Source organism: Mus musculus, chromosome 2, assembly GCF_000001635.26.
Source record: "Mus musculus strain C57BL/6J chromosome 2, GRCm38.p6 C57BL/6J".
Taxonomy (NCBI): Eukaryota; Metazoa; Chordata; class Mammalia; order Rodentia; family Muridae; genus Mus; species Mus musculus.
The window spans coordinates 11,884,560-11,956,648 of NC_000068.7; the positions used below are offsets into that span (position 1 = coordinate 11,884,560).

Consider the following 72,089-nt stretch of genomic DNA (forward strand, 5'->3'; position numbering starts at 1 on the left):
TGCACCAAAGCCCTGGTGAAAATTAAACATATACACTTTTATGACAACTTCTACTTAATTTTAAAGTTAAGTCAAATAAATGACTGGGATTACTTGTTCTGTTATATATTTGTTTTCCTAAGATTAATTGTCTCATAATTTTGTTTGATTTTTCTATGTACATTCTAACAACAAACTTTTCTGCAGTGGTTTAAATATTTTCATATAAACCAGTAGCAAATCCTCTTGGAGTGTTTGACTTGTTTTCACCTCTGGTTCTGTCTTGTGGCCAAATATGTCTTGTATCTCCCTTTACACATTTATTTGCATAGTTTCTCTGATGTCTGACTGCCATGGCTCCTCTTGTCTTAGATTTTTAATGCTTTGTTATTGGAAAACTTTTTCTCCAGTAACATTGAGAAAAAATATATTTGGGAGGTAAAGTATTGGTGACAATTTAATATGTGAAAGTTGTAAGACACAATTATAGTATATTGATGGTTTGGGGGCTGACTTTAAAATGTACGTAATTCCCTCCTCAGATTTTAAGAAATATTTTGTATTCTCCTATTTTGTGACTATAAATTCTCAAGTTATCTTGGGGGTAATGTTTTTCTTACTTTGGTTTGCATTTCACAGCTTCCTTAAACTTTTCTGTTTATCTTACACTCTGTATATGTGTTAAAGTTTACCCACCATGCTGAGTCTTCAATTGAATCTCTCAAGCTAAAATTACACCATTAAATGTTGGGGACGGCTTCCTTCCCCTTCCCTCTACTTCTTTCTCTCCTCCGTCCCTCCGTCCCTCCGTCCCTCCGTCCCTCCGTCCCTCCGTCTCTCCCTCCCTCCGTCCCTCCGTCTCTCCCTTCCTCCCTCCCTCCCTCCCTCCCTCCCTCCCTCCCTCCCTCCCTCCCTCCCTCCATTCCTCCCTTCCTTCCTTCCTTCCTTCCTTCCTTCCTTCCTTCCTTCCTTCGTTCTTCTTTCCAAACAGGTCATTATTTGTGTACTGAAATCCTCTTTTTTTATTAGATATTTTCTTCATTTACACTTAAAATGCTATCCCCAAAGTCCCCTAAACACTCCTCTGCCCTGCTCCCCAACCCACCCACTCCTGCTTCCTGGCCCTGGCACTCCCCTGTACTGGGGCATATGAACTTCCCAATACCAGGGGACCCTCCTCCCACTGATGTCCTACTAGGCCATCCTCTGATACATATGCAACTAGAGACACAGCTCTGGAGAATACTAGTTAGTTCATATTGCTGTTCCTCCTATAGGGTTGCAGACCCCTTTAGCTCTTTGGGTACTTTCTCCAGTTCCTTCACTAGAGCCCCTCTGTTACATCCAATAGATGACTGTGAGCATTCTTTTCTATATTTACCAGGCAAAGGCATAGCCTCACAAGAGATAGCTATATCATGGTCCTATTAGCAAAATCTTTCTGGCATATGCAATAGTGTCTGGGTTTGGTGGTTGTATGTGGAATGGTTCCCCGGGTGGGACAGTCTCTGGATGGTCCATCCTTCCATCTCAGCTCCACACTTTGTCTCTGTAACTCCTTCCATCAGTATTTTGTTCCCCATTCTAAGAAGGAGCAAAGAATCCACACTTTGGTCTTCCTTCTTCTTGAGTTATATGTATATTGCAAATTATATCTTAGATATTCTAAGTTTATGGGCTAATATCCACTTATCAGTGAGTGCATATCATCTGTGTTCTTTTGTGATTGGGTTACCTCACTCAGAATGATATCCTCCAGATCCATCTATTTGCCTAAGAATTTCATGAATTCATTGTTTTTGATAGCTGATTAGTACTCCATTGTGTAAATGTACCACATTTTCTGTATCCATTCCTCTGCTGAGGGACATCTGGGTTTTTTTCCCCAGCTTCTAGCTATTATAAATAAGGCTGCTATGAACATAGTGGAGCATGTGTCTTTATTACAAGTTGGAACATCTTCTGGATATATGCCCAGAAGAGGACTTGCTGGATCTATCAGTAGTACTATGTCCAATTTTCTGAGGAACTGCCAGAATTATTTCCAGAGTGGTTCTGCCAGCTTGCAATCCCACCAACAATGGAGGAGTGTTCCTCTTTCTCTACATCCTTGCCAGCATCTGCCGTCACCTGAATTTTTGATCCTAGCCATTCTGACTGGTGTGAGGTGGAATCTCAGGGTTGTTTTGATTTGCATTTCCCTGACCATTAAGGATGTTGAACATTTTTTCAGATGCTTTTCAGCCATTCAGTACTCCTCAGTTGAGAATTCTTTGTTTAGCTCTGTACCCCATTTTTAAAAAGGGTTATTTGGTTTTCTGGAGTCCATCTTCTTATGTTCTTTATATAGAGTGGATACTAGTCCCCTATCTGATTTAGGATTGGTAAAAATTCTTTCCCAATCTGTTGGTGGCCTTTTGTGTTATTGACAGTGTCTTTTGCCTTACAGAAGTTTTGCAATTTTATGAGGTCCCATTTGTCAATTCTTGATCTTACAGCATAAGTCATTGCTGTTCTGTTCAGGAATTTTTCCCCAGTGCCCATATATTTGAGGATTTCCCCCACTTTCTCATCTATAAGTTTAAGTGTCTCTGGTTTTATGTGGAGTTCCTTGATCCACATAGACTTGAGCTTAGTATAAGGAGATAAGAAGGGATCAATTTGCATTCTTCTACATAATAACAGCCATAGTGCCAGCAACATTTGTTGAAAATGCTGTTTTTCCCCCACTGGAGGGTTTTAGCTTCCTTGTCAAAGATCAAGTGACCATAGGTGTGTGGGTTCATTTCTGGGTCTTCAGTTCTACTCCATCGATGTAGCTGTCTGCCACTGTACCAGTACCATGCAGTTTTTATCACAATTGCATTGTAGTACAGCTTTAGGTCAGGCATAGTGAGTCCACCAGAGGTACTTTTATCATTGAGAAGAGTTTTTGCAATCCTAGGTTTTCTGTTATTCTGGGTGAATTTGCAAATTGCTCTTTCTAGATCCTTGAAGAATTGAATTGGAATTTTGATGGGGATTGCATTGAATCTGTAGACTGATTTCAGCAAGATAACCATTTTTACTATATTGATCCTGCCAATCAATGAGCGTGGGAGATCTTTCCATCTTCTGAGATCTTCTTTGATTTCTTTCTTCAGAGACTTGAAGTCCTTATCATAAAGATCTTTCACTTCCTTAGAGTCACACCAAGGTATTTTATATTATTTGTGACTATTGTGAAGGGTGTTATTTCCCTAATTTCTTTTTTAGCCTGTTTATCCTTTGTGTAGATAAAGATCACTGATTTGTTTGAGTTAATTTTATATCCAGCTACTGCACTGAAGCTGTTTATCAGGGTTAGTACTTCTCTGGTGGAATTTTTAGGGTCACATATATACACTATCATATCATCTGCAAATAGTGATATTTTGACTTCTTCCTTTTCAATTTTTATCCCCTTGAACTCCTTTTGTTGTCTAATTGCTCTGGCTAGGACTCTGAGTACTATATTGAATAGGCAAGGAGAAAGTGGGCAACCTTGTCTAGTCCCTGATTTTAGTGGGATTGCTTCCAGCTACTCTCCATGTAGTCTGATGTTGCCTACTGGTTTGCTGCAGATTGCTTTTATTATGTTTAGGTATGGGACTTGGGTATGGATCTTTCCAAGATTATTATCATGCAGGTGTTGAATTTTGTCAAGTGCTTTCTCCGCATCTAACGAGATGATCATATGTTTTTTGTCTTTGAGTTTGTTTATATAGTGGATTACATTGATGGATTTCCATATATTAAACCATCCCTGCATCCCTGGGATGAAACCTACTTGGTCAGGATGGATGATTGTTTTGATGTGTATTTGAATTCAGTTAGCAAGAATTTTATTGAGTATTTTTGTATCGATATTCATAAGGGAAATTGGTTTGAGGTTCCCTATCTTTGTTGGGTCTTTATGTGGTTTAGGTAACAGAGGAATTGTAGCTTCATAGAATGAATTGGGTAGAGTACCTTCTGTTTCTATTTTGTGAAATAGTTTGAGGAGAACTGGAATTTGATCTTCTTTGCGGGTCTGATAGAACTCTGCACTATAACCATCTGGTCCTGGGATTTTTTTGTTGTTGTTGTTTGGGAGACGATTAATGACTGCTTCTATTCCTTTAGGGGATATGGGACTGTTTGGGTCATTAATCTGATCCTGATTTAACTTTGGTACTGGTATCTGTCTAGAAATTTGTCCATTTTATCCAGGTTTTCCAGTTTTGTTGAGTATAGCCTTTTGTAGAAGGATCTGATGGTGTTTTGGATTTCTTCAGGATCTGTTGTTATGTCTCCCTTTTCATTTGTGATTTTGTTAATTAGGATGCTGTCCCTGTGTCCTCTAGTGAGTCTGGGTAAGTGTTTATCTAGCTGGTTAATTTTCTCAAAGAACCAGCTCCTGGTTTGGTTGATTCTTTGAATAGTTCTTCTTGTTTCCACTTGGTTGATTTCACCCCTGAGTTTGATTATTTCCTGCCTTCTACTCCTCTTGGGTGAATTTGCTTCCTTTTGTACTAGAGCTTTTAGGTGTGTTGTCAAGATGCTAGTGTGTGCTCTCTCTAGTTTCTTTTTGGAGGCACTCAGAGATATGAGTTTTCCTCTTAGCACTGCTTTCATTGTGTCCCATAAGTTTGGTTATGTTGTGGCTTCATTTTCATTAAACTCTAAAAAGTCTTTAATTTCTTTCTTTATTTTTGCCTTGACCAAGGTATCATTGAGTAGAGTGTTTTTCAGCTCCCAAGTGAATGTTGGCTTTCTATTATTTATGTAGTTATTGAAGATCAGCATTCATCCATGGTAATGTGATAGGATGCATGGGATAATTTCAATATTTTTGTTTCTATTGAGGCCTTTTTTTGTGATCAATTATATGGTCAATTTTGTAGAAGGTGCCATGAGGTGCTGAGAAGAAAGTATATCCTTTTGTTTTAGAATAAAATGTTCTCTAGATATCTGTTAAATCCATTTCTGTCATATCTTCTGTTAGTTTCAATGGGTCTCAGTTAAGTTTTTATTTCCAGGATACATTGGTGAGAGTGGGGTGTTGAAGTCTCCCACTATTATTGTGTGAGGTGAAATATGGGCTTTGAGCTTTACTATAGTTTAATGAATGTGGATGCCCTTGCATTTGGAGCATAGATATTCAGAATTGAGAGTTCATCTTGGAAGATTTTACCTTTGATAATAATGAAGTGCCCCTCCTTGTCTTTTTTGATTACTTGTGTTGGAAGTCAATTTTATTCAGTACAGAATGGCTATTCCAGCTTGTTTCTTGGGACTGTTTGCTTGGAAAATTGTTTTTCAGTCTTTTACCCTGTTATTTTGAGGTAGTGTCTGTCTTTTTCCCTGAGGTGGATTTCCAGTAAGCAGCAAAAAGTTGGGTGCTGATTATGTAGCCAGTCTTTTAGTCTATTACTTTTTATTTGGGTATTGAGTCCACTGATATTAAGAGATATTAAGGGAAAGTAATTGTTGCTTCCTGTTATTTTTATTGTTAGAGTTGGGATTATGTCCTTGTGGCTGTCTTTTTTTAGGTTTGTTGAAGGATTGATTACTTTCTTCCTTTTTTCTAGGGCATAGTTTCTGTCCTTGTGTTGGTGTTTTCCCATTATTATCCTCTGAAGGGCTGGATTTGTGGAAAGATATTGTGTGAATTTGGTTTTGTCATGGGATACTTTGATTTTTCCATCTATGGTAATTGAGAGTTTTGCTGGGTATAGTAGCCTGGGCTGGCATATGTGTTCTCTTAGGGTTTGTATAATATCTGTCCAGGATCTTCTGGCTTTCATAGTCTCTGGTGAGTAGTCTGATGTAATTCTAACAGGTCTGCCTTTATATGTTATTTGACCTTTTTCCCTTACTGCTTTTAATATTCTATCTTTATTTAGTGCATTTGTTTTTCTGATTATTATTTATCAGGAGGAATTTCTTTTCTGGTCCAGTCTATTTGGAGTTCTGTAGGCTTCTTGTATGTTCATGGGCATCTCTTTCTTTAAGTTAGGGAAGTTTTCTTGTATAATTTTGTTGAAGATATTTAATAGGCCTTTAAGTTGAAAATCTTCATTCTCATCTACTCCTATTATCTGTAGGTTTTGCATTTTGCATTTTCTTTGGTTGTGGTGTCCATGTTCTCTATGGAGTCTTCTGCACCTGAAATTCTCTCTTCCATCTCTTTTATTCTGTTGCTAATGCTCACATCTATGGTTCATGATTTCTTTCCTAGGGTTTCTATCTCCAGAGTTGTCCCCCTTTCTTATTTCTTCATTGTTTCTACTTCCATTTTTTGATCTTGGATGGTTTTGTTCAATTCCATCATCCATTTGATTGTGTTTTCCTGTAATTCCTTGAGGGATTTTTGTGCTTCCTCTTTAAGGTCTTCTACTTGTTTATCAGTGTTCTCCTGTATTTCTTTAAGTGAGTTATTAATGCCCTTCTTAAAATCCTCTACCAACATCATGAGATATGATTTTATATCTGAATCTTGATTTTCAGGTGTGTTGGGGTATCCAGGACTTGCTGTGATGGGCATACTGGGTTCTGATGTTGCCCAGTGGTCTTGGTTTCTGTTAGTAAGATTCTTTTGTTTGCCTTTCGCTATCTGGTAATCTCTGGTGTTAGATGTTCTAGCTATCTCTGGCTGGAGCTTGTTCCTTCTGTGATTCTTTAGCCTCTGTCAGCACTCCAGGAAGACCAACTGTCTCCTGTGACCCAGTGAGTGATCAGAGCACTCTCTACAGGCAAGCTCTCCTTTTGCAGAGAAGGTGCACAGAAGTCTGGATCTCAGATCTACCTCCTGATTCCTGGGGTCAGAGCCCTCCCTGGAGGCCGACTCTCCTCTGGCAGGGAAGGTGTCCAGGAGTCTGGGTCTCAGCTCTGTCGCCGGCCTGTGGATGAAGACCCGAAGGGACCCTGTCCAAGAAACTCTGTTGCTTCTAATGCCCAGGTGCTCTCCTGTGTAGACTGGTCTCAGTGATCTCACGATTCTGGGTGTGCTAGGGACTGCCATTTTCCTTTGACCCTGTTGCTGCTAGCACAAGACCCTCTGGGTTTTTTGGAACTGATGTTGCATTCCACTCGCCAGTGATCTCAAGGTCCCGGGTGTGCTAGGGTGCCTGCTGCATGGAGAGTCCTCTGGGAACCTTGGGGCCCTCAACTGAGATCGCGCTGTACTGTACTGAAATTCTTTTTTTTTCCTCCAAACACTGACACCATTGTACTGAAATTCTTAAAATGACCTTTTTTATTTTTCAGCACTCTATCCTACCTCACTAGTAGGTAGTTCTTTAGAGACTTTTCTTAATTTTATTTTTCAAAACTTCTGCTGAGCTAAAATTTATCTTTTATTACTCTATTGCATGAGCTGTATACTTACCTTTGTTTATAAATTGATCACCCTCCTCCTTTCTGATAATATGGCTTCATGTTTTAATTTTTCTTTTACTGGCTCCTACTACTTCTGCTGATCATTTTCTACATCCTTCAAGTGTGCATATACTTAGTGATTTAATGAATTTTGATTTGGAAAATCATTTCTTTGCAGAACACAAGTGGTGAGGCCACTAGAGTTTTGTGATTTAAATGCTACATAATTTTTAAAAGTGTTGTCATGTAAAATTATGCCTTCATACTTAATGGTGAAATTTCAAATAATATGACATTGTACTCTAAAAAGAATGTGACCATTCAATTTGTAAGCTTTCCTCAAATCTCTTTGATCATGCATTCCCAGTTAAATTAGTTACTTCATTTTTTCTATAACACAATATTCAACAATAAACAGTCTAAGACTTGGAATATATTCTGGCATATAGTTTAAGGTGATATATTCCATGGAAGCTGTGAAGCATATCGAAGCGGGCATAGGAAGGTAGTTTGTCACAATGCTTACACAGTTGGGAGGCAGAAAGTGAAGTAAAAGTGGGGCTGAGCAATGAAACCTGAAAGCCCACCTCTGTGGACTAATTCCTCTGGCAAAATTTTGCCTCTTGAAGGTCCCATGTCCTACCCATATAGTATCACCAGCTGATGACCAAGAATGCAAATACAAGAGGATCTCAAAGACATCTTATATTAAACTGTAATTCTAACCTTTCAAAATATCCTTTATATTTATAATCCAGATATGTTCTGGTTTCTAGTTTCTGAGAGGTTTTAGGGAAACCTATTCATCTTTACAAAAATGAGAGAAAGTTTGGGGACTATGCATTTCTTGTTTGTTTGTTTTTAATTCTGTGTGTGTGTGTGTATGTGTGTGTGTGTGTGTGTGTGTGTGTGTGTTTTAAATCATGTACTCTGTCCCATTTATCTTCTTGTCCCTTCATGTCTGCCCTTGGCCTTTCCAAGTTTCCCTTAAAAGAAAAAAAAAACAAATGAATAAATAAATAAACAAAACTATCAAAGCATAAAAAGCATCTCATTTGAAAGCTGTAGTGTGTCACATTGTGTACTACAGTTATAGACTTTTGCCTACACATCTTTACTTGCAAATGATCATGACAATGAGCAATCAGTCTGAATCAAGGCCTCTAGCTTCTGCTACAACAAACATCAATACTGAATTTTCTCCCAGGCTCCTTTCAGTTATCCTGTTGTTGCACTCTGCCATGGAGAGTCTGCAGGTTTAGATCAGCAGGAACAACCCTTCCCTATGCTCCAGCAGTTTATAGATGGTGTGGATTGGGGGTTGGGCAACTCAAAGCCCTGGATCTAGATCTAGGTCTGAGTAATAGCTGAGCTGGTCAGTCTACCATCTTTCCCATACCAATGCCACCGAGGTAGCTTTCCAAAACTGCCCATGCTAGCTCACCCAATGCCACAGACAGCAGGGAACCGGGTCAACCCTTGTGCTCTCATGTCCTCATGGCTGGCTCAATTGAATTCATGCCACCAGAGCCAGGTCTATTATGTTTTCCAGATGAGGTGCAGGACCCACACTCCCAAGTGCTGCAGCCAAGCGAGAAGCAGGGACAGCTCTCCTGTTCTCATGACTCTAGGGCCTGTTTTCATGACTTCTGGGGGTGGCAAAGGCCAATTGTGAGAGGACATCACCTCCATGTCCATACAACCTCATGGCAATGGAGTAGTGGGGCCTGGTCTTCTACACTCATGCTTTCTGAACTGGTTCACTCAAGAATCCACCACCAGGACAAACTCAACAGTGCTTCCTGGGTGAGATGCAAGGCCTCCACATTCCCAGGTATTGCATCTAGTGATAGGTGCAGATCTCCAGAGTACTTCAGCTAGTGGCAGCCAGGTCTGCGCAGCCCTTGAACATCAATGTGTTCCCAGACAGCTGCCCAGGTTAGTGATGTCCATATGGTCTTTGGTAGTAATAGGAGCCACGGACATCAAGAAAGACCCCTGCTGCTGCATGATCATAGACCCAGTCATGGCTCTCAGTGACAGCAGGGGTAGGAACTTCACCATAACCTTAGGTGACAGAGCTGGATACTCACAACAGCATATTACTCTTTGCCCTTACATCTCTAGTTCTACTTCTTTCATAATCCTCAAACTGTCTGAGTTTTCTTCCCCCCACCTCCACCCCACATGCTTCCATATTGTAGTGGAAAAGCCACATGGCTAGTGGGCCTCTGGATGTCCTCCATTTTCCTGTGTATTAGGTGTGGTGTGGGGCAGGTCTCTGAATGTCTACAGCCTACCCATGTGGTTGACTCTTCATTTCTTAAACAGGCTAGTTCATGGTTTGTTTGTTTGTTTGTTTGTTTATTTATTTATTTATTTATTTATTGTATGCAGGTGCTATTTTCTGAGCCTGAGTCTTGGTTTTTGTTTGTTTGGTTTGGTTTTTTGGGTTTTTATTTTAGGTTTTTTTTTTTTTTTGTCTTTTTATTTATTTATTTATTTATTTATTTATTTATTTTTTACACTCCAGATTTTATTCCACCCCCTGTCCATCATCTGACTGTTCCATATCCCATAATCCTCCCCATCACTCTGTCTCCATGTGGATGTCCCCACTGTCCACACCCCACCCAACCAGACCTCTAAACTCCCTGGGGCCTTCAATCTCTTGAGGGTTAGGTACATCTTTTCTGTCTGAACTCAGATCTGGCAGTCCTCTGCTTTATAAGTTTTGGGGCCTCATATCAGCTGGTATATGCTGCCCTGTTCGTGGTCTAGTGTTTGAGAGATCTCAGGGTCCAGGTTAATTGATACTGCTGGTCAACCTACAGGGTCACCCTCCTCCTCAGCTTCTTCCAACCTTTCCCTAATTCAACCACAGGGGTCAATAGCTTTTGTCCATTGGTTGGATACAAATATCTGCATCTGACTCTTTCAGCTGCTTATCGGGTCTTCTGAAGTGAGGTCATGCTAGGTCCCTTTTTGTGAGTACATATACAGCAAACCAACAGCCAGTACGAAATTAAGTGGAACCATGCCTGTGGCTAGAAACCCACAGGAAGTTGCTCTATGCCTGTGAGAAGGCTGTGTGTTACAACACACTTCAGTAAATCCGAGCACCCATCCCAAAGCGTCATCATGAGTGCTGAGTGGCCTAGTGTTTGTATTTGGCACTAAATGCCCCATGCTTGATAAAACCCTGTTGCATGTTTTATTTTTGACAAGGTCTCTTGTAGCTAAGCCTGGCCTCACAATGTAAAAAGACTTTGAGCTTCTGATCCTCTTATGTCTACACAGACTCTGGGGATTACAAACATGTGCATCTATTACTAGTTTTATTCGGTGGTGGGGATGATGCCAGATGGAAGTGGCACTTCCAGATGGGTAAGCACTTCCAACTGAGCTATATTACCATGTCTACTACTGCCTTGTGACATCACACATGCAGCCTTCTCTCTAAGAGACCAGGTGCCCCGCCCTTGCAGTCTCCTGGCAAGATCTCTTACACACTGCACTGCCTCTTTGTCAGCCTCCTCAGGGAGACTGAAATTCCATCTGGATAGCTTGTCTCAGACCAGTAGGGGAACTCTGTTGTGGGTTGCCCTAGCGCTGTTTGTATTTTGATGTTAATTCTGCTTCCTCAAGAGGGGCTGTCCCAGAAGAGGGGTAGATCATATACTTAGGTGATCTCACTGAACCTTCTCTTCATTCTGACTGGTCAAATAAAGACTAGAGCTGAAGATTGAGCAGGGGAAGGAAAAAGAGGACAGGAGAACAAGTAGACGTCCTCTGTGCTTTTTCATGGGGTTGAATTAAACTTCTTCTTTCCAGAGAGTAAGAGAGAGAGAGAGAGAGAGAGAGAGAGAGATTGAGAGAAGACAAGAGGTCTCAGAGAGATGGAGGAATAGGAGGCAGAAGGAAGATGATGTAGAACCACATGGCCTGAATAAGCTGCAAGTAGCAATGGGTCTTATAGCTGGGGAATAAAGTAGTAGAATGATAGATCTGCCCAATCTAGGCATATAGCTTATAAATACAATAACTGAGTTGTGTATTTTTTATATGGGGTAAGAATTTACTGCAACAGAACCCATGAGACTCCAGAGTCTAGGCATTTCCATGCTGGTATTGAGCAGGTCCCCCTCTCCTCCCTGAGCTTCTGTTTCCTTGGGACAAAGGAAGTCCTGTTTTGTTTCATTTTCCTTGCAAACCTCTCTTCAAAAAAGACTAGGATGCATAGAAGATCAGCATTGATTTCTACAAGTGGGTGAACGAGTTTAGCTTGCCCTTTTGCCCTGGAGGCACATGAGTTCCTCCCAGGCCTCTAGCTTTCTGGAGGGTTTGGGGATATGAAGCAGACCACAATAGCCCAAACCCTAGCAGGTCACCCTCCCTCTACCCATGACAGACCAGGTGTTCAGGGAGGAGTAGTATGTGACTCCAAAAGGTGTTGAGATTTTCTCATGTCTCCTGAGTATAGAGGCTTCAGCATGTTCTAAGAACTCTTTAGGTCTATCCTCAGGGTGATCCACAGACTTGAAGGAGGTAAGAAAGGGATAGAGTCCCTCACCTTGGGGCCCAGGGCCACCTTAGTGACCTGCGACCATCTCTCCCCATAGCCCTGGACTCAGTGTCTCTGGAGCCCTTTGCACTGTAACTTTTGAGCTGCCTCCAGGGCCTTAACCATCTTAAATAGCCTTTCTTACACATCCCACACATTAACACATGCCAGGACATACATAAATACATGCTGGCACATGCACAGAGTCCAGCTCCAGGGGTGAGAGCAGGGCTGCAGATTAGCCAAAAAACAAACATGGTTTTTCTTTGTCTTTGTTGTCACTGAACTGGGTAGGTTTTTGTTTATAGGTTTAGTAGTCTGAGCTGGGGCCAGCAGCTACAACCTGAGGAGCTGAGGTATTTCAGGCTTACCCCTACGGATCTGTGGTATCTCTACTTATAAATGGAATCAGCTGGGTTCAGGTTGGTTAGAATCTTCCCACATGCCCCACACCAAAGCTGGTATGAGCTTTGTCAGCAAAGGTATCAGCTCCAATTACACACCTGACTCTAGATCACTTCCCTAGGACATGCTCCATTCCCCTGAGTCCCGTGTTCATGTTAAGGAGTGGGGATATGGGACACTGCCTTCTGACCTCCACCCACATCCTTCCTTGAAGAACATGGTCTCACCGGCCAATGTGTGTTCAGCAAATTGGACTCACATGGTATGGGGCACATTTAGGTGGCCCTAGATGTGTGCATGTATTATGTGTATGTGTGTATGTGTGTGCTTATATACATATTCATACACACACACATTTGTGTATACAGATACATACATACATACATACATACATACATACATACATACATACATATATGTGGAGGCCAGAGGTCAATATCAGGTGTCTTCCTCTTCATTCCTATCTCTTTCTTTCTTTCTTTCTTTCTTTCTTTCTTTCTTTCTTTCTTTCTTCCTTCCTTTCTTCCTTTCTTCCTTTCTTCCTTTCTTCCTTTCTTCCTTTCTTCCTTTCTTCCTTTCTTCCTTCCTTCCTTCCTTCCTTCCTTCCTTCCTTCCTTCCTTCCTTTCTCTCTCTCTCTCTCTCTCTCTCTCTCTCTCTGTCTTTCTTTCTGTTTTGAGGTAGGGTCTCTCACTGAATCTAAAGCTCACCCATTCAGCTATTTTAGCTGACCTAAGATTTCCAGGGATTCTGTGGTCTTTACCTCCTGAGCACTGAAATTACAGACTTACATCATTGCACCCAGGTTTTTACAAGCGTGCTAAGGACATGAACTCATATCATGATTGAGCAGCAAGCATTGTAGCGATTGATCCATTTCCCATTAATCCAAAACTTGCATGAGAGACAGAGGGTCTAGGGGCAAAGTTAAAAAGAGGAAACACCTCTTTGCTCTCTGGAGCATTCAATACAGAAAGCAAACTAGATCCACTGAGAATCAAAGACTGGGACAGGTGAGCAAAACCACGATGAAGAAAGAGCTAGAAACATGGAACAGAGAGAAAAGCAGTAATATTCTGAGGTACAGCTAGAAAGATGCTGGTAATGGAAAAAGTCACATACACACACACACACACACACACACACACACACACACACACACACACACCAGGCATGTGCTTACACAGCCAGCCTGAGACTTGCTGGAAATAATTTCATTGTGTTTGTAAAATGGGGCCTCAGCTGCCTAGGCAGCTTGGAACTCCTACCTTGTATATCAGTCAGTTCCAGATGTAGACACTGACTGAGGGGTATGTATGTGTGAGAAGAGGGGTGGTTCTCCAGAAAACGAAAGGTCTCAGTAGGCAGAGGAAGATTTCAAAGTCTTAGGGGGACTCTCCAGAAATCCATGCCCTAGGATGCTAGGATGCAGGGCTGGTTCCTGCCAGGGAGAGGTCTAGAACTAGAAAGCAGGTCACCAAGTCTGGTTAGGTCCCTGACATCCAGGTGAACTTGGGATGTCACCTGTTGTTCTCATTCAGTGTGTGTGTGTGTGTGTGTGTGTGTGTTTGTGTGTGTGTGTAGATTGACAGGTAGGCTGTCAGGCTTGGCCTCCTGGCCTTCATTTTGAACTTTTAATACTTTCTATAGCTGTGTAGTGTGTTGGGGTGGGATGTGTATCCGGGTGTCAGAGGACAATGGTTTGGAGTCAGATGTCTCCTTCCACCTTCAAGATTTCTGAGAACAGATCTCTTGAGGTCACCATGTTTGCAGGGCCAATGCCTTTATCCCCTAGCCCACTCCCAATTTGTCATTAGTCTGCTCCCAGGAGACCCTTTCTGTGTCCATCTCTGACTTGTGGGATGTACTAGCCACCCCTAGGACACCAGAATACTGTCCTCAGTCTTCTTGGCTGGTTTTCTTGTGGGACCTGATGATGATCTTGGCCCTTGAGTCTTAGTTGCCTGGAATCTGGGAACCTCAGTCTATCAGCCTCTAGATTTTAATGTCTGCTTTGATTTCTTTAGGAGTTGTAGGATTAGTTCGTTTCCCTAATCTTGATTTAACTTTGGTGAGTATCTATCTAGAAAATCACCCATTTCCTTCAGATTTACCAGTTTTACTTGAGAAGATGCTTTTCAGGGAAGACCTAATGATTTTTAAGTTTTCTCAGGGTCTGCTCTTATGTTTCCCTTTTGATTCTTGTTTTTGTTAATATGGATATCATCTCTCTGCCTCTTATTTAGTTTGTATAGTGGTTTGTCTATCTTGTTGATTTTCTCAAAGAACCATCTCTTTGTTTGGTTGACTCATTGTCCTGTTGTCTTTGTTTCTAATAGATTGATTTCCATCCTGAGCTTGATTATTTTTGGTGTCTACTCCTTTTGGGTGTGTTTGCTTCTTTTTTTTTTTTTTCCTAGAACTTTCAGGTATACATTTAGGTTGTTATTATGAATAATATCCATTTTTTTTTAATGAAGACACTTTTTCCTCTTAGCACTGATTTCATTGTGTCCCATAAATTTGGGTATGTTGTGCTTTCACTTTCATTTAATTCTAGAAAGTCTTTGATGTTTTTCTTTACCCCTTCTTTGACCTGCTGGCCATTAAGTAGAGAGATAAACATACCTTGCTCTTGTCAGTGCTTCTGGAGCCACCAAAGTCATCTTCCTTTCCTGGTGACTCCAGCTAAATCCCCATAGACCACACAGTGGGGGCTCAGTGGCTTTTTTTCCTTAGAAATGAAGGCAAACAAAGGGTAGGGTGACTGAGATGTTTTAGGAAAGTGTCCTTGAGACTAAACCAGTGCAGACTTGAGGAGTCTCCAATAAAGGCCATGATAAGTTGAGCTAGCAAGCCAATTTTCCAGATCAGGTCTTGCGCATGCACAGCAAGCATGCTGAGAACCTCTATCACAGTTGTTGGACCTCAGCTTTCCCATTGGTCAGAGTGTGCATGCCTGTGTTTAGATGCGTTGCTTGGTAACAGTGGAACAGCCTTCAGTTGACCCGAGAACCCGCACTGCTTGGACTATATTCTACTGACTTTCTTTGTGGGTGCTTTGTCCTGTTATTGCTGACAGTGTTGACAAGATTTACTCTCAGATCTACATCAGTGTGTTGATTCTGAGAGTGGCCAAGAGCCAAGAGGGAGGGGAAGGGTCGGGGTGACTCCGGGTGGGTGGGTGGGTGGGGAGCTCCGCCATGAGTTTCCTGTGCTGCTGGAACCAAAGGCAATCCTCCACCAGCCAGAGGGAGTTCTTCCCAGGCCCTGGGAGGACACAATGGAGTGCTACTAGCTTCCATTCCCTCAGACAGCCCAAAAGCTACAAAGCCTTCAGAAAGATCCACAAAGCTGCTAGCCTGGGTCATGTTGCCACGGTTCAGCGCAGACTGGAACTTGGGAAAAATGGCATTAATGACCGAGACAAGAATAACAGGTGACTGGGGCTGGGAGTGAGGCGAAAGGGGCAGGCTGGGAGGTAGGTAGAGAAAGAAAGTGTCAGCTTCCCTAAGTTGCCCCAAGGACTAGGACTAGGAAGGATCTGCCAATGTTTTCCTTGCTGGTGACCTTTGTCACTAAGGTGTCCTGGTAATCTCAGTGCTTGGCAGTTCTTCTATTGCTCCATGAAGTCTGAGGAGGGAGGCACTGCTGACCTAGAGCTGTTTACCACAGAACTCCCTTGGTTCTTGAATTTCTTAATGTTTTGATATCCAACCCTCCTCTTTTCCTGTTTCTCTCCCAGGCACTATAGTAGGTTGACTTTATTTTCATGCAGGTGTTAATACATTTTATTCCTTCAATCCCACAAAGTAACTTGCTTTAAGTAATAGGCACCCTTTCAATTTGGAGTCTGAGTACACCCATGGGAAGTATACAGAGAACCAACATGAACTCCTGCAATGCTAACTTTACTCTTTGGAGTCATTTTCAAAGGCTAGCTCTAGCTGAATTTCAGGTTTCTAGAAACTATGGTCTCATTTTGTAGCCCACGGCAGACATTCAGGACCACATGATTTATCTTCTGGAAGGTTTAGCTTTCCTTGGCCTGTGGAGAGCCACACAGACTGCATCCCCTTTACTCCTACCTGACCTTGATATTTCTTTGTGCTTTTCATCATCTGAAAACTATACTATAGCTTTGGTTTCCCTCAGCAATTTTGTATGGAGTGGTTTGTTTCCCATCATTTTCTCAATCTGTACATCACAAAGAATTCACATCCAATATGCCATCCTAGTCAGATGGCACCTTGGTTTTTTTCCTTATCTGTGATTTCTGCCATGAACACATGAAGTTTCTTGGAAAGGGCCAGATTATGAATATGGTACATATAATAATTCTCAAACATATTTGTTTTGTATTTTGATATACTCTCTAAACACCCAATCCCTTTAGATTTATAAAACAACTGTTAATGAAAAACTGAAGGTTTGTTAATTAATCAGTTTATTATATACACAAAAATAATTAGACATCATTATTTTAGCTGCAGTTTTCTGAAAATGTTATAGAATATGTTTATCACAAATGCAGGCTTGCTTTCTTTCCATTTATAGTAGTTTTTCAAGAGGTTTAATGACTGCAGTCATAATAGTCAGCAGGAAAGTATAACTTTAAAAGTGAAAAGCTGTCCATTTAATTGGTTATTGGCTGTTGTTCTGCTGTATATTGCTTTTATTATGTTTAGGAATGGGTGTTGAATTCCTGATCTCTCCAATACTTTAAACATGAAGGGATGTATTTTGTCAAATGCTTTTTCAGAACCTAATGAGATAAACATGTGATTTTTTTTGAGTTTGTTTATATAGTGGATTAAATTAATGGATTTTTGTATTTTGAACCAAACTTGCATCCCTGGCATGAAACCTACTTGATCGTGGTGAATGATGGTTTTGATGTGTTCTTACATTTGGTTTGCGAGAATTTTATTGAGTATTTTTGTATCTATATCATAAGAGAAATTAGTCTGAAGTTCTCTTTTTTGCTTGGGTCCTTGTGTGGTGTAGGTATCAGAGTAATTGTGGATCCATAGAAAGAATTGGGTAGTATTCCTTCTGTCTCTATTTTATGAAATAGTTTGAGGAATATTGGCACTAGCTCTTCTTTGAAGGTCTGATAGAATTCTCCACTGAAATTCCCTGTCCCTAGGCTATTTTTGGTTGGGAAGGTTTTGTTGTTGTTGTTGTTGTTGTTGTTTTGTTTTTTAAAATAACTTCCTCTATTTCCTTAGGGGATATGGTCCTGTTTAGATAGTTTACCTGCTCTTGATTTAACTTTGATATGTGGTGTCTGTTTAGAAAAATCATCCATATCACTTAGATTTTCCAGTTTTGTTGAGTGTTGGCTTTTGCAGTATGATCTGATGATTATTTGAATTTCCTCAGTTTCTGTTGTTATATCTCCATTTTCTTTTCTGATTTTGATAATTTGGATACTGTCTCTGGACCCTTTGGTTAGTTTGGCTACACATTTTTCTATCTTGTTGATTTTCTTAAAGAACCAGGTTTTGGTTTTGTTGATTATTTATATCATTTGGAGAAGGCTAATATTCAAAATATATAAAGACACTCAAGAAGCTAACCACCAAAAAACAACCTAATGAAAAAGTGAGTTATCGGTCTAAATAGAATTCACAACAGAGGACTCTCAAATGGTCAAGAAACGCTTAAAGAAATGTTCAAAGTCATTAGTGATCAGGGAAATGCAAATCAAAACGTCCCTGAGATTCCACATTACACCAATCACAATGGCTAAGGTCACAAACTCAGATGACAGCACATGTTAATGGAGATGTAGACAAAGAGAAACACTCCTCCATTGCTGGTAGGACTGCTAACCAGTACAACCACTCTGGAAATTAATCTGGAAGTTCCTCAGAAACCTGGAAATAGATCTACCTGAAAACCCAGCTATACCAGCTTTGGGCATATATCCAAAAGATGCTCTACCATGCCACAGGGGCAAATGTTCCACTACGTGCATAGCAGCCTTATTAGTGACAGACTGAAGCTGAAAACAACCCAGATGTCCCACAATGGAAGGATAGATACAGAAAATGTGGTTCATTTACACAATGGAGTATTACTCAGCTATTAAGAGTGAGGACATCATGGGTTTTGTAAGCACATGGATGGAACTAGAAAATATCATCCTGAGTGAGGTAACTCAGACCCTAAGGGCATGCATGGTATGAACTCACTACTAAGTGGATATTAACCAAAAAAGTACAGAATACCTAGTATACAATCCTCAGAACTCAAGAAGTTAACAAGCTGAAGGGCCCAAATGAGGATGCCTCAATCCTACTTGGGAGGGAAAAGAAAGCAATCATGGGGGCAGAGGAAGGGACCCGGCTGGGAGAGGGGATCCATCCCATCTCTAGAACCGAAACCAGACAGTATTGCTAATGCCAAGAAGCACTTGTTGACAGGAGCCTGATATGGCTGTCTCCTGAGAGGCTCTGCCAGAGCCTGACTAATACAGATGCTGAAGCTCCTAGCCAACCATTGGAGCAGAATGGGTTCCAGTAGGTTAGAGGAAGAACCAAAATTGCTGAAGGGATTTGCAACCCCATAGAAAGGACAATATCAACCAACCAGACTACCCCCCTGCCCCCGCACCCCAGCTCTCAGGAACTAAACTACCAACCCAAAAGCAACCGATTTGCTCTCTGTTGGGTATCATTACTCAGCCTATGGAACATTGGCACCCACAGTGTGTCTTTTCACAAATTTAACAAAAGAATACCCCATAGACACCCCACACAGCAAACCTGATGTGGAAAATCCCACAGTTAAGGCTCTGATTACAGGTGATTCTAAGTTGTGGCAAGTTGTCATTTAAACCAATTCAACATAGCTTCCTGAATATTGAAATACATATTTATTTCAATAAATGACAACATGAATAACCTATATTGCAACTATTTAAATGAAAAACTTTTCTTAAATGTGTCTTGATGTGGAAATAATAAAACAGAAATTTAAAGATTTGATAACATCATTTATCCAGAATATAAATAGGAACACATGCAAGCATACAAACACACACACACACACACACACACACACACACACACACACACATAACACACATGCCTACAATGCAAACAGGCACACACACACACATGCACACACACATGCACACATATAACCTTAACCCTGCGTGCACACACAGAGATATACAGACACACTGACACACACACATGCCCACAATGCATACAGGCACACACACTAATAAACACATGCACACAAACACATATACCACCATGAACACCCCAATACACATGAACACACACATGTACACTCATGACATACATGCACACACACTCATGAACACACATATGCACACATCCAGACACAAAGACACATATACATTCATATACACTCACATGCACACAAGCATACACAAACACACACTAACACATATAAGCACTCTCATATGTACTCAAAACCTCACAGATACACACACACACACACACACACACACACACACACACACACACACAAACACACACGACAATGAATGACTGTAGTCCAAAGAATCAACCTGGAGTAGCAGCAAATGCTAATGGAAAGGTTTTGCAGTTAAGATATTCACTTGCAGTTTATATTCTTTTGTTAATGTTATTTCCTCACTTAATGGGAAGAGAATGATCACAGAGAATATGTTAATTTATACCTCTTATGGCCTGATGATAAAACAACTGTAAGTACAGTCTTACTCATTCCATGATTTATGGGTTGTGAGTGATAATTAAAAGAATTGATAATTAAATTTATTAAAATGCTCCAAATTTTTCAATATAAATCATTGAACTCCTAATCTTTATCTATTATCTTTACTCAGTAGTTCACCAAATTCACTTGGATTTTCTGTTATGTAGCATACTTATTCTATGGCTTGTAAATGGCTTTCACTTTTTTTTTTTTTGGTCTTTCTTTTTTTAAAGTAATTAATTAATTACACTCCGTATTTTATTCCCCTCTTCTGGTACACCTTTGGACTGTTCCACATCTCATACCATCTTCCCAAACTCATGTCTCCACGAGAATGTCCCCACCCCCCAACTCCACCCAACCAGACCTCTAAACTCCCTATGGCCTCCAGTCTCTTGAGGGTTAGGTGCATCTTCCCTGACTGAACCCAGACCTGGCAGTCCTCTGCTGTATATGTGTTGGGGGCTTCATATCAGCTGGTGTATGCTGCCTGGCTGGTGGTCCAGTGTTTGAGAGATCTTGGGGGTCCAGGTTAATTGAGACTGCTGGTCCTCCTACAGGGTCACCCTCCTTTTCAGCTTCTTCAAGCCTTTCCCTAATTCCACAGGTTCCACAGCTTCTGTGCACATTTTCTTGAGCTGAATAGAAAGTTTAGAGAAATGAGTCTAAATTTCAATAGAAACTTTACCTCTTTCCTTTCAATTAGCAGCATTTCTGAATTAAGAAATTGTAAAGAGTAGTTACTTTGAAAAATCATACCAGTATCTGAAACTACTATCCCATAATTGAAACTTCACATTTCTTCTTCTTCTTCTTCCTTCTTCTTCTTCTTCTTCTTCTTCTTCTTCTTCTTCTTCTTCTTCTTCTTCTTCTTCTTCTTCTTCTTCTCCTTCTTCCTTCTTCTTCTTCTTCTTCTTCTTCTTCTTCTTCTTCTTCTTCTTCTTCTTCTTCTTCTTCTTCTTCTTCGTCTTCGTCTTCGTCTTCTTCTTCGTCTTCGTCTTCTTCTTCTTCTTCTTCTTCTTCTTCTTCTTCTTCTTCTTCTTCTTCTTCTTCTTCGTCGTCGTCGTCGTCGTCGTCTTCTTCTTCTTCTTCTTCTTCTTCTTCTTCTTCTTCTTCTTCTTCTTCTTCTTCTTCTTCTTCTTCTTCTTCTTCTTCTTCTTCCCCTTCCCCTTCCCCTTCTTCTTCTTCCCCTTCCCCTTCCCCTTCTTCTTCTTCCCCTTCCCCTTCCCCTTCTTCTTCTTCCCCTTCCCCTTCTTCCCCTTCCCCTTCCCCTTCCCCTTCCCCTTCCCCTTCCCCTTCCCCTTCCTCCTCCTCCTCCTCTTCTTCTTCTTCTTCTTCTTCTTCTTCTTCTTCTTCTTCTTCTTCTTCTTCTTCTTCTTCTTCTTCTTCTTCTTCTTCTTCTTCCTCTTCGTTTTCGTTTTCGTTTTTGTTTTTGTTTTTGTTTTTTGAGACTGGGTTTCTCTGTGTAGCCCTGGCTGTCCTGGAACTCACTTTGGAGACCAGGCTCACCTCAAACTCAGAAATCCGCCTGCCTCTGCCTCCCGAGTGCTGGGATTAAAGCCGTGCGCCATCATGCCCAGCTGAAACTTCACATTTCTTAACACTGTATAAATCTAAATAATGTATATGAGAATTGCATGTATAGCAGTGTGCCAGAAGAGGGCGGTGCCAGATCCCATTATAGATGGTTGTGAGCCACCATGTGGTTGCTGGGATTTGAACTCAGAACATCTGGAAGAGCAGTCAGTGCTCTTAACCGCTGAGCCATCTCTAAAATTATCCATACTTTCTCATTTGAGTCCTGGTTTTTCTTTAGCGAAAGATTTAGAAATCAAAGAAATAGTTATGTTCAGAAATCATTTGCTATTATCATATCCGCTTTTCACATCTTGAATGTATTTAAGTATTATGACTAGAACTCCCAGAATTCTTTAGAATATATCACCTGTGATTCAAAGTAAGCACAGTTGGTTATGATTCCTACACACTTTATGAATTATGAAATCTAAAACCTGTTATCAGGTAAAGCTCAATACATCATGAGTTATAAGCCTCATGCTAGTGTAAAGTTGTCAGAGTGTCATAAGCCAGGCAGAGTGTGGTCACTTGTGATGCCAGGTACCAGTGGCCTACAGTGGGAAGGTTGCAAGTTTAAGGCTCCTGAGACACATGGTGAATTCAAGACCAACCTGAGCTCTGTTGCAAGACCACGGCTTAAAGAGGAATATCCAAGCATCTAAATGCTGAGCAGTTTCATGGTAGAAACAGCTCTAAATCCTTTGCATGTGTGTTTGTTCAATAATCCCACTATGACCTGTGAGATGAGTTTACTCTGATTCCCTTTTGTGTATGAGGGGCTTAGATATGGAGAGGATAAAACAGTGGGTAGCAACAGAGTTTAAAGTAGGATTAGAATCCAAATTGAGGTAAGTTCTAATTTAGAATAGTTACTTTAGCCAACTGTGCTGGATGGTTTTAGGTCAACTTGAAGCAAACTAAAGTCATCTGAGAGGAGGGAACCTCAACCGAAACAATTTCTCCTTAAGATCTGGTTGTAGGCAATTCTGTAGGGCAGTTCCTTACTTAGTGATTGATGGTGGGGGACCCTGCCCATTGTGGGTGGTGCCATCCCTGGGCTGGTGGTTCTGGTTTCCATGAGAAATCAGGCTCAGGAAGAGATGGAGTGCAAGCTAGTAAGCAGCCCTCCTCCACAGCCTGCCATAATCAGCTCCTGCCTACAGGAGTTCCTATACTCACAACTTTTAGGGATGAGCTGTTATCTAGAACGGTGTGTGAAATAAGCCCTTTCATCCCCAAGAAGTTTTGGTCATTGTGTTTCATCACACAGTGGAAATCCTAAATATGACAACTTGGTACTAGCTTAGAGGTGATTGCCATGACAGAGCTGACCATGTTTTTTTTGGGTGAGGTGGGGTGAGGTGGTTGTGGGTGTGGGGTGGGAGGGTTGCAGAAGGACTTTGGAATATTGTGCAAGAAATGCCACTAAGTTTTCAATACTTGGTGAGCTGTTCTGTAGGAGCTTGGTAGTTAAGAATGTTGAGAGTTCCACCCATAGGGTTGCAGATCCCTTTAGCTCTTTGGGTATTTTCTCTAGCTCCTCCACTGGGGGCCCAGTGATCCATCCAATAGCAAACTGTGAGCATCCACTTCTGTGTTTGCTAGGCCCCGGCGTAGTCTCACAAGAGACAGCTATATCAGGGTCCTTTCAGCAAAATCTTGCTAGTGTATGCTAACCAGTACCCCGGAGCTCTTGACTCTAGCTGCATATGTATCAAAAGATGGCCTAGTCGGCCATCACTGGAAAGAGAGACACATTGGACTTGCAAACTTTATATGCCCCAGTACAGGGGAACGCCAGGGCTAAAGAGTGGGAGTGGGTGGGTAGGGGGGTGGAAGGATATGGGGGACTTTTGGGATAGCATTGGAAATGTAAATGAGGAAAATACCTAATTAAAAAAAAAAAAACGAAAAAGAATGTTGAGGGTAATTCAGTGGATGGAGGCCTGGCTTGGGAAGCTTCTGAGGGCCATTAGAAGACAGACTGTGAGGACCATTTCTATCTTCCTCCCCATGTTGCTTTGGCTGTGTTGTTTCATCGCAGCAATGGAAACATAACTAACACATCAGGCATTCAACTCAATGATGGTATCCTTGCCTCTGATATAGGAATGTATGTACCGTGTTTCCAACACTGGAAGCAAAAAAATATCTTTGACTTGGCTGCCCCAAGTTAATGAGAATTACTTGAATAATTGTGTGGTTTTGACCTATTTTTGTAAAAATTCTTAAAATTTCTTCATTTTCACAGAACTATGTTACACTTTGCTTGTGTGCATGGCCATCCGGACGTAGTTGCCCTTCTAATAGAGCAGAATTGTGACATTGATCTCCGCGACAGTGACAACAGCACAGCACTAATTAAGGTAGACAGCACCCAACAATTTCAGGGTGACACAGATTCAATAGGGATTCTGGGAATAAACATGATCTCAGCTAAATGCAAATAATTAGTGAAATCTATGGAATTTTTGTTTTTCTCATGTTTCCCATCTATTTTTTGATTTAATACCCACAGGCTTCACAGTATGAGCGTGAAGAATGTATCGCCATGTTATTAGAACACGGTGCTGATCCAAATGCTATGGACAGCAGTGGGAACACAGCACTGCACTATGCTGTTTGGCATAACAACATGTCAATGGCAGCCAAACTGCTGGCCCATCATGCTGACATCACTATAAGGAATGAGGTACAGAAGACACAGCTTTGATTTACAGATTATTTGCTACATACTTTAAAATATTTCATTGGGGTCCTGATGCAGCTTTAACATAAGAATCTCTCAAATGTGAGATGTAATAAGTGAATTTTATAAATCTCACAAACTTAAGACTTGTCTAGATGAGTCAGATTTGATGGGAACTCCATCTTCCCAAGCTTCCCTTCCCTGAAGCACTTTCTCCTCCTTTACTCTCCTGATGAACATTCTAAAGAGAATTATTACCTCCATCCGTGGCAAGTCTGAAGGTCTTTACAATTTCCCTATGGGTACTCTCTTAACTGTAGCTGTTCAGGATTTCATGTTGTCTTATACTTCCAATGCATGAACAAACATCAATAAGATACCGGGTTTCTATATTACAAGTGCCTAAATTATGAATCTTCCTGTCAGTTAATCCACATAGTACCCATATCAGCATGTCAGTTCATTTCATAGAGTTCTGACAACACTGGACTTTCATTTGTAATTGGTAACTAGAGAGTTGGTTTGTCCATTAATTTATGAGACAGAATTTTACACAATCAAGGTTGGCCTGGAACTTGTTATGTAATGAGGATGACAGTGAACTTGTATATTCCTTAACCTCTGAAGTAATGGGCTTTTGGACATTCTCTACCATGCCTGGCCTATGAAAACTCATAGTTGACTTTGATATTCATTTCCAACTAAATAATTATTTCAGTGACAATGCAATATAGGTGAAGTAAAAACTATTGGAGAAGTTGTTCAGGGCACATTGTCAATTGACTGCATTTTATGCTGATTTTCATTACAGCTTTATTATAAAGAACTAGACTAAAAAGTCTAATTCCCCAAATTTAAATCATAGTTGAAAAGTTTTCAATATTTTTCATGAGAGATTACTTAATTGCATCTCTAGCACAAGGTTTAATCCTTCATATTTCAAAGAATATTATTTTCCAGAATATGATGTCTAACATAAATGCCATGTTCATTTGTTAGAGAAATAGTATTAATATGCATACAATATATGCATGGAAGAAATACTGTGCCATGTTATCCTCTCTGCATGGTGCTTTTTTGGCAAGCATTCTCTGCTTCAGTGACTTGGAGCTGACAGCATTTCAGAAGCATTTGCATTCTCACCAGGCTATGGAAGAAACTGTTTAGACTCTACTAGTGGTATGAGGAATCCATGGCAGACATTTTGTTTCAAGTGGATCATTAAGGCATGGTTTGTGAATTAACTGATACATGTATCAAATGCACTCTGATGGCTCATGAAGAATGGATCTGTATGAGAGCACAATGTTTGAGAAGGTCAAGAATGTGGCTCACAGACCCTCAGAGGATGTGAGCTCCACTGTGTCTTCCACATGATTGTCCATTGAGAAATATCAAGTTCTGAGAGTTATAAATTATTATTTTTTATAGGATAGCTTCACACCACTTAAACTGGCTCAATTAAAAAACCATGACAACCTGGCAAAACTTTTAGAAAACAAGGAAGAAAAGATAGAGGAAGTTGATGAATTAGACAGGTAAAGTTACTAATTCTTTTATCTTTTTGTTTTTATGGAATTCTATAGTGTGCACAATCCCTGAAGCCCTGTTGTTGGAATTTCCAATCCTATTACATAGGTATAAAACCCCACGTAATCCAGATATTATAATTATAAGCTGTATGCCTGGCAGTTCTGGCACTGTACTAAATTATTCACCAGTTATGAGACCCCTTGCTTCTTGAGGTTTCTCCTGACCAGGGGGTTCTGGTTTATGGTGGCATCTCCTCCTCTCCCTCCACCCTCTCTTCTCCCCTCACCTTCCTCCTCTCCTCCTACCTATCCCACTTCCCACTCTTGATTCTCCTTTTCTCCCTTTCTTCTACACTGCCCAATCACTGGCTTAGTATAGATTTTGACGTCTATATTCTGATATTTGATTAAAAATGAATAGCTTAAACATTAATTTTTAAAAAAATCTGTCTTTTATATTCATTTCTTTAAAAACTGCAATAGTAACTAAAAGTACGTTTTGGAAAGAATTTCTTCTCTTCAGTGACTGTTTTCTTCAAAGATTTTTCTTTTTATTTGTTTGATAGTGAATCCCTAACATCCTCAACACTCATAACTTTGACAAGTGGGGATTGCCTTAAGATTTTGATCAGCCACAGTGAGTAGTAGGACAGACACAGACAAAACCCAAGTCTGTCTTCATGCACACAAGCACGCACGCACACATGCACACACACACATTTGCATGCATGGAGACACTCAATCAGGTGCACCCCCACACATGCAAACACACTCTTGCACACAAATGCACACATAGACACATGGGTGCGCGCGCACACACACACACACACACACACACACACACACACACACACACACACCCTATTGGTCATTGAGCCTATCTTTATTTCAATAACGTGTGCATTAATAGGTTGTGTAGATTGAGCATTTTAGTGTGAAAACCACTGGAGAAACATAGGCTAAAAAAAAAGAAGAAGGACTCTGGTTCTCCTCCAACTATTTCCACTTCACTGAAGACACATGAGAAGTTTAAGTGTTTTCTAATTTATGTGGACTGGAATTGGTAGGACATATATAGAAAAGACAAATGCAGTTTGTAAATTTCATGTTTTTATAGCCCCTGGAATTCCTCCCAGAAAAATAACATATCCATTTATTCTTAAGTTTCCTACATTTTATCTTTCAATTTTTTCAACTGTTTCATGGGACTCACTGTACATTTTGGACAAAGTGAAGCCATGAGTTCTTTTTATATGCATGGTTGATTTGAAAATGATGAAGGCTATTTCTGTGTTGCAAAACTTAGTTTTGTACCAATGACAGGTGGTTCTCAGACCATTTTCAATTCACCTAGCAAAATTATGTGAGTCAGTAACTGGACACCAGTGTAGCCTACGGGACAGTGATTTTTGATATGAGACTTATTTTTCTGTGAACGACATTCGAAATGTTGGTCTATTTACCTCTATTAAACAAAGCATCAGATATTATGTTTTCCCCTTATCCTAACTAGCATAATACTGGATTTACATTTATTATTTAAAAATTATTATTATTATCATCATTATTTTAAATTGTATGCTCATGTTTGTGCTTGTAGTTGAGTGTGCAGATGTGTGCAGGTGGCTGAAGAAGGCACAGGTATTAGATGTCTCTGGAGCTGGAGTTAGAGTTGGTTGTGAGCCACACAGCCACACAGTGTCCTGGCTACTGCACTCAACTCAACTCCTCCTGTGCAGAAGCTGTACCTGCTGTTAACTGGAGCTGTGTCTCCAATTGTAATTTCCATCTTTTTATGATTATAGTAGTGGTATAAATTGTATATCAATGTTCCTCTTCTTTTCTAAAGCTTATTTCCTTTGTAGGAAATAAATTATTTTATTTGTAATACCTGGTAAGTTTTATGGATAGGGGAAATAAACTTTTTTGTGTGTTTTATTTTACAAATTTAATATTCATCTGAAAGGATATCATTTTTCTGTAGGTCTTCAAAGAAAACTTCCGATGAAAAGGAAGAGGTATGGGAAATTAATTTAAAATCATATTTATTAAGATACAGCATAAAGGTCAAACTAATACATTATAAAGTGAGTTAGAAATATGGGATCCATCCCATAAACAACCACTAAACCCAGTCACTAGGCAGATGCCAACAAGAGCTTGCTGACAAGAGCCTGCTGACAGGAGCCTGATATAGGTGTCTTCTGAGAGGCATTCCCAGTGCCTGGCAAATAGAGAAGTGAATGCTCACAGTCATCCATTAGACAGAGCACAAGGTCCCCAATGAAGGACTCAGAGAAATACCCAGGGAGCTGATGAGGACTGAAGCCCCATAGAAGGAACATCAATATGAACTAACCAGTACCCCCAGAGCTCCTTGGAACTATACCACCAATCAAAGAAAGCTCATGGTGGAACTTGTGGCTCTAGCTATATATGTAGCAGAGGATGGCCTAGTCGGTCATCAATGGGAGGAGAGGCCCTTGGTCCTGTGAAGGCTGTAGGCCCCAGAATAGGGGAATGTCAGGACCAGGAATGGGAGTTGGTGAGTTGGGGAGAAGGGGGAGACAGGAGGGGATAGGGGATTTTCAGAGGGGAAACTAGGAACGGGGATAACATTTGAAACGTAAATTAGGAAAATATCTAATAAAAAATTAAAAAAAGAAATATAGTAAAAATAAAATAAAAATTAAGATTCTTTTGTTATATTCAAACATTTCTTCCCAAAACATTTGTAAAAGTCACCAATAGTAAAGGTGTCTTTCCTGTCAAAATTAGGTCTTTCAGAAGCATCTTGCTTGTTACTTATGTAAAACATGAGTATTTGTCTCTTCTTTATATTTAGTATATGGTGTACACAACATGAAGATATCTGAAATTGCTATTTTTCATTTTGTAGGTCAAAGAACAAGGAAATCTTGTGTTTGACAAAGAACAAGGAGATCTTATGTGTGACAAAGAACAAGGAAATCTTATAGTTGACCTTAACGAACTAATATCAGCATCTGAGGGAAACTTAGAGGACTGTGAGATGATCAGTTTCGACACTATTCTGCATCTTATTGAACAGCTCAGGAGGCAGAGCAAAGGTAGGGGTTTTGCATGCAGCCTCTGTGTGTGGTATTGACGAGGGTGAATTAGAGTATTGCTCATGACACAGGCATGCTTGATATCAAAGAACAGGAAACTAGTCTCCGCAGGAGCTGCCACCAAGCCTTCTGAGCTTCAGTAAGCAAGCATGACACTGTGGCCTTGGGGTTGTTACATTAGACTCATGTGTTACAACAAAATGGAACAGGCCAGAATGCCAATACAGTAAGTTGGTGGGCTGTGCCTTTTCATTACTTCTTCATGTGGCTGGAGGATTGAAGCAGCTCTCTGGAGTCACTTTGGTAAAGGATGCGGAATTCCTCCATGATGGCTCTGCCATATGATAGTTTGAGGAGACACTCTTAGACTACAGCTTGTGCTTTATTGGCTCCTCTCTTTTACTTGTCTTATGGTAACATTGTCTTCTATAATCTTTAAAAAATATTTGATTTTTATTATACCTGGGTGTGAGCATCTGTTTGCATGCACAGACTAGAGGAGAAGTTCAGGTGTCCTGCTCTATCATTATCCTATTTATTCCTTTGAGATGGTATCTCATTGAGGCTGAAGGTAGGTTGGCACACCAGCACTAATAATCTTGTCTGTTGCTCTCAAAGGCTGGGCTACAGGCACATGTGTGTCATATGTATTTTGTATGGAGATTTGAACTCAAGTTCTCATGCTTGCACAGAACACCAGAATACATTGAGCTAGCTTCCTTGAGGTTGATGTATCTAATTTTTATCTGCTCCAATGAATTACAATATTGTGGGGTGTGGGTGTTAATATATTCGTGTATGTGTGTGTTTGAGTGCACATGCATGTGTGTATGCTGCATATCTGTATGTGTTCCTGTAATGCATCTTCCTCAAGTGCTCTCAATCTTATTTCTTTTGGAATAGCAACTCTCAGTGATGCCAAAGCTAACCAATTCAATTAGGTTGGCAAACCAGTGAGCTCCATGTATCCTCCTGTCTATGCCTCCCTTTCATTAAGATGGCAGGAGATACCAACATGCATAGCTTAAGAAAGGAAAGCACAACAACAACAACAGCAACAACAACAACACACACACAAACCCCAAAACACCCTCAAACCTGCTATGTTTTGGGTACTGAGGTACAAATTCGGGTTAGAATAGCTTGCATAACAATCACTTTAATAACTGAGAAATCTTGCTGGAACTCATCCTTTCAAATGATGTCACAACATTTTGTAAGGTTAGATTTTTAAATACATACTTTAATAAGGGTTCTCAAATGCTTCAATCACCTTTCTAGCCCACCATCCAAAGGTAGGGAAAAAGTTTGGAAATAGGACATGTGGATATGTACCTGTTTTAAAGTAGTTCTTGGGGGGTGATTCGAATCCCCACAGTCAAGAAAATATCAGTCCAGTTCAGTAGTCTCAGGATACCAACAGTCTAGTACACCAAACATGAGTCAGCAATGGTGGCATGAGTCAGCAGAAAATACCAGGCCTTCCCTGAGTAGGCCCAAGTCAGCAGGAGCTACAAAGACCAGCTGGAATGCCAAGAATTCTCTGCAATGCCTCTTTCAACAAAGTGGATAACAGTAAAGAGGAAAAACCAAGGCAGAGTTGCACAGTTAGCTATGCAAGCCTCCCTTCTACTGTCTTTGAGTTCCACTTAGAATTTCTCCAAACATGACTTGTCCTCCCTTGGGACTTGCTTCATCAAAACACCATCTGTGTTTGCATCATATGACAAAACCAGAAACTTACACTTAAACATTTTAAATATACACAAATGTTTTCTTTCTCCCAAAATATAACTTTTCAACACACTGGTGAGAGCAGGTTGTACCAGTGCTCAAAAGCGTTGTTAAGACAGATTGTCTGTGTTTAATGTGCCATATAGATTTATGTGTAAAAGATACATACAATTATGAGAAGCTTCTTAATTTAGAGAGAAATTTATTGAAAAGAAAAGCTGCACACATAAGATTTACCTATGTCACGTGGCCTTTTCCTCACAGTCTCATAAGACTTGAGCTTATCATAGTTGCAACTAGGAATGTCCATGAAATGTGATCAGTTTTGTAATATGCATCTTAGCATTTTTTATATTCTTCTATTGTGCACAGTCTTTGTACTAGTTTCAAATTTAAATTAACACCCATATCTGTGTGTCCTTACAGTAATAAATGATAAACTATTTAAATAAAACCCATGAACTCATGATATACATTTATTTATTTTTATTATTTATTATTTATAAACATTTGTATATAACTTAATGTAATTGGTATAATATAATTATAATTATGATTTTGTTTTATCTTATTTGATGTCAAAACTTAGTTTCATTTCATTATCATTTGAGTCTGTAATGTTTATTTTATGTCTTTCTTCTTGCTCCATTACATTCTATCCATTTCTTCTGAATTCTATATATGCATTTTATATTGCTTATAGACAGTTTGATCCTCCCTTTGTTGTTTGTATAATCATTAGGTAAGCCACAACAAATGTTATCCTTTCTATACCTTGGTTGTAACCAGTGTATTGCTTATTCTCTTTTACTAAAGCATGACATTGTTTTTTGCTAACTATGGTTCTGTGAATTATTCCTGGTTCAGTTTGGCATATGGGAAGACATGCCCTCTTCCTGGCACTGTGAGGACACCCGATGCTCTCCTTTAATTGTGTGAGACATTGAGTGTCTAAGCCCCAGAATATTTCCTGGAGTACTCATGTTGTGTGCTCTGTAGTATGTTCACAATGGCCTAGTGAGATGCCCAGAGCATCATCTCTTCTTTGTGTCTTTTTTCCAGACTTCTGACCTGTGATTTCTGGCTGCCTTATTCACCAGCTCAGCTCCAGGAGTCTGGGGGAGTCAGAACAGCTTTGTCCTCACCCTGTTCTAACCTAGTCTGAACTATCTCTTAGCACAGAGATAGAGAATTGGGGTAATATCATCTAACTATTTTAGTGTTTATTAGCTAACAATTTCTGACATGTCTGAAGTATGTAATCTTCAGTTTTTAAAACACATTTTTTTCTGATTTGTGTTGTTTGAGGTAGGAATCGAAATCAGCACCTTTTACTTGACCTTGGGTGGAATTGGAGAGCAGTAACCTCTGGGCACTTGCTGTAGATCACTGGCAATGTGCCTCCTCACACTCTGACCAGCTGTTTCTTGTTCTCACTTCATGCCTACTCCTCTCTTCCATTAGGACATACTCCTGCATGCCTATTTGACATTAAAACTTTGTTTGATTTCAGTATCATCTGAGTCTTTAATGTTAGTTTTTATGTCTTTCTTCTCTTCTCTATTTGGTTTTAGGCAAAATACTTTAACTGTCTTCTCTTTTTACCTGTAGATTGTACCATGTATTCCACTGTGTCCTCAGTATACCTTTCTGCAGTGCACCATAAGTTTATGTGAAACTCTATTCTGGTTTATTTATGAAAAGTGCTGCAATACTTAAATTGTGCTTTTTATCCAATACAGATTCTGGCAGCCTAGTGCAAGTCTGGTTTGCAGTTTCTTCATATAAAAGATCAATGGAAATTAAAAAACTTAATTGTGAACTAATCACAGAAGAAAATGAAAGTTTAAGAAATGACATTATTGTAGTACAAAAAGAAAGGTCTCAAATCGAGTTTGAAAAGACTAAGTTGCGAGCAGAGATACACAATATGAGGTATGATGCCCCAATATTTGAGAACTATTTTAACTGTTTACATTAGAGGATAAATAGAACATTTGTAGTTTGTCACTAACTCTTAGGACAGTTCCACTCATTTGCTGATATTTCTCTCACTTAAAATCTCCTCTTCCTGACATCTGCACCATCCTATCACTTCTTAGTGCCTGACAACTTAGGATTCACCTACACTGCTTTACACACAAACCACTCAGATGTCCTGTATCTACACAGGGCCTTGCCTCACTGACTTTTCTATGCAATATGGCTTCATCCCACCATTGTCATGTTACACTTGAATTTTGACATAAACTACAGGACCATCACCAGAATGGTTACTAGGAAGTGATTTTGCAGCTCAAGTAATGCCCAGGCCTGTGGACACAGGGCAGCTATACCTCAAGACTCACTTCCCTATCTGGCTTTTTGCAACAGAGTGTCACAGAGGCTGTCTACATGGTGCCCTTGAGAGTCACTGCTCTCCTAAAGAATGCATTGCCACTTTGTCTTACTTTTATGCTTGGACTTTTGAAGGTTGGCCTTGTCTCAAAGGCAGCACTCTTAATGCAAACTGTTCTAACCTGTTCTCAGTGTTGCTGGGCCTTTTACCTGGTTCACCATCTTGTCTAAACACCAGGATGACACCCCATTTTTTACTAAACTGCATACTTGTGACCCACCTGTTTATCCTTTTTACTTTCGAATATCACTGTAAGCAAAGCTAAAACCATGAGCATTAACAATGTGATAGCCTGAACTGTAATGATTTTTGGAATATTTCCTATACTAGATAAACGTATTGACTACTTTTAAACTCCATATCACCAGGAACTTCAGGCAAGGATCCAGATTCCAGGACAGAATCTAATATGTATGGCCTCGGGCCCACTCTGTAGAAGAGTACTTTATTCTACCTGAAGGCTCATGATCTGCACTGTTGTAAATGAGTTCTTGTCTTATGAACTCATGCAAGAGTGGTTCATTAGTCCAGCCTTATTTTGAGCCAACTGTAAACCACAGCTCCCAGGCTTTCCAAATGCTTACAAATCAAGTCTCCAAAGTCTAAGAGAAGCACATGGGCAGTTTCATCACAGAAGTGATGATGTGGCACCAACTTCCTTTTTAATCACTTTCCTCACTACTGAGGTAATGGCTCAGAAGTCAGCGTGATAGAGAAAACGATACTGGCTCAGCATTTCAGAGAACCTCTAGTCTATCTGTCAGGAGAGATCTGATGGCAGCGTTCTGTCTTTGGCAGCAGATCACGGGGCACTGACTATATTGCGTGAGGTATTTTGTGAACACACAGACACTGCGTCAAGAGCTTGGGACATGAGAGTCACTCACAGAGGTCTATAATGAAAGCACTGTGCTGAATAGCTCTATTGTTTATAAGAAAGCAACGAAGAAAGAGAAATTGCATCAATCATACTAACTACACACTCTGGAAATCAGGAAAAAATTCTAGTCTTAGTTACTTAAAGTTCAAAGTTTACATTGGTGGATGGTACTCACTCCATGTGTGTATGCTTTGTATGCATGAAAGTTTAATACCCACTAAGACAAAAACAGAAAATGCATATTTCTTCAAATTACTGCTAAAGTTTATACAGATAAAGGGGCACACAAAAAGTGATAGTTTCCAAATCACTATCTTTCAAAATTTCAGAATTTGTGTAATCATTCACATGTTTTTTCAGAAACTAATTTGGTATTTTCTAATGTGACCAGATATGCACAATCATTCTAAAACATATTTTTAGGCTCACAGCTGAAAATGCAGACCTAGAAGCTGCCATAAAACTCCAATCAAAAGAGAATGAACAGCTTCCAAGAACCCCGGTAAGTGCACACTTGTGAAGTCCATTTTGTATTAATTCTGTGAGACTCAAAAGAAATTTTCCTGTGTTCAGCAGTGTCATATAACCACACTTTAGGAGATAGAAATATTCTCCATGTTCAAACATTTGATATGTTCATATTGTTACTATTTGTTAGGAGTCATTAAGTGTCAGTTAAATTCTCTGTCCATGTAGCAGTGCACTAGTAGTAGGTTCTCCACTAAGGATATAATCCATTTAGTCACAGGTTCTTGGCTCAGAAAAAGGTTCCAGGTTTGGGTTTGACATATAGAGTGGGCCTTACATCCAATTAGAAAATGGTAAATTATTTTCAGGATAATCAAGAGTCTTATTTACCACCAGTTATGTCCTGCAATGCTATTCAGTTGCAGGTAGCAGGGTTCACATCTGTGTTAGACTGCTGATTTCTTTTCTCCTCTAGCAGTGTGCATTGCAGCTCGCTAGAACTATGAAGGCTAGCTAGCTAGTAGGAAAAATGTTTCCAGGTTATATTATTGATTTCCACATGTTATAGGACTCGAGGTGTGAGGTCTCCAGGAATAAGTTCTTACCATCAGGTTCTAGAGGGTGACCAAGAACGTTAGCAATTCCCTGGATATTGGGGTTTTATATGACCCAGATTGTTAACACTGCAAAAGCAGCAACCTCTTCCTGCTACAGAATATTTTTAACCCTGTGGTGTTGAATAGAGCCATCATTACCCCATTGTAGGGTAACTTTTTTTTTCATTCTTTTTATACACGGGTCTATGTATATACCTTAGGAAGTTTCTATAGTATCACGCTACCATATGACATTTTTAGAAGGTTTTTAGTATTTGTTATCCCACTCTTTTTTAGTAATTATTTATTCACATTTCAAATGTTACCCCCCTTCTTAGGACCCCCTCCACAAGCACCCCACCTCTTTACCCTCCCATTTGCCTCTAAAAGTGTGCTCCCTCACCCACTCACTCATTCCTACTTCAGCCTTCTAGCATCCCACTCCTCTAGGGCATCAAGCATCCACAGGAACAAGCCCATACCCTCCCTATGAGGCCAGACAAGGCAATCCTGTAGCAGGGGCCATGGACTAGCCCTTGTATGCTGTTTGGTTGGTGGCTTAGTTCTTGGGAGCTCTGAGGTGTGCAATTAGTTGATAGTGTTGTTCATCCTATGGGGTTGCAATCCCCTTCAGCTTCTTCAGTCCTTCTCCTAATTCTTCCCATAGGGGTCCCCAGGCTCAGTCCAATGGGTGTAAACATGCATATGACTCAGTCAGATGCTGGTAGAGAGTCTCAGATTATGCCTATGCTAGACTGCATGCACATCTTGTCATTATCAATACTGTTAGAGTTTGGTGTCTGTGTATGAGATGGATGCAAAGTTGGGGCTGACTCTGGCCTTTCCTTCAGTCTCTGCTCCAATTTTGTCTCTGCATTTTCTTTAGACAGAAGCAATTCTGGGACAAAATTTTTGAGATGTGTGGATTGCCAAATCCCTCAGCTCAGGAACATGTCTATCTACTGGAGGTGGTCTCTTCAGGTTCCATTTCCCCACTGTTGGTCATTTTGACTAAAGACCTCCCCAATGGGTCCTGGGACTATCTCACATCCCTGGTGCCTGGGATTTTCTATGAGAAATGAAAGAGAAAGGAGACAAGCATAGAGAGACTTGAGATAAGAAGTTAAGGCTAGTAGTGTGGATTGACTTGAAGCTCACATTTGCAGTCACTCAGTGCCAATTGTGAACAGGATACCCAAGTGATGCTTAGTCTACCAGAGAAAGGGATCGCTTCTGAGCTCACTGGCAGGTGCTATTAGGGGTGAGTTAGATTAGAACGTGTCTTGTTGAAATGGATAAGGTACCAAGAAGAGAGTTGGCAAAACCACGTTTTGCGTGTCTTAAGGTTTCTATTGCGGGAACAGACACCATGACCATGGCAACACTTATAAAGGACAGAAGTTCTTTGGGACTATCTTACAGGTTCAGAGGTTCAGTCCAATACCAAGGCAGGAAGAATGGTAGTGTTTAGGCAGACAAAGTGCTAAAGAAGGAGCTGAGAGTTCTCCATCTTGATCCAAAATCTGTCAGAAGACTGACATCATCAGGGAGCTAGGAGAAAGCTATCTTCAGAAATGGATGAAACTTCAAAGCCCACTGCCACAGTGAGTCAATTCCTCCAACAAGGCCACATCTACTCCTAATAGGCCTTGCCTCTTAAGAGTGCCTCTCCCCAAGAAACAAGCATCTCCCAACCCCCACACTGTGAGTAAAGAAGATCCTCCCCAAAGGTCCTGCCAATGTCAGGGCTAGGGTGCTTTTGTGATGAGAAACGAGGGCTCGACCAGACCAGCAGAGCCAGTTGGCACTCCAAGAGGGTCATAGGGTCGTTATCTCCAAGTAGCATAGGGATGGGAGTATGAGTATTCTTTCTGCTGAGGAAGAGAGACTATCCATGTGTGTCTACAGATGATGGGAAAGGTAAGAACACAGCAAAACAAGGAGATGAGTTCTGCCAAGTGAGTGCCATAAGTCCTGGGAGGTTGAGGGTTGAAAGTGTGAGATCTCTACTTATGATGGTTAGAGGCATTGAGTCCTTCAGTATAGACGGTAATGGTCTTGGAGACTTAGTAGGGGTGGGATAGCCAAGGAAGGAGGAGTAATTAGGACCATTAATTATAATAGCAACAAGGGTGAAGGTGGTCCTGAAGAAGTAGGAGGGTTAGTGTACCCAAAGGAAGTAGGAGGGTTAATGTGCCCAAAGGAAGCTAGAATTTAGGCTCCTACTGGTCATGGAATAGCTCTGCCAGTGACTCACAAGGTCTTTCCAGGGATTGACTCTCACAGGTTAGAGTGAGGAGTGGAATTTATGCCTGGGGAAAAACTATGGAGTCCTGGAACCACAGGTTAGAGTTCAAAGTGCATGTGTGGACTCTGTTTGTGCAACTGGAATATGGTAATAGGATGGAATGTTGCTGTGGCAAGCAAGGAAGATGGACACTTCTAATAGCAGAACCCTGGTGAGTCTTGAGGGAGGAGAGAGGGTTAGAGTGTGAAGAGAGGGGGACTTCAACCTGGGAGGTGCTGTCAGAATCCTAGAATAAAGGTGTATAGTAGAGAATAGAGAAACAAGGTGCCCTTTACTGAGGAAGAGCCAGAGGAAGAGTCCCAGAAAGAGGGCTACATCAGTGAGCTAGGAAAAAAACTTGCTGTGTTTAACAAATAAAAATTGTAAATTTACATTTCAGAAGATGTCATAATGAAAATCTCATATATCGGAGCTCTTCTGTAAAAGGTTATTACTGGGGGCCAAAGAGATGACTCAGTGTGTAAGAGAACTTGCTGCTCTTGCACAAGACCTGGGTTCAGGTACCGGCATCCACATGGCAACGCCCAGGTTTTTGGAACTCCAGCTCTTGGGGGATCTTGTAACCTCCTGTCCTCAGATCTGGCATTAGCTAGACCTGAGCCTACAGAACTACATTCTTGCAAAACACCCATACAATAAGACAATTGTAAAAATAATTATTTTGAAATCTCTACTCATAGGTATCAATTTCATAAAATATTTTCTAAAATTGTCTAAGCTTATTATGCATGGTAAGTAATATTTTAAGGAAGAAAAGTGGATCTCTATATTTAAATTTTTATTCCTATATATTTTCCAAGTCTGAAGAGTTGTACCATTCACTGACACAGAGTTTGGATGAAATGAAAAGGAAAACAAGTGAACTAGACAAAGAAATAGCCAGGTAAGACATTCATTTTCCAAAGCACTCCCCCATGACTAAAGGGTGATTTTACCAAAGGCTAAATATAAATTTCTATCATATCTGCATGATTATAATAAAACAAACAGATCTATTTAAAACTCATGTAAGAAACTGATAACGTTAATTCCAATTTTGGAAGGCCAATATTATTTACTCATATCTGTGATGATTTTGACCACAATAAGTGACAGTGAAAGTGCTCTCTAATGTCAACTGTAATCTTCCTAATATATTTTGGGTTTATATTTTGAAATATGTTTTTGTTCTTTCATTCTATATTTCAGCACATTAATACCTATATCTTGTTTGTGTGCTTATTATAAAAGATCAAAATTTACATGGATTGAATTGGGTTTTCTTTCACATTTAAATAGTTAGCCATGGTATGTTATTCAGATAGACTCATAAAAAATTACTAATTTTCCATATTCATAATCCACATATGCATGAAATATAAACATGGTTACACCTGATGAACCTGAAATATATACTTTAAGAAATATACATGTAGGTTTATATAAACAGATACAGATGAGTTTGTAAATTTGACATAAACCAGACATACCTGAGAAAGGGGAATCACAATTGAGAAAATGCCTCTATGAAGATTTGCCTATAGAGAAGCTTGTGCAGATATTTTCTTCATTACTGTTGAGTGTGGGGTAATCAGATCATTGCAGATAGGTTCCACCACTGGCAGGTGATCCTGGGGTATAAGAGAAATCAGGTCACACAAAATATGAGCAGCAATCCCATAAGTAGCCTTCCTGTCTGGCCTCTGTGCTGCCTAGTCTTATGTCTACTTGACACAAGTTATAGTCGTCTAAGAGAAGGGAGCCTCAACTGAGAATGACTCCACAAGATCTAGTTGTAGGTAAGCTTGTAGGACATTTTTATAGTTAGTGATGGAAGTGGGAGGGCCTATCTCCTTGTGGGTAGGGCTACTTCTGGGTCAGTGGTCCTGGGTTCTACTAGAATGCAGGCTGAGCAAGCCAGTATGCAGCACCCTTCCATGGCCTCTGCACAAGTTCCTACCCCCAGGTTCCTGCTCAGCTTGAATTTCTGTCCTGACTTCCTTCAATGATGGACAGTGATTTGGAAGTGTAAGGTAGATTAACCCTTTCTTTTCAAGATGTTTCAGTTAAGGTGTTTGATCACAGCAATAAGAGCCCTAACTAGATAACTAATATATTGCTCAATGACTACTAAACTCTATTATTTTCAGAACATTGTCAAATGCCTGTGCATTCTTACCACAGGGGAAGTCTTAGATTACATATTTTGGAGGCCCTGAATACAGAATCCACAGACATGGAGCAGATCTCCCTCTCTCCCTCTCCCTCCCTCCTTCCCCCTTTCTCTCCCTCTACCTCTGCCTCCCTTGCTTCCTCCCTCCCTCCCTCTCTACGAATGAATATACAGAATGATAAATAACATGAAAACCTTTGGACTTGTAATGAATAAAAGATGTCATTATTCTATTACCTGAAAAAAAATGCAAAATTTCTCATAACTTTTGAGTCTCCTAAATAGCAAGATGCTTTTCTTTTTATTTTAATTTTGATTTCTCTGAAGTATAACTAATAATTTCCTGTGATTTAACATTATGCATATGATATTGCATCTTCTGCATTTTGTGAAAACTGCACTAAGAAAATTCCACTATCTGGTCTCTAGATTTCTTCTTAAAAACTTTTATTAGTTACTCACCTGGTGCTAAGATAAAATACAACAACCAAAGACAACTTCAGGAATAAACGGACTGTTTTTCCAGAGGGACAGAGTCCACAATAGCTAGGAAAGCAGAGCATGACTTCAGAAAGAGGAGGCTGGGTGACCACAGTTCCATACATACATAGCAGGTAGACAGAGAAAGGAACTAGGGAGTGGGGTAAGTGTATAAACCATGTCCTCCTCGATGGTCTACTTCCTTCAAAGTGCCTCTGCCTCCTGAAGTTTCTGCAACCTTCCCAAGCAGCACCAGTAACTGGAGTCCAAGTGTTCAAACACTTTTTTAAACTACCATAGACCTTTTCAAGTCTTTCCCGTATTTCTAGATTTGACCACCTATATCTTAAAGCACTGCCTGTACTCTCTTCTTTCCCCAGTTATCCCTCAAAGACATTTTTTGTCATCATTCTAAATTTTAATTTTTTTTATTGGAACTTAACCAAGGTGCTTACATACTTGGTACCACTATGTGGAATGCATAGTTTTTATTTATATGTGTTTGTGTGTCTTGGATGCATGTATTCATTTGTGTGTATGTATGATCTGAGCCTCCTCCCCATCCAGCATTAAACAAGAAAATGTTCCTGCAGTCATGTCTACATAACGGTATGATAGATACATTTTCTCAGTAAAGTTTCGCTCTTGTCAAATGAAACTTGCTTCTGTCAACTTGATAAAAGTGAATAGCACCAACAAAAACAAAACAAGACAAAATCAAAATTAACCAACAGAATATTGGCATCTAATTTCAGTTCCCAGCATTCACCTTCAAGTAGCATCTAACTACCTGTAACTCAGCTTCTGAAATTTCAGTACTTCTGACCAGTGAGGCCACTTGCATTCCTTCGTACATATTCACACAGAGATGCACAAATACACAGTCAAATCAAAAAGAAAATAATAAGTAAATGATTTATTTTGATATATGAAAAGATGATACATGATATTTATTACAATTCTACTTATTCCAATATTAATACTTTATTTACCATTTATATTTCAACATTTTTATTTTAAAATTCAGGTTTCAATCTCATAATATTTTAAAGAAGTCATAGAATCATATTTATGAGAATGGTTCATAAACATAAATTTTTCTTTCATATGATAAAACATATTACCTACTTAAAATGTAGTAAATGTTTATAATTTAAAAATTCCAGTTACTAGCCAGGCATATTCTCATATCTATAATCCAAACACTTGTAAAGTAGTCTGGAGGATCGAGTGTTTAAAACCAGATTGCCTCAAAAAACAACACAAATACACATGAACACAGACACATACAATGATAATAATACCTTACTTGTTTTACATATTTTTCTAGCTTTGAGAATCTGTGCACAATGAAGGAGGAAGACTCAGATGCACATAAAAATGGAGAGTTTTCAGATTCCAGTGCTTCAAGTACAACTCTCTGTGAAAATGAGATGGTGTTTAAACTAAGAGAGGAGGTACATTTAAATTAATTTGGGGATGAAAAATTCATCTAATTTAGTACAATGTAAATATAAAGAGTTTGGAAATTTTTGAAAACTTGAGGTCATGTTAAAAAAGCAACAACTCTCCTTTTAGATTGTCCTATTTGTGTCTTGAAATTCCTATGCTGTTCTAAACCCATTTGGTATGTATGCTCCTGCCCAAACTTGAGTCACAGGAACCAAGTTCCAGAATCTATATGTCCAGAAACAACAATTTTTGTGTATTTTCCTCCTTCTATTGAAAAAATATGGTTCAGTCTGGATTTTATTGATCATGATTCATGAAATAATTTTAGAACTCATATGAAGACATCATTGTGTATACCTCTAAATTTCAGAGATTTGATTCATCAAAGATAAATAATTTTTCAAATAATAGTTGGAATCACTAAATTTCGAAAGTAGTTTTTATGTTATGGAAAAAAATTTCAGTCTAAAAGGAGATGAGATGGACTTTTCCACAGAAGCAAGGAGAAGTAAACATTAGGAATCTTGGAAAAGAGAAAATAAATCCAATTTTCGCAAATAAAATATAAGCTTGTATTTTCTTCATTTTTTGGAAGGGATATATACTCTAGCTTTATTTTTCTCATTTTTCTACGTTTTTGTCCATTTCACATGAGTTTTCCAGTTAAATTGCCTTTTATTATCTGTGAGGAAGAAATTATCTGTTCTTAAAATTGAATGTATATTTTATGTTGTAAAAATTAATTTTCAATTAATTTTTAGTAATTAATTCTTTTTATTTAATTTATTAATTTAATAGTAATTAGTAATTAGTAATTAGTAAATTGATTTATTCAACTTTTAAGTTCATGTATAGGAAAATATACTTCAAACTTTACTCACCCACCACCCAGCGTTAGTTTCACTTCTATATGGTTGCTGCCTTTTTCTAATCCACATGTCACCTGACAGTACCTTCCACTATCTTCTGAAACAGAATGTTGTTATATAATTTAACAAAAACGTCTATAATACTTCATGTTGTTTTATGTACCTTCGTTTGGCAGGGGTTTTCATGCATAAACCAGAATACACCCAGTTTAAAAAAAAAGTAAAGAAATGCCTGTTCTAAGAGACACAATGATTTGACAGTCATACCAATATTAAATTAGCTAAAAGACACATGAGAACCTCACTTATGTACCTGATAATCAATGCTTAGGGAGTTTTCCTGATCTGATTGGGAAAACAGTTTATAGGTTCTCTCTCTCTCTCTCTCTCTCTCTCTCTCTCTCTCTCTCTCTCTCTCTCTGCTGTTTGTTTGATTTGGTTGGATTTTTTTAGATTTAATGTTATCAATAATTCATTAATGTAATGAATGAAGGTGTGAATTTGCAAACCATGTGTAAAGTCTGGGTTCATGCTGCAATTGCTGAAATTCATGATGAATTCAATTGAATTCATGCTGAAATTGCTATTGGTGTTGTGCTAACTTTTTTCTGCCTGCTGCATGACTAGACAATATTAATTGTTTTCACTCAGCTTGAAAGTATCGAAACAAAACTACAACAAGCACAATCCCACTGGAAATGCCTGAACGATGAAAATAATGCCCTGCAGCAGAAGTCAGCAGAGATGGCAGCAGCCCAGGAGAAGTGTGAGATGCTAGAGCGCAAAATACAGCAGCATGAAGAGATAATACTCAGCCTCAAAACCCATATGGACCAGAACATGGTAGAGTGCAGCGAGGTAGAAAAGCACAGGAAAGCCATTGAAAGGCAACACAGATGTCAAGTAATGGAAGAAATAAACATAGTAAATCGATTATTACACGTGACTACAGTCATCTGTCATGTGCTGTAATTAACTCCACCTCAAATTTCAATTTCAATGTATTGTGTTTATGATTGTATGTGTTTCTTCTGTGTTTCATGGCAACTTCTGTTGTAGATTTTTGGGAAAAGAAGCCATCCACTTTTATTGGTAATCATCTTAGATTTGACTACTAGTGCAAAAAGAATTCATCTTTCAGAATTCCTGTTTTCAATAGGGAATCATGTGATCTTTGCGATTACTTGAAAAATTGTGAGAAAGAAATTGTGATGTGGATATGATAATGAACTTCAGTTGTTTATGAGTTCCATGCTTTACTATAAAATTGTACTATATTATTTTGGAATTATTATATGAATACTTCAGGTGTGAGGATGTAGTGCTATGGTTGGATAGCTCTCTGTCATCCACAAGTCCCTGGGTCCAGTCTACAGCACCACAGGAAGAATTCTTTAAAAAATTCTGCTTAAATGAACTTGATGTTGATGATAAAGTATTTGAACTCCAACCGCTTTCTCTTTCATTTAAAATATTCTTTGCCTTGTAGATTTAAATGTAAAGAAAATTACACAATAATTTGTTGGATAGTTATGTTTCAAATAAGTGTTTCCTTTATTTGGAATAAATACAGTGATTTTTGTAATTTAAACAGAATTTTTCTTTTATTTGAAGTCATTTAGTTTGATCTTGGTAATTTCAAACATGAATACTAGGTATTTTGATCACACCAAACACTCCTCTTAAACCCTTTGAACTCTCCTTGGATGTCCTATTTTAAAATGTGTGTTTTTAATGTTCTTTAGGAAGAGGCTGCCTCTGACCAACTGAAAGAGCATGAAAGACAGGAGTATATCATGTCAATGGAGCACAGAATCAATGATATTAAAGCTGAGATGATGGACATACAATCTAATACAATTTCTTTGAAAAAAGAACTGAAATTACATAAAAAACTCTATAGAGCTGAATTAAAAACTGCAGAATCATTAAAATATGAACTTGAAAAGTAAGTCAGAGCAGTAAGTCTAGAAGCCTAGAAAGCCAGTGGATTGAATTTAAACTGTATTCTGTAGTGAAATGACTCATGTGGTTATTAGAATCTGAGAGAATATTACCTTCCAGAAATAATATCCATAAGTGTACTTCCCATTAAAACGCTTGTGTAGGACAGGCAGCATTCCCCAACTGCTGGGCTAAGTTCAATGTAACTTTCTTTCCCTTTAATAAGAGTATAAGCTTGGGATTGCATTGGAAATTTAAATGAAATAAATACCCAATTAAAAAAAATAATAGTATAAGCTAACTTGAGGTGTGGACATTCAGCTAAGTACATATGCACGTTGCTAATTTCCAATTCCTAATTCATACAGCTGTAATTTTGGGATTCTTCTCATCAATGTTCACTTAAGTAGAAGTGTTTGAAGGAAGGTTATAATAGAAACACAAAGGATGTAGCACACACCACAAAGTCTATTATTCTGGCTCTTGGGATGTTATCTCTTTGTAATAGGCAATTTGTGTGTTACACGGAGGAAATCTGGAGGCAAACTGTACATTAAAGATTTCCTACTTTACATAAGGAACTACACTTGCCTTTGACCTTAAGGACTACTGCAGGCATGAAGAGAAGTATAGTTTACAAAAGGGCTAACCACAATTGCGCGTTCAGTATGGAAGGGCTGCATGAATGGCAAAAGGTCAGACCCCACACCTAGTAACTCAATGAAGATCTTATGGACTACTGGTCTCACTGGGTAGGCTTAATTAATTTTGTGATCACTGACTCAGTTATTGAGTGCCCCCTAAATCTTGTTGCTCATAACATCTCCAAGTAACTATAGAAAGTATGGAGAGTGGGAACAAATGATTGAAAATATTTGAGGGATAGTTACATATACTTAACCTGACTCACCAAACACATGCAGTTAAAAAGTTTCAATTTGCCATTTAATTGTATATTTGAAGTACATATGGTTTACAAATTTATGCATATTTAAATGCCTATGACTATGAAACAAATTAATGTATCAACCAACTCAACATTTCTTAACTTGTTACACTTTAAATACAGTGGCATCAAGAAGTTTATAAGTACAACCCTTCTAGAAGGCAGTACAGTTGCTTACAAAGTCATGCCTCTTTGCTTACCTTTTCAACCTCTCTAAAGTTTTTTAAGTTGCCATACTTTATGGTAGACCACATGCTAAGTAGTTGGTCAGTACAAAGCACAACAAATGCCATTTTTATAGTTTTTTAAAAATCATATTTCTTTGTTTAGGCTCTTTAAATTTACTGTTTAACTTCTCAACTTACATCCTGTTCACCGCTGCCCTCCTGGTCACCCCTTTCCACAATCATTCCTTCTTCCCCCACTCCCCTTGATCTATGAGTGGGTGGGGGCAATCTGGCTTTCCCCTAACATGACAGTTCAAGGCTCTGCAGGGCTATGTACTTCCTCTTCCACTGAGGCCAGACAAGCTGCCCAGCTTGATGAACTTATCCCATGTACAGACAACAGCTTTTGGGATAGCCCCCACACTAGTTGTTCAGGACTTACATAAAGACCAAGCTGCACTTCTGCCTCATATGTGTAGAGAGGCCCAGGCTGGTTGGTGGTTCAGTCTCTGAGATCCCCAAGGGTGTCCACCTTAGTTGAATTGTTGGTGTTCCTATCCCCTCTTGAGCTGCAATCATTCCTTCCATTCTTTCTTAAGAGGCCCCAAGCTGCATCCACTATTTGACTGAAAGTGTGGGCATCTGTGTGTCAGTTGGCTGTTGGAGCCTTACAAAGGACAGCCATGCTAGATTCTAGCCTGCAAGCATAACAGAGTATCATCAATAGTGTCAGGGATAGGTATTTGCCTACGAGATGGGTTTCAGGTTGGGTTGGTTATTGGTTGGCTGTTCTCTCAATCTCTGCTCCATCCACAGTGTCTGTATTTCTTGTAAAAAGTGTAAGTTTTGCATCAGAAGTTGAGCGGGTGAGTTGGTGTTCTTATTGCCAGACCGTAGCCCCTGCCTGGTCACAGTAGGCAGCCTTCCAAGGCTTTATATCCGCAATGCTGTGAGTCACTGCTAAGGACACCCCCATTGATTCTTGGGCTCCTCCCCTATCTTTCTTCACCTCTCTGTCTTTCCTGGAGATCAATTCTATCTCCCCTCTCTCCAGTAATTTGCAGATTTCCATTAATTCTTATGGCAATCCTGACATACCCCTATGAGCCTCCACACTCCTGAACACTCCAACACCCACTTTTGTTCTATTTTCCTCTCTCACCAAGTTTCTTCCCTCCATCTGCCTTCCACCACTATTACCTTCTCCCTTCCAAATGAGACTCAAGCATCCTTGTTTGTGCCATCCTTCTGTCTAGTCTCCCTGGGTTCGTGGAATGCAATATGAATGTCCTTTATTTATGGCTATTAAACAATTATGAGTTAATACATACTGTTCATGTCCATTTGGGATTGGGTTACCTCACTCAGTTTGATAGTCTCAATTTTGCCTGCAAAATTAAAGATGTCTTTGTTTTTCATGGTTGAATAGTATTTCATTGTTTAGATGTACCACATTTTTCTTTTATCCATTCTTAAGTGAGGAACATCTAGGTTGTTTCCAGTTTCTAGATATTACAAATAAAACTGGTATGAACATAGCTGAGCAAATGTCTTTGTGGAATGGTGGAACATGTTTCGGTATATGCCTAGAAGTGGCAAATTTGGGTCTTGAGGTAGATGGATTCCCAGTTTTCAGATAACCTACCAAATTGATTTCCAAAGTGGTTGTGCCAGTTTGCAACCCCACTCTTGCCAGCATGTGGTATCTCTTGAGTTTGTTTTAACCTTAGCCATTCTGAAAGGTGTAAGATGGAGTCTCAGAGTTGTTTGGGTTTGCCTTTGGCTGGTGTGACAAAAGACTTTGAACATTTCTTTAAGTGTTTCTCAGTCATTTGAGATTACTCCATTGAGAATTTGCTGCTTAGATCTGTGCTACATTGTTTTAAATTTGATTACTTCTGTTGTTGGGACTTTTGTTTTTTGTTTGTTTTGTTTTGTATTTTGTTTTGTTTTTGTTTTTTGTTTTTTTGAGACAGGGTTTCTCTGTGTAGCCCTGGCTGACCTGGAACTCACTCTATAGACCAGGCTGGCCTCAAACTCTAAAATCCACCTGCCTCTGCCTCCCAAGTGCTGGGATTAAAGGTGTTCACCACCACTGGCCAGCTCTGTGTCTAATATTATATTGGCTGAAAGTATTTTGTATTCCAAAATTAAGTTAAAGCACTGTCTTCCATAGAGAGCCCCAAAACTAATTTTTTGTTAAAAAAAAAGAAAAGAAAAGAAAAGAAAAGAAAAGAAAAAATAGAAAAAGAAATACCTTTGACTCAAATTCATACTTCAAAATATAGGTCACTAAATTATCTTTCAAATTGTTTTTATTGTTGTTTGGTTTGGTAGATTTGTTTGGTAGATTCTAGTTGGTAGATTTTTTTTTTTTCCATTCATTAGTGTAAAGTGCCTTTCTCTGACTCTCTGATTAATTTCAGTTGAAAGTCTCTTTTATTATATATTATAATGGATACTCCAGCTTGCTTTCTAGGTATGTTTGCTTGGAAAGCTTTGTTCCAGCCCTTTAATCTGAGGTAATAGCTGCCTTTATCTCAGAAATTCGTTTCTTGTATGCAGCAGAATGATGGATCTCTTTTCGCATCACTTCTTTTAGCCTCTGTTTCCTTATTGAGGCAATGAGTCCATTGATGTTGAGAGATATTAATAACCAGTTATTTTTATTTCCTGTTATATTGATGGTGGTGCTGTTAGTGTTTGTGTAGTTGTATGGGTTTCCCTTATTTTTGCTGGCATGTAATTGTCCTTGTAACGTTTCGCCAGCAAAACACACTCAGACAACCAGATCCTTCTAAGGCAAAGCTTTATTGCTTACTTCTCAGGAAGACCCCGAACCCGGAAAAAGGAGCTGCTTAAATACCTCTCTGTGTGACGTGTCAGCTCCTGATTAGCTGCTCACTCATCACCTCACTGCTACACCCCGAGATGGGCAGTGACTTGGCACGAATTTACTCCAGCACCTGGGCACATTGCTTATTTACTAGTTAGGCACTGAGGAAGCCAGTGCCATCTTGTAATGGTGATTGCTCATGGCTCTCCACATCTCCCCCTTTTTATTTTATTAAAATGCAAGCCACTCTTTAATGGATGAAGATAGAGGTCGAATCCCTAGTGTGCAGAAATAGGGGCCATGTACAGGATTGGCTCTTAGGCTCACAGGTTTTTACCCAGAGCAACCCTGACCTGCTCCTGTGCTGTTTTTCCTAGGGGAGGGACACTTGGACACTCAACCCTCATGCAAATCGACTTGTCTTCTAGGAGTGCCCAAACCTCTGAGTGACTCCTATGCGGTGCTCAGCCCAACAATCGATAAGAGTTAAAAACCTACTCACTCGTTCCTGTGCAATGAGTTTAGCCTCTAGGGGTACAAGAGCTGAGTATGGCCTAGCGCGAGCTTTAATTGTTGAGTCTCTCTCATTTTCCGCAGAACCGAGGAGTGCAAGAGCAGAGAACTCAGATGCCAATTAAGTCTTAAGCATGGATAGCCAAATTTCAGGGGAGGCCCCTTGTTCAATGGCTGTAAGTGCTTGAACAATAACGACCTTGTCACGTTTTTGTTGGGTTCTGAGCTTACAAACCAACCAGAGCATAAACACAAGCCCACAGCAGATGGCAACAGCAAATAAAACTACCCCCACCCATTCCTTATAATAAGAAAATGCAGATGAAATCCAGGAGGAGAGACCCTCTGTCAATGACAGGTCCACTCGTGTTGAGTTGATCTTTAGAACGGCCACTCTCAGGGCCTCAAGGGTCTCATCGAATCTTTCAGACCAATTTCCTGCAAGATATAAAGAAAGCTGCCTAGACAGATTAGCTGCACGAGTAAATTTTTCATATTGAACACTGGTAATGCACAGAGCGCCTATTTTTCTTTCACAGCCCAACTGGGCCAACTGGTATAGGACACCTATCTGTTCCTCAACCAGATCAAGGCGCTAATTTAAAATCATCAGCCCTCCTTTCAACTGGGCACCAACACCTGTCTCATTACTTAGAATCCATTGGTAATATGGCCAAATATTTTCTTTTCCTGTAGCATCTCCTTTACCTGTTATTACAACAAAATCCAATGGAGGTGACAAAACAAAACCCTATGTTATTTCTTTCTGAGAAAAAAGTTTTTGATTGACAAGGTGAAAAAACTATAGGAAATGCAAGGTCCGGATGACACCAAGGCATGCTGTGTATAGCAGTAGTATTGCCAACAGGCCATCGTGATCTTTTGGGAATAGTCACATTTCCCTTTATTATAATTGTGGTGATGTTTATAGATGAAGTTACATTATTTCCAACATCACTTGAGTCTGACTGTGCTTCTTGAGCAACTTGCTTGTTAAAGCATTAAATAACACTCCAGAGCTCACTTTATTTTGGCTAATAAAACCTGTCCAATTAGAGATAATCTTTTTCTTTAAAAATATTCAGTTGTCAAAAACAAAGGCAAGATAGAAGAATTGGAATGTACCGGTAAAGGTACTGGCCATGATCTTACTATGGCCCACAAAGGTATACTTATCCTGGTCTCAATCATCAGGAGTAAGAATAACAGGATCATCTTGGGATTCATCTTGATCTTTCACGGTCCTTGTCAGTCGTGTCAGAACCCAAAGTGGATTTTCTTCACCCTGTGGAAAAAACACAAATAGCTCCCCGGGATCTGATTAAGATAGGATCTGGGCCATACCATTTATTATCAAGGACATTCTTCCACTTGACCATTTCATTGGGCGGTTGAGGCCATTGTCTGTGCCTTTCAGCTGGTGATCTCCCAGCATTATCCAGTTTTAAGAAATTAAGAGTAAATATTATAAGGGATAGAGCCATCTTTGGCGTCATAGCCTCTATCCCCCCTTTTTGTTTTTGTTTTTTAAAGAAGTTTTAATTTTCTTAGTTACTTAATGACCGGTTTGAGATAGAGGCCTTCATATACATTCCATGTCCTCCCCAGGATATAGCCTGTGGGAGTCGGTTGCCTTGATGCCAGGTGTAGGTCATGAATGTTTCTGACTAACAAGAACAGAACATTTGTTTCTATGGTGGTGTTTCAGCCCAGTCTTATATACTATTTAGATTTACAAAATAAGCAGCTAGGACTTATCTGTTTAGTCTTTCTTGCCAGTGGCTAACTTCAGCTTAGGAATTTTTCTCTTGAATAGGAGCCAGGTAATGATGTATGTGCTCTAATATGTTGAATATAAAAACGGTGCTCACACATCAAAATACAATTTTGTATTTTCATCAAAATTTTAGATACTGAACTGTTAGTCAGTTTTAATATAATATGAACAGTGACTAATTACCTTTCAATTGTTTCTCTTGAAGAGAGTTTGTAACTAGAATGCTTGAAAAGTCATTATAGTTACTCGTGTATAATTTATTTATTTATTAATCAGAAATTAGAGAAAATCTTTAAGTTGTCTCTGCAAATAACTATCTTCTAAAACCCAAATAAATATAAGAATCCTGAGTTTGTATCTTTTCAGGAGCTATCTGTAATCTTTATTAGTTAAAGCTTTATGTAAACCTCTATAACACAAAAGTAAATCTTGGGGGGTCTTTTCCAGGCAACCCAGGACAAGTTCTTAACTGCCCAAAAACAATTTTCTTAAAGAAACAGTGTTTTTTCTTATAAGTTGCATAAGCAATTGCAAGCTATGATATATATATAATATTGACTATTAATATACAACTTAAAGTTTGATTGTTCAACATTTTTAAACACCATCTTCAGCACACAATTTAATTATCTGTGCTGAAACAGGAGGAAACTCAAAAGAATAATCATGTGATTTAATTCACATATACTTTTCTCTCATATAAAGGCTATTTTTTAAACACAGTAAATGGGATGCATGCATGCATGAATTTATAAATTTTTAACTTATCTTAGGATAATGATTATCAATTTTACTTTATATGATGGTATGCAATAAATCAAACATCAATATTCTGCAATAACCAAATTAATGGCTGTTTGGAACAAGGAAAAGACACTAATACATGTAAGCAAACTCTGTACACTATAACTTTATATAAAGTAGGCAAGTCAAATCACAATGTATAGATAAATTTCACAGCCTAATTGACCTTTTATAAACTTTGAATTTGAATTTTATTTAGAACAACATCTGGCTAGGTCTGTAATAAGGCTCTAAGAAGTGTCACACAAGCCAAGCTGAAGCTGCTCCCCTCTGAGCTCTGCCTCAACCCAAATGCAAACTTTTCTCAATCTGAACACTCTGCCAGAGTCTTGGCTCAAAGATTATCCCTATATTGAAGTATCCCTAAAGACCTGCCCTCTTGTGTTTGTTCATGTTGTCTAGAAAGACTCTAATCCTGAGTTCCCAACCCCAAGCCAACTTTCTGTTACAAGTGAAAGGCTGTCTGCCCCTTTAAGAGCTCCGTTTGCAATCGGCCCTCAGCAAGGCTTTTTCAGCTGTACTTGGCTCCCAGCCACAGTGTAGCTAACTTATCAGCTTGTACTGTGCAAATTGAAACTGCTTTTAAAACAAGTTTTAACCATTTATATTTTTCAACATGAAACACAGAACAATAATCATTCAAACAACATAACAAAAACAAACATGAATTGACAGACATATGGACAATTTGTTTTGGTGCACCAAAAATAGACAATAGACAGACAGGGAATAGAACTTGGTGTCTCAAAGGGACACAGATATCCTTACCAGAGCTAAGAATATCTCCATAGGAGCCAGAGAGAAAGTAGGACGTCTCCCATTTTTCTTCTGTTTCCAGGAGAGCTCTGAAACAGCTTATTTTCATTTTTTCTCCTTTTTGCTAAAAGATCCTAAACAGGGGATAACTGTTTTTCTAAAACTTATTTTCTCTCTCTCATGTTCAGACTCTACTTCCTTATCTCCTTCTTCTGGGAATACTGCCAGTACTCAATAATACAATGAGAGGAGGCACAGTGACCCTGAGAGCTATCTTTAAGCCTTTAATGAAGGCTGCCTCTTTAGTCAAAGTCCTCGAGAGGAGGGTAAATTGAATTAATTTTAATTTTTATCCTTTGTACCTTTATAATTTATATTATCTTTTGTATCTTTATATTTTATATTATCTTTTGTTTTTCTTTTTTCTCCTTTTCTAAACTCTCCCCAGGCATTCTTTCCAGACATTATCTTTTCCTTGGGTTCAAGACCCGTGGAAAGGCCTGTATGCTTGATTGGTGCACCATGTTTCCCTTTTAGCTCCTACTCTCTCTCCCCCACTCTGCCTCTGATAGGCTTTCTTGAATTTCATCCAGAATTTTCTGCCCTGCCTTAACTACTTGTTGACATTCCTTGTCCTTTAAGCACGATCTTATCAGCTTCTACAACGGCATGTTTCCTGCTTTAAGTTTGCCGTTCTCCTGCTCCCCAACTAAATCTCTCCTGAGTTTCTCCCAAGAGGGGATATTTAAGAACCCTGAGCATGCAAACCACGGTGCTATGTGATCTATCTCTTTTTTTTTTCCATTTTTTATTAGGTATTTAGCTCATTTACATTTCCAATGCTATACCAAAAGTCCCCCATATCCACCCACCCCCACTCCCCTACCCACCCACTCCCCCTTTTTGGCCCTGGTGTTCCCCTGTATTGGGGCATATAAAGTTTGCAAGTCCAATGGGCCTCTCTTTCCAGTGATGGCCGACTAGGCCATCTTTTGATATATATGCAGCTAGAGCCAAGAGCTCCGGGGTATTGGTTAGTTCATAATGTTGTTCCACCTATAGGGTTGCAGATCCCTTTAGCTCCTTGGCTACTTTCTCTAGCTCCTCCATTAGGAGCCCTATGATCCATTCATTAGCTGACTGTGAGCATCCACTTCTGTGTTTGATAGGCCCCGGCATAGTCTCACAAGAGACAGCTACATCTGGGTCCTTTCAATAAAATCTTGCTAGGGTATGCAATGGTGTCAGCGTTTGGATGCTGATTATGGGGTGGATCCCTGGATATGGCAGTCTCTACATGGTCCATCCTTTCATCTCAGCTCCAAACTTTGTCTCTGTAACTCCTTCCATGGGTGTTTTGTTCCCAAATCTAAGGAGGGGCATAGTGTCCACACTTCAGTCTTCATTCTTCTTGAGTTTCATGTGTTTAGCAAATTATATCTTATATCTTGGGTATCCTAGGTTTGGGGCTAATATCCACTTATCAGTGAGTACATATTGTGTGAGTTTCTTTGTGAATGTGTTACCTCACTCAGGATGATGCCCTCCAGGTCCATCCATTTGGCTAGGAATTTCATAAATTCATTCTTTTAAATAGCTGAGTAGTACTCCATTGTGTAGATGTACCACATTTTCTGTATCCATTCCTCTGTTGAGGGGCATCTAGGTTCTTTCCAGCTTCTGGCTATTATAAATAAGGCTGCTATGAAGATAGTGGAGCATGTGTCCTTCTTACCAGTTGGGGCATCTTCTGGATATATGCCCAGGAGAGGTATTGATGGATCCTCCGGTAGTACAATGTCCAATTTTCTGAGGAACCGCCAGACTGATTTCCAGAGTGGTTGTACAAGCCTGCAATCCCACCAACAATGGAGGAGTGTTCCTCTTTCTCCACATCCTCGCCAGCATCTGCTGTCACCTGAATTTTTGATCTTAGCCATTCTCACTGGTGTGAGGTGGAATCTCAGGGTTGTTTTGATTTGCATTTCCCTGATGATTAAGGATGTTGAACATTTTTTCAGGTGTTTCTCTGCCATTCGGTATTCCTCAGGTGAGAATTCTTTGTTCAGTTCTGAGCCCCATTTTTTAATGGGGTTATTTGATTTTCTGAAGTCCACCTTCTTGAGTTCTTTATATATGTTGGATATTAGTCCCCTATCTGATTTAGGATAGGTAAAGATCCTTTCCCAATCTGTTGGTGGTCTTTTTGTCTTATTGACGGTGTCTTTTGCCTTGCAGAAACTTTGGAGTTTCATTAGGTCCCATTTGTCAATTCTCGATCTTACAGCACAAGCCATTGCTGTTCTGTTCAGGAATTTTTCCCCTGTGCCCATATCTTCAAGGCTTTTCCCCACTTTCTCCTCTATAAGTTTCAGTGTCTCTGGTTTTATGTGAAGTTCCTTGATCCACTTAGATTTGACCTTAGTACAAGGAGATAAGTATGGATCGATTCGCATTCTTCTACACGATAACAACCAATTGTACCAGCACCAATTGTTGAAAATGCTGTCTTTCTTCCACTGGATGGTTTTAGATCCCTTGTCGAAGATCAAGTGACCATAGGTGTGTGGGTTCATTTCTGGGTCTTCAATTCTATTCCATTGGTCTACTTGTCTGTCTCTATACCAGTACCATGCAGTTTTTATCACAATTGCTCTGTAGTAAAGCTTTAGGTCTGGCATGGTGATTCCGCCAGAAGTTCTTTTATCCTTGAGAAGCCTTTTTGCTATCCTAGGTTTTTTGTTATTCCAGACAAATTTGCAAATTGCTCCTTCCAATTCGTTGAAGAATTGATTTGGAATTTTGATGGGGATTGCATTGAATCTGTAGATTGCTTTTGGCAAGATAGCCATTTTTACAATGTTGATCCTGCCAATCCATGAGCATGGGAGATCTTTCCATCTTCTGAGATCTTCCTTAATTTCTTTCTTCAGAGATTTGAAGTTTTTATCATACAGATCTTTCACTTCCTTAGTTAGAGTCACGCCAAGATATTTTATATTATTTGTGACTATTGAGAAGGGTGTTGTTTCCCTAATTTCTTTCTCAGCCTGTTTATTCTTTGTATAGAGAAAGGCCATTGACTTGTTTGAGTTTATTTTATATCCAGCTACTTCACCGAAGCTGTTTATCAGGTTTAGGAGTTCTCTGGTAGAATTTTTAGGGTCACTTATATATACTATCATATCATCTGCAAAAAGTGATATTTTGACTTCCTCTTTTCCAATTTGTATCCCCTTGATCTCCTTTTTTTGTCGAATTGCTCTGGCTAATACTTCAAGTACTATGTTGAAAGGGTAGGGAGAAAGTGGGCAGCCTTGTCTAGTCCCTGATTTTAGTGGGATTGCTTCCAGCTTCTCTTCATTTACTTTGATGTTGGCTACTGGTTTGCTGTAGATTGCTTTTATCATGTTTAGGTATGGGCCTTGAATTCCTGATCTTTCCAACACTTTTATCATGAATGGGTGTTGGATCTTGTCAAATGCTTTTTCTGCATCTAACGAGATGATCATGTGGTTTTTGTCTTTGAGTTTGTTTATATAATGGATTACATTGATGGATTTTTGTATATTAAACCATCCCTGCATCCCTGGATTAAAACCTACTTAGTCAGGATGGATGATTGCTTTAATGTGTTCTTGGATTCGGTTAGCGAGAATTTTATTGAGGATTTTTGCATCGATATTCATAAGAGAAATTGGTCTGAAGTTCTCTATCTTTGTTGGGTCTTTCTGTGGTTTAGGTATCAGAGTAATAGTGGCTTCATAAAATGAGTTGGGTAGAGTACCTTCTACTTCTATTTTGTGAAATAGTTTGTGCAGAACTGGAATTAGATCTTCTTTGAAGGTCTGATAGAACTCTGCACTAAACCCATCTGGTCCTGGGCTTGTTTTGGTTGGGAGACTATTAATAACTGCTTCTATTTCTTTAGGTGAAATGGGACTTTTTAGATGGTCAACTTGATCCTGATTCAACTTTGGTACCTGGTATCTGTCCAGAAATTTGTCCATTTCGTCCAGGTTTTCCAGTTTTGTTGAGTATAGCCTTTTGTAGAAGGATCTGATGGTGATTTGGATTTCTTCAGGATCTGTTGTTATGTCTCCCTTTTCATTTCTGATTTTGTTAATTAGGATTTTGTCCCTGTGCCCTTTAGTGAGTCTAGCTAAGGGTTTATCTATCTTGTTGATTTTCTCAAAGAACCAACTCCTCGTTTGGTTAATTCTTTGAATAGTTCTTCTTGTTTCCACTTGGTTGATTTCACCCCTGAGTTTGATTATTTCCTGCCGTCTACTCCTCTTGGGTGAATTTGCTTCCTTTTTTTCTAGAGCATTTAGATGTGTTGTCAAGCTGCTAGTATGTGCTGTCTCCCGTTTTTTCTTGGAGGCACTCAGAGCTATGAGTTTCCCTCTTAGAAATGCTTTCATTGTGTCCCATAGGTTTGGGTACGTTGTGGCTTCATTTTCATTAAACTCTAAAAAGTCTTTAATTTCTTTCTTTATTCCTTCCTTGACCAAGGTATCATTGAGAAGAGTGTTATTCAGTTTCCACGTGAATGTTGGCTTTCCATTATTTATGTTGTTATTGAAGATCAGTCTTAGGCCATGGTGGTCTGATAGGATACATGGGACAATTTCAATATTTTTGTATCTATTGAGGCCTGTTTTGTGACCAATTATATGGTCAATTTTGGAGAAGGTCCCGTGAGGTGCTGAGAAGAAGGTATATCCTTTTGTTTTAGGATAAAATGTTCTGTAGATATCTGTCAGGTCCATTTGTTTCATAACTTCTGTTAGTTTCACTGTGTCCCTGTTTAGTTTCTGTTTCCTCGATCTGTCCTTTGAAGAAAGTGGTGTGTTGAAGTCTCCCACTATTATTGTGTGAGGTGCAATGTATGCTTTGAGCTTTACTAAAGTGTCTCTAATGAATGTGGCTGCCCTTGCATTTGGTGCGTAGATATTCAGAATTGAGAGTTCCTCTTGGAGGATTTTACCTTTGATGAGTATGAAGTGTCCCTCCTTGTCTTTTTTGATAACTTTGGGTTGGAAGTCGATTTTATCCGATATTAAAATGGCTACTCCAGCTTGTTTCTTCAGTCCATTTGCTTGGAAAATTGTTTTCCAGCCTTTCACTCTGAGGTAGTGTCTGTCTTTTTCCCTGAGATGGGTTTCCTGTAAGCAGCGGAATGTTGGGTCCTGTTTGTGTAGCCAGTCTGTTAGTCTATGTCTTTTTATTGGGGAATTGAGTCCATTGATATTAAGAGATATTAAGGAAACGTAATTGTTGCTTCCTTTTATTTTTGTTGTTAGAGTTGGCATTCTGTTCTTGTGTCTGTCTTCTTTTTGGTTTGTTGAATGATTACTTTCTTGGTTGTTCTAGGGCGTGATTTCCGTCCTTGTATTGCTTCTTTTCTGTTATTATCCTTTGAAGGGCTGGATTCGTGGAAAGATATTGTGTGAATTTGTTTTTGTCGTGGAATACTTTGGTTTCTCCATCTATGGTAATTGAGAGTTTGGCCGGGTATAGTAGCCTGGGCTGGCATTTGTGTTCTCTTAGTGTCTGTATAACATCTGTCCAGGCTCTTCTGGCTTTCATAGTCTCTGGTGAAAAGTCTGGTGTAATTCTGATAGGCCTTCCTTTATATGTTACTTGACCTTTCTCCCTTACTGCTTTTAATATTCTATCTTTATTTAGTGCATTTGTTGTTCTGTTTATTATGTGTTGGGAGGAATTTCTTTTCTGGTCCAGTCTATTTGGAGTTCTGTAGGCTTCTTGTATGATCATGGGCATCTCTTTTTTTATGTTTGGGAAGTTTTCTTCTATTATTTTGTTGAAGATATTACCTGGCCCTTTAAGTTGAAAATCTTCATTCTCATCAATTCCTATTATCCGTAGGTTTGGTCTTCTCATTGTGTCCTGGATTACCTGGATGTTTTGAATTAGGATCCTTTTGCATTTTGTATTTTCTTTGACTGTTGTGTCAATGTTCTCTATGGAATCTTCTGCACCTGAGATTCTCTCTTCCATTTCTTGTATTCTGTTGCTGATGCTCGCATCTATGGTTCCAGATCTCTTTCCTAGGGTTTCTATCTCCAGCGTTGCCTCGCTTTGGGTTTTCTTTATTGTGTCTACTTCCCCTTTTAGTTCTTGTATGGTTTTGTTCATTTCCATCACCTGTTTGGATGTGTTTTCCTGTTTTTCTTTAATGATTTCTACCTGTTTGGCTGTGTTTTCCTGCTTTTCTTTAAGGGCCTGTAACTCTTTAGCAGTGCTCTCCTGTAATTCTTTAAGTGACTTATGAAAGTCCTTCTTGATGTCCTCTATCATCATCATGAGAAATGTTTTTAAATCTGGGTCTAGATTTTTGGTTGTGTTGGGGTGCCCAGGACTAGGTGGGGTGGGAGTGCTGCGTTCTGATGATGGTGAGTGGTCTTGATTTTTGTTAGTAGGATTCTTACGTTTGCCTTTCGCCATCTGGTAATCTCTGAAGCTAGCTGTTTTAGTTGTCACTGTTAAGAGCTTGTTCTTCAGGTGTCTCTGTTAGCCTCTATAAGCAGACCTGTTGGTTAGCACTCTCCTTAGTTTCAGTGGGCAGAGTATTCTCTGCAGGCAAGCTCTCTTCTTGCAGGGCAGGTACCCAGATATCTGGTGTTCGAACCAGACTCCTGGCAGAAGTTGTGTTCCACACACTAGAGGTCTTAGGATCTCCTGTGGAATCCTGTGTGGGCCCTTGCGGGTGTCAGGCGACTCTGCTGGCAAGGTAGCCCGGGGCTCGAGTCGAGCGGAAGGGGTTTGTGCCCCAGATCAGGACCGGGTAACCTGCTTCCCTATGTACAGCAGTCTCAGGTTGCGCGCGATTGGATTGGGGCAGGCGCTGTGTTCCACTCACCAGAGGTCTTAGGATCCCGTGGGGAGTCCCGTGTGGGCCCTTGCGGGTGTTGGGCAAGACTCTGCTGGCAAGGTAGCCCGGGGCTCGAGTCAAGCGGAAGGGACTTGTGCCCCAGATCAGGCCCGGATAGCCTGCTTCCCTATGTACCGCAGTCTCAGGTTCCGTGCGATTCGTGATCTATCTCTTTTACAAAGCCTTCTAGTGTCTTGGTGGAGACTTTCAAGCCACACTGCCTCAGGAGTGACCGTAAGGCGGTCACCACAGAGTGGGAGGCTCCCATGCTATCTTCTTGCCTTTTTTCTAACCTTGCCTGACCTCGACTGAACACTAGTTAGCAATTCCTCCTGTGGAAAATGTACGCAATCTAAAGAAAAAGACCAAGCCCTGTGAAAAGGAACAGAAAGGCTTCTAACGCTGGAGAAAGTTCAAGGCCATACCTTGCAGAGCTGTATTGTCCCATAGTTCTGAATCTGCCCTGTGAAATGGGCAGCTTGGTGATGATATATTCTCAGGTTTCGGCACCACTTTGTCCTTGTAACGTTTCGCCAGCAAAACACACTCAGACAACCAGATCCGTCTATGGCAAAGCTTTATTGCTTACTTCTCAGGAAGAACCCGAACCCGGAATAAGGAGCTGCTTAAATACCCCTCTGTGTGACATGTCAGCTCCTGATTAGCTGCTCACTCATCACCCCACTGCTACGCCCTGAGATGGGCAGTGACTTGGCACGAATTTACTCCAGCAGCTGCGCACATTGCTTGTTTACTAGTTAGGCACTGAGGAAGCCAGCGCCATCTTGTAATGGCGATTGCTCACGGCTCTCCACATGTAATTATTTTCTGTGTGTTCTTGAATGTAGTTATCCTCCTTGTGTGAGAGTTTTTCTTCTTGTATTTTTTATAGGACTGGATTTGTGGATAAACATTGTTTGAATTTGAATTGGTCTTCAAATATCTTGTTTCCTCTGTCTATGGTGATTGGTAATTTGGCTGGGTAGAATAGTCTAGGGAGGCTTTTTTGAGGCGTTGCACGGTACCTGACCTTGCCCTTCTACAGCTTTTAGAGTGTCTCTTGACACATTTTGTGTAAATCTGATAGGTCTGGGTCTTGTAGGTGAGAATCTTTCTGTTATTCTATTCCTACTATTCTTAGGTTAGGTCTTTTAATGGTATACCAGATTTCCAGGATGTTTTGTGTCAGGAAATTTTTAGATTTAACATTTTCTTTGACTGAAATCTTTCTTTCTTTTTAAAGTTTAATTTTATTTGTAATTCATTTTTTATACTCCATATTCCATTCCCTGTCCCTCCCCATCCACCCCCTGACTGCTCAACATCCCACACCTCCTCCCCACCCCACTCCTCTTGGATGTCCCTACTTCACACCACAACTGACCTCTATACTCTCTGGGGCATCCAGTCTCTTGAGGGGTAGATGCAACATCTGTGAATGAACACAGACATGGAAGTCCTCTACTCTATGTGTGTTGGGGGCCTCATATCAGCTGGTGTATGCTTTCTGATTGGTGGTTCAGTGTTTGAAAGATCTGGAGTTGGGTCTGTAGGGAGATTATAAGACTTTAGAGAATTTGAGGGCAGTGACAATTAGGATCAGTTTTCAATGCCTTTTAATAAAAAGTAAAAATGTGTAACATATATCATTGTTAGACACTGAAATTATAAATAGTATAAACATGTTATGTTTTCTAAAACTTTCTGTACATCTATGATAATTAAATGATTTATTCAATCTCATGCCAATATAATAATTAAGTATATGACTGATGGGAAAAACAAATCACTTTTGAATTGTTTTAACTAATTACACTCATTTAAGCTTGAAATTGTTAGGATGGGTATTTTCTGAAATATTTTAGTGGTAAATGGCTCCCAAAATTATATTTTAACAATTGCTTTAAGAAGAAGTGGGATTTCCCATTAAACAATATTTTACCAGTCAAAATATTTCAGAGAATACCCATCCTAACAATTTCAAGCTTAAATTAGTGTAATTAGTTCAAACAATTCAAAGGTGATTTGTTTTTCCCATCAGTCATATACTTTTTTATTATATTGGTATAACATTGAATAAATCATTTTAGTTATCACAGATGTACAGAAAGTTTTAGAAAACTTAACATGTTTATACTATTGATAATTTCAGTGTCTAACAATGTATATGTTGCACATTTTTATTTTTATTAAAAAGCATTGAAAACTGATCCTAATTTTAACCACTCTCAAATTTGCAAGGTCTTATCCACTCCCTAAAGACCCAACTCCATGCCTTTTCTTTCTATTTCTTTGTGAAAGGCAAGCAACAAAGCAGACCAAGAAGCATACACACACACATTCACAAAGTCAGAAACCACACCTACAAGCAAAAATCAATAGGACAAAAAGTATGTCTAAACTGCCTGAGCAGCCTCATATCCCACCTGGACCTCCATTCTCCTGCCACCTGTCTGCCCACCTCCTTCGTATCTGCTGAGCCTGAACCATACAGGTAAGATTCCTTTCTCCCACCCATCTCTTCTGCTTTCAGCATCCGCTGGAGCAAGCTCAGCTGCTTTGAGCAGCCTGTTATCCCAGGGGAACCTCCATTACTCCCCCATTCTCTCTGTACATCTTCAATAGATCTGCAGTTACTTAACCACACAGACCTACAGATCTGGAACCATACAATTCAAGAATATCAATCAGAGGCCTACTATACCAGGACTACTGAGTTTAAGCCCCCCAATACCTACTATAAAAGATACCTCAAGGGAACAAAGTCATACTAATGGATAGCAGCCATCAAAAGAACATAATTAACAAGAGTCAGGCCAATATGACACCTTGAGAGCACAGATACCCTTCTACAGCAAGCCCTGGATAGCTTACCACAACTGAAGGACGAGAAAACGACCTTTGATTCAATCATATAGAAATGGTAGAGGCCATTATAGAGAAAATGAATAAATCCCATAAAGAAATATACAAACTACAACCCAACAGGTGGAGGTCTTTAAAGACGAAACAACAACAAAAAAACCTTTAAAAAATATACAGGGAAATACAACTAAACAGGTGAAAGAAAGAAATAAAACTCTACAAGCTCTGAAAGTGGAAATACACAAGGAAAACACAAACTGTTGGAATCCTGGAGGTAGAAAACCTAGGGAAAAGAAGAGGAACAAGGGATAAAAACCAACAGAATACAGGAGATGAAAGAAAGAATCTCAGACATAGAAAATACAATAGAAGAAATAAATCCCATCCCACAGTCACACCTCTGACCCCTAATGGTCTCTGTCTGAAAGAATTACAGGGATGGAAATGGAGAGGATCCTGAGGAAAAGAAGGTCCAGCAACAGGCCCAAAGTGTGATTCAACTCAAATGGAGGTCCCAAGGCCTTACCCTATTACTGAGGCTATAGAATACTCACAAAAAGGGACCTATCATGACTGCCCTCTGAAAGACCCAACAAGCAGCTGAAAGAGTCAGATGCAGATATTCGCAGTCAACCAAGGGACAGAAGCAGCTGGCCCCTGTTTTTTAATTAGGGAAGGCTAATTGAAGCTGAGGAGAAGGGCAATTCTGTAGGAGGACCAGCAGTCTTAATTAATTTGGACCCATGAGATCTTTCAAACACTGGATCACCAATCAGACAGCATACACCAGCTGATATGAGGCCCTCAACACACATAGAGTAGAGAACTTTCAGGTCTGTGTTCATTCACAGATGATGCATCTAACCCTCAAGAGACTGCATGCCCTGGAGAGTATAAAGGTCAGATGAGCTGGGGAATGGGGTTATCCACGTGGAGATGGGGTGGGGTGGGGAGGAGATGTGTGATGTGGAGCAGTCAGAGGGTGGATGGGGAGGGGTCAGGAATGGAATATGGAGTGTAAAACAATTGATTTACAATAAAATTTAATTTAAAAAAGAAAGAAAGAAATCAGTCAAAGAAAATGTTAAATCTAAAAATTTCCTGTCACAAAACATCCCGGAAATCTGGGATACCATTTAAAGATCTAACCTAAGAATAGTAGGAATAGAATAAGAGGAAGGTTCTCATCTCCAAAACCCAAACCTATCAGATTTACACAAAACTTCTCAAGAGACACTCTAAAAGCTGTAGAAGGGCAAGGTCAGGTACCGTGCAACGCCTCAAAAAAGCCTACCTAGACTATTCTACCCAGCAAAACTCTCAATCACCATAGACAGAGGAAACAAGATATTTGAAGACAAATTCAAATTCAAACAATATTTATTCACAAATCCAGTCCTATAAAAAATACAAGAAGAAAAACTCTCATGCAAGGAGGATAACTACATTCAAGAACACACAGAAAATAAATAATTACATGCCAGCAAAAACAAGGGAAGCCCATACAACTACACAAACACTAACAGCACCACCATCAATATAACAGGAAATAAAAATAACTGGTTATTAATATCTCTCAACATCAATGGACTCATTGCCTCAATAAGAAAACAGAGGCTAAAAGAAGTGATGCAAAAAGAGATCCATCATTTTGCTGCATACAAGAAACAAATCTCAGCGATAAAGGCAGCTATTACCTCAGAGTGAAGGGCTGGAACAAAGCTTTCCAAGCAAACATACCTAAAAAGCAAGCTGGAGTATCCATTATAGTATATAATAAAATAGACTTTCAACCAAAACCACCCAGAGAGTCAGAGGAAGGCCCTTCACACTAATGAATGGAAAAGAAAATCTACCAGGTAGATATCTCAATTCTGAACAGGTGTGCCCCAAGCACATGAGTACACACATGTGAAAAACAAACACCGCTAAAGCTTAAATCCCACACCAAACCCCACAAATCAACAGTGGGAAACTTCAGCACCCTAATCTCAGGAATGGAAAGGTCATCAAGACAGAAATTAAACATGGAAATCATGAAATTAACAGATGATAGGAATCAAATGGATCTAACAGGCATCTACACAACCTTTCACCAAAAACACAAAAGAATATTTTTAATCCCAGCACTTTGTGGAACCTTCTCAAAAATTGGTGTTATGATCAGGCAGAAAGGAAACCTCAACAGATCCAAGAAGAATGAACTAAACCCTCGAAACGTATTAGATCTCCATGGATTAAGGCTGGACTTTAACAACAGAAATATGAGAAAGCTCAAATATTCATTGAAAATGAAGAACTCTCTACTCAATGATCACTTGGTCAAGGAGGAAATAAAAGAGGAAATTAAAGACTCGTCTGCTTTTTCTTCTCTTTCTTCTCCCTCTCCTTTTTCTCTTTTTCCTCTTCTCTGCCCTTCTACCCACTTTGTCGCCCCTCTACTTCTGCACAATAAAACTCTCTCACATGGAAAAAAAAACTCGCCCAAATTCAGTGAAAATGAAGGCACAACATATCCAAACATATGGGACACAATGAAAGCAGTGCTAAGAGGAAAGCTCATAACACTAAATGCCTTCATTTAAAAAAAAAGAGAAAAGAAAAAGAAAGAAAGAAAAAACCTGGAAATATCACATAATAATATCTTAAGTACATACCTGATGATGGAGAAGAAAAGGAAGCAGACATTTCCAGTTAGCACCAGCTCTGGGACATGTTGGGCTCGAACTCAGCAGACAGTCCCACATTCCCCAGAGGACTCCCAACACCACAGGCACCCTAGCACACCCAGGATCTTAGGATCACTGGTGAGTGGAACACAACATCTCTTCCAAACCAATCGTGAAGTGTCTGTGACACCAGGAGCAAGGACATAGGACAACTCGCTGACCAGCAGCTCTGGTTCCTTTTGATCAATGCTGGTATACCTTGGTTTCGAACACACCAGACAGCCCTACAGTCTCAAGAGGAGACACCATGTGAAGACACAGCACACCAACTCCCGGGCGGTCACTGAGAAAAGGATGACCAGACTTTCACTCATCCAGACTTACCACACATCTACCTCAGTGAGAACATGTGACAGGAGTCTTCAAAGTGATCTTGGATTCGACAGAGCAGGAACACATGTTGAGGACGACAATTTAAGTCCACATTCGAGGAGGAAAGCTTGGTGGGATAGCTTAACAAGGTTAGTTCTGGTTTTGCCTCTCTACAGTGTTTCGGGTTTCTGATAGTATTCTATTTTAAGTTTGATGAACCACTGAATTGGATAGGTGACTCAAAAATTCTCATTTTGCAGACATGCTCCTTTGTTAACCTGAGTCAGTAAATAGAACAAAATTGGAATATTTTACATTTCTTTCCACCTGGCATCTGAATTGGATTTTTAGAGTTTGTTGAGAAGACACGGTGGGAGAGGTTCTTGCCACCATTTAACAATAATGGTCGCTCCATGGACCCCATGTCATGGGAGGAGTGAATCTCTTCAGTGTTGTCCTCTGGATACAACAGAGGAGCTGTGACATGCACCTTTAGATAAATCAAAGTATATCTTAATCACATTCATTTTTAGCTTTATATGACACTATTTTGTCTGGACCCTAAGGTCCTAGTGGTTTTATGAATAATCTCTTATGTTAATATCTATCATTTTCAGTTAGTTATTGAAAATTAAACTCTTAACCACATGTGCATAGTTGAATTTAAGATTTGTATGAACACATGAATTATAAAACTTTAAAAATATAAAAATGTGTTTAAAGAACAAATTTGACATATTCTTAAATAAAAGTAAGCCCTAAAATTTCATTTTCCTTATGCCACTTTATTGCATTTTCCTGATTTTACTGTCTATGGAACCAAGGATAATTCTGAGCTATGTATGTTTAAGAATAGCCGAGTATTTTAGAGACACTTTAAAAGTAAAAAAGTACATTTCTTCTTCTTTTTAATTGAAAAATAAATTGTTCATGCAGTATATTTTTATCATGGTTTTCTCTTCCCTATCTCCTTCCCAATCCTACTCTCCTCTAACCTAGGCAAATCCTCATTTTCTCTCTTTACAAAACAAATGGTCCAACAAATAAACAAAAATACCAAAATTAAAGAAAGCAAACTGATAAAGTAAAAATACATCACCCCAGGACCCTAACATCCATGAAAAAAAAATCAATAGAAACACTGACACCCATGCACACATCTGCATTCGTGCACGTGTACAATAGCACACAAAACTCATTCATGTTGTTAAGGGTTTTAAATAAATGTAGATGTTACAAAGCAAAGCATTCATCTCATGCAATTATCTCTCAGTTCAGGGTTCTAAAGTGTAACCCAGACAATATTTTAAGTGGAGAAGTCCTTCTGGACAGCAGAAGAAACTTTTGATATTATCCACTAATAATGTTAATTTCTCTCCATACCATTCTGTTTGAAATATTTCTTAGTATAGAATTTGCCTAAGACATCACCGCATTTAGTAGCACACAGTAAGTATGGTCTGCCACAGTTTTATTGCAAAGGAACAGTTAATGGTGATTCTATTCATGCTGGTAATATAATTGCTGAGATGGTACAATTACCCAAAGAAAAAAGTGCAATTACATGGATTGTAAATCTGTTGAAGTTTTATTTTTATTGTGTAGCTCTACTATTAAAAGCACTTGTTCACTTCAACCAGTGCTCTTGCCATAGAGTCCTTTCACGGATTCCTTATACACACAACAGCATGTCATATTTGTGTAGAGAGGCCCTTTGCTTCATATTTTTTTCTTGGCTTTATGTATAAAACGTAAATCAGACAGTGGAAAATCTAAAGGTGTCTAGGAGAGCATTGCACTGAAATGACATCTTTAAAGTTTTTAATTACATTGTTGTATACTTTTAAAAAGTGAGCTGAGTTTTCATTGTAACTTTTTCATTTTTTTTTTTGAAGGCAGGGTAATAGTCTAAGATTTTCAATGGCATAAAACTGCTCCACTTCAAACAAACCTTGAATGAACATGAAATTGTTAAATGTTGTAATATAGGCAATTCTCATCAGTCATTACTGCATAATTCAGGTAATGTATCCCTTTACAGGAGCATGATGAATTCTGGTATAAACAAAGATGGGATCCAAAATATTTTGAAGGAATATTTCTCTTAATATTTTCAAAGAAAGAGATCTGTGGCACTTGCAGTTTTCTTGGATTAGTTATACTATGCTGGACGTCATAAGCAAGATTGAACATGTACTTCTGTCCATGTGTAAGATGCAGCTCCATAATGCAATCTCTGCTGCATGCCCTGCATGAGATACTGTGCTATTTTCATCAAAATCTTATAGTAATGTGCAGCACCTACCTGTCTAAGTTGATAGTAAATGATGTGATGCTCAGAGTAGACATGATATACCAGGAACCTAGGCTTGCTAGGGCCCTTAGTGTGCCTCTTTGAATCTCTTCATGGTTAAGTTCTTTCCTATTGGGTTTTGTTTAAATCTAAAGAGAAATTATTACAGCTCTGCCTTGCAATAATCTCTTCACCTTCATCATGCCTCACTGCTTTTGTTAGTATCATAGATGATTGATCCTTGACTCTTAATTTCTGCGCTGTGATCATTGGCTATTACACTCAAGTTCACTTGCAAATTTCAAAGTTTGCTTTATACAGTTCTATATAGCTAAGCTTATTCCTTAGTTGTTACTTTTTAAGTTTTAAGATCCATAACAAAATTATCCTTAGCAAATTTGTGAATTTTATAGCTAATATTGTGAGTTATATTTATATTTATCATGTACAGTTCTTTTTAATAACCGGAGTTATTTTTTTCCTTTGGCTCTGGAATATGTGGATTCCTACAAAATATATCCAAGCTTCTCTGCTGAGTTACTCTTCCTTCTCTGATATCAAGGCTTAAAAATGTTCTACAGCTTCCTCTAAGGTAAAATTAGCTCACTTCATATTTTGATCAAATAGTACTTCAAACTGGTATATCTTAAATTGCCATGACAATCAATGAGTCCCATTTTGTGCTTGATGGTATAAGCAGATTCAGGGCCTCATGGGTCCCCCACCACTGCTGTGATTCACATCCTTGCAAAACACTCATGTACACATTGATACTTTTGTTTGCTTTTGACCAAGGACCTTATTCAGTGTATTCTCAAACCCACTCACTGTCTTTCAGTATCAGCCTCCTAATCATGCTTTGGGATTCGGGATTTTGTTACACAACAAATAATTTTTTAAACGAAAATAATTTATTTAATTCTGTGCTTTTCAAATGTCTGCTCAGTTTGTCAACTATTATTCTAAATATTTCATTCAAAACTGCCAAGACCCCAATATCCAGAAAATTATAAGTTGTTTCATAAGGGAATATTGTCTTTGAACAAAATGTTGATTTAAATTACTTATGAACTAACAGCTGGCCAGGTGCATTGTCAATGGAGCACCTGTCAATTCTGAATTTTCAGTCTAATTACTATTCTAGTTCTTGGCCCTAAGGACACATTTGACTGAGTCTTACCTTAGGCCAATGTTTCATACTCTCTAGCTTTTGCTTTATTTCATCTCATCTATAAATCACATAGTCATTTTATCCTGTAGCATATGTAGATAAGCTCTTGGTGGCACAATCCTGTCCCCAGCCATCTAAGGCTGAGGCTAAGAGTTTAGCACTTCAAGCTACATGCTGTGCTGACCAGGGAGACCACACACCTCAAAATGAAAAATATGAGATAAAACTTTATGAAGTTATTGGACATATTTTAATTATTTTTCTTATGTCTCTCACAAAGTTTTTCATATGTGTTCTCTCATCTGGAACTAATACTTGAGTGTCTCAGTCATCACATTACCTCAATTTTAATTGGAAAAAAATGAGGATAATTTTTATTCTGATTGGACACTTGGGATTTCTCTTTTTGAGTTAGTATAGTGAGAGTGGGTCTAAAACCTTAAAACTTCATGGTTTTGTTGTGTCCACAGAAATTTCAAGGTGAATGCTGCACCCCTAAGCCCAGTTTCTGTTGCTCATATGTGCACAGATTTTAGGCAGACCTCCTTGGGATTTATACATGGTGTTATGAGTCATCCTTTCTCTCAATAATGATGTATACACATGATCCAAAGCCGTGCTTGTGTTGTCATTTTAGATAGGGATCTTGTCATACTGTGTGGGGTAGTCATGAAAACCATCAGGAGACCTGGTCTTCTGTAATTCCCATTGCTACTCTGTGAGTTCTATCAGCTTTGCCAGCTTATATTCATTTGTCTTCATTTTAAGCAAGGAACTTTGTTGACTAATTGAGAATGTCGGTTGAAGGTGAGAAGATGTCTCCAGGTATAATGCCTACAGCATACCTCACGCAATTCAGCACACATGCAGGAGTCAAGCAAATTGGGAAGACAAATGGGTTCATTAGGGCAGCCACTCCCCATCCCTATCTCACAACAGAGAGAACTTGAGAGGGGAGGAAAAGGAAGACCTCCTGTTCCCTGGCAGAGGGATAGATCCTTAAGAGTGTATCCTTAAAGAGAAGTCTGAGACAAAGTGAAGGAATCTGGGACTAGGTTAGTATTTTGTATTTGTAGGGCAGAAGAGCCCAAAGTTCTTCTGCCCCACCCCATATCTTCATTTGCTCTATCACAAGTACCTTTTGTAACTGGTGTTCTTAGACACTTGTTTGTCTCCTGTATACGCTGTTATAGCTTTAAGTTTGATTTCTAGGAACAAATCACCAAAAAAACCAGAAGTTTGAAAACAAATAAGAGACTGAATTTATCTCAGCTGCAGAATTATGGTCATTTGTATTTTCCCTGACAGTTGCCCCTTTAATGATGGCTTATCTTGCCCAACCAAATGAACACTCTACTGCTGTGATTGTGGAATGTTATACATGAATTTACCAAAAAGAAAGGAAAAAGGCATACGTCAAGACACTAAGAAGCTGTACTGGGCAAATTCTGCAAGATCATACAACTCTTTGAAAGGGGAAATCTTTATTTTTACTAAGATTTTTAGGTTATTACAAAATGGATTTCATTATAGCATTTTCATATGTGTCTACCATACTTTGTTCTTATTCATCCCGCAACACCCATTGACTTTCCCCATATACACAGAAGTAGTGCTCTGAGCTGAGCAAAGCCTGCACCTCCTGAGACGAACAATATGACAGCATTAGTGCATCACCATCACCATCACCATCACTGTCACTAAGTACTTCTTAACTTACAGATCCCTTGGCACTACCCTCTATTTGAATAAAACAACTTGTGGGAAAATTGAAACTTACAATCTGATAGTGAAGACATTCAAGGAAACTCATGACATTACTAGAGAGGTTGCTATTTATTTAGTTTAAATAATTTTAATTATTTACATTCCAGTAATTTCTCCCACCCAGTCTCTCCTCCTACATGTCCTCATTCCATTCCTCCTCCCTCGTGCCTCTGAGAGGGTACTTTCCCACTACCAGACCTCCCCTTTTCCTGGAGCCTCAAGCCCTTCAAGGGTTCAGCATATCCTTTCCCGCTGAGCTTAGACCAGGCAGGCCCCAGCTACATATGTGCCAAGGGCCTTGGACCACTTTTCTGTGCTCCTGGTTGGTGGCTCAGGCTCTGGTAACTTCTGGGGGTCTGGGTTAGTTGTGAATGCTGATCTTCATATGTGGCAGCTCTCCCTTCCAGCTTCTTCAATCCTTCCCTAATTAAAACATAGGAATGCCCAACTTTAGTCCAGTTGTTGGGTATAAGTATCTGTTTCTGTGTCAGTCAGCTGCTAGTATGGCCTCTCAGAAGACAACCGTGCCTGGCTCTTGTCTGTAGGCCGTTTTGGCCTCCCATTAGATGGATCCCAAGTTGAGTTTGTCATTCGATTGCCTTTCCTTCAGTCTCATCTCCTTTTTTGTCCCTGAAGTTCTTTTAGACAGCAAAATTTCTGGGTCAGAAATTTTGACTGTGTGTTAGGAACCCTTCCCCTCCACTTGAGTCTCTATCTCCTAGAGGTGAACTCTTCAAGTTCCCTTTCCCCCAAAGCTAAGGTGACCCCCAATAAGTCCTGAGAGTGTATAACCTCTCGGATCTCTGGAACTTTCTACAGGGTCCTCATGTTTCCCATTCCCCAAGGCTATTTGTTTCCATTCATTCCCTTGGTCATCTGGCCTTCTATCCTGTTCTTCCCCCATATCTGATCCTATTTTCCCCCACCTAGATCCTTCCTTCCCTCCCTCTGCATGCCGTGGTTATTTCCTTCCCTCCAAGTGGGACTGAAGCATCCTTATTTGGGCATTTTTGCTTGTTACAACCTAAGGTCTGTAGGTTGTATCCTAGGTCTTCTGTATTTTTTGGCTAATAACCACTTCTCATTGAGTACATACCATACATGTCCTTTAGGGTCTGAGTTACCTCATCCAGGATGACATTTTCTAGTTCCATCCATTTACCTGCAAAATTCATGATGTCCTCATTGTTAATAATTGAATAGTATTCCAATGAGTAAATGAACCACAATTTCTGAATCCATTCTTTGGTTGAGGGACATTTGTGTTGTCTCCAGCCTCTGGCTATTATAAATAAGGCTACTATGAACATGGTAAAATGTGTGTCCTTGTGGTATGGTGGGGAGTCCTTTGGGTATATGCCCAAGAGGGGTATAGCTGGATCATCAGGTAGAACTATTTCCAATTTTCTGAGGAACAGCCAGATTGATTTCCAGAGTGGTTGTACCAGTTTGCCATCCCAGCAGCAATGGAGGCATGCTCCTCTTTCTCCACATCCTTGCTCACAGTGCTGTCACTTGAGTTGTTGATCTTAGCCACTCTGATTGGAAATACTCAGGGTCATTTTGATATAAACTTTACTAAGAACAATAGTGATAGTAACTGCATGGTATTGGTATAGAAACAGAGAAGTCAATCAATTGAATCAAATTGAAGACCCAGAAGTAAATCCATAGACTTATGATAATGAAACAAGAAAAATATACAGTGGAAAAAAAAAAGCATCTACAATAAATGGTGCTGGTCTAACTGGTAGTCTGTACGTAAGAGAACAAAAATAGATCTATATTTATCACCTTGCACAAAGCTCAAGTCCAAGTGGATCAAGTACCCCAACATAAAACCAGATACACTGAGTCTAATAGAAGAGAAAGTGGGGAAGAGCCTGGAACTCATTGCCACAGGGATAAATTTCCAAACAGAACACCAATGGCTCAGGATCTAAGATCAACAATTCATAAATGGGACCTCATGAAACTGAAAAGCTTCTGTAAGGCAAAGACTGCATCAGTAGGACAAATTGGCTTCCAACAGAGTGGGAAA

At 39.4% G+C, this 72,089-nt stretch overlaps 1 protein-coding gene and 1 pseudogene across 2 annotated transcripts; both read left to right on the top strand.

The window, feature by feature from the left end:
• Positions 1-15,529: 15,529 nt before the first annotated feature.
• Positions 15,530-32,343, top strand: Gm34768 (predicted gene, 34768). The gene is made up of 7 exons (XM_006497581.1): positions 15,530-15,765; positions 23,875-23,989; positions 24,142-24,315; positions 25,744-25,850; positions 27,829-27,862; positions 28,744-28,933; positions 32,279-32,343. The coding sequence occupies exons 1-7, from the start codon at positions 15,530-15,532 to the stop codon at positions 32,341-32,343; spliced, it is 921 nt and encodes a 306-aa protein (XP_006497644.1).
• An 8,940-nt stretch (positions 32,344-41,283) lies between these two features.
• Positions 41,284-43,309, top strand: Gm32204 (annotated as a pseudogene). The gene is made up of 2 exons (XR_004691333.1): positions 41,284-41,406; positions 42,922-43,309. The product of XR_004691333.1 is annotated as a predicted gene, 32204 (transcript).
• Positions 43,310-72,089: the final 28,780 nt, after the last annotated feature.

Excerpts from the sequence above, each read along its gene's own strand:
- Gm34768 (XM_006497581.1), top strand. The coding sequence starts at position 15,530 with ATGAGTTTCCTGTGCTGCTGGAACCAAAGGCAATCCTCCACCAGCCAG. Across the intron at positions 23,990-24,141 it reads ACAGCACAGCACTAATTAAG|GCTTCACAGTATGAGCGTGA; the intron begins GTAGACAGCACC and ends TAATACCCACAG. Across the intron at positions 28,934-32,278 it reads GCTCAGGAGGCAGAGCAAAG|ATTGTACCATGTATTCCACT; the intron begins GTAGGGGTTTTG and ends TTTTACCTGTAG.